Source organism: Arachis ipaensis, chromosome B10 (assembly GCF_059453495.1).
Source record: "Arachis ipaensis isolate K30076 ecotype BB chromosome B10, ASM5945349v1, whole genome shotgun sequence".
Taxonomy (NCBI): Eukaryota; Viridiplantae; Streptophyta; class Magnoliopsida; order Fabales; family Fabaceae; genus Arachis; species Arachis ipaensis.
In genome coordinates, this window is record NC_142435.1 from 13,667,578 (window position 1) to 13,739,666 (window position 72,089).

Here is a 72,089-nt window from a genome sequence, read left to right on the forward strand (position 1 = left end):
ATTTTACTATTATATTTATATGTTCATGATTTTAATTATATTTTTAGTATCTTAAATAGATTTATTTTATTATATTATATTTTACATATGAATGTGCTTCAATTAACGAAAATGAGATTTTTATATTTTAAAAAATTATACCATTATCCATCTCAAATAATAAATTATAAAATAACCTAATTATGGTTAAGATAATGACCAATTAAAATTTGGCACATCATGAAGGATAACTTACATATTATTTTAGAGGGGGTTGGGTAACATTCACCATTAATTAGAATTTTTTTATACATTTATTTAGTTAAACTTAAGATAATAACCTTATGTAATTATTTATTTATTTGGTTAAATTTAATTAGCATTTATTTATATATTTATTTAGTTAAAATTGAGATAATTACTTGATTAGGAATAAATATATGTATATATTTACATTAATTTAGTGAATATTTATTTTTGATGTGTATGAATTTAATATAAATTTATAATAATTTATTTATGATTTATAATTTATAGATAGATTTCATTTATTTAATATTTATTTATTAAATTTTTATCACATGGTGTTGTTGTAGCAGAACTTTTTGTTGTGGCAGAAGGTGAATCTGCCGTAAGAATGGAATTTAGTTCTAGAAAAGCTAACATTATGGCGATGAAAGATTATACCATTCACAAAAGTGTAGATTATCGGGTGTATGAGTCAGAACCATTGACATTTTATGTCAAGTGTACACAGTATGGATCAGGTTGTGATTAGCTGATAACGGTTAGCATGATCCGTAGAAAGCACTGTTGGGTTATAAGGAGGTATAATGGTAGTCACACTTGTACCATAGCTACCATTTCTTAGGACCATTCGAAGTTGGATTCCAATACAATTAGACCAACACCGTAAGCCTCCCACACAAAATGGATGTAAAACCCAGGTAATTAGTAAATAATTAACTAATAAATTAATTATTATTCAAAAGAATTAGAAAATTAATTTTGATAAGTTAGAAGAGTAAAAATAATTAAAATATAAATTCCGACACTAATTTTAAAGGTTTTGGCCTAAAATTGGGCCAACGGATCGAACCGGTTAGACCGGGCCCAAACCGGATCCAAGGCCCAACATATAAAACCAACAACTCAGCCTTCCCTCCCTCAAACATAAGGGGATCACGCTAAAACTTTGGGGAAAGGGAAAAAAACAAGAACCCTAACCCACTCTTGATTTCAATCTTTAATATCTTTCAATTCGGAGCTTCGATCGCTGCACCATTTGCACCACGAATCACTGCGTCGAGCTCTACAAAATCCACCAAACAAAGTGGTAAGTACCTTGCTATTTCTTACTCAGCCTTCCTACTTACGATTTTGAAACTTTGGATTTTGATTTTGAGAGACTATGTGATTTTGGTGTTTTAGGATTGTATTAGCTTTGGGAACTTGCTGGGTCTTGTCCCAAACGAACGTGGATAAGGTGGGGAACTACTAACTCTTGTGAGTCATTGATAATTTTGAATTCTATGTTGATTTTGACTGATATTGTTTGGTATTAGATTAAATTATATGTGTTGGGATCTAATTGATGGTATTGAAAGCTTGAGATTGAACATTGAGAGCTGAGTTAGTGATTGGTGAGAAATTAGAGCTTTGAAGCTTATGAAATGTAGGAATTTTTAGGTGACCGAGCATTAGGGAGGAATCGGCCAAGGTATGATTTTGTATTCTCGTAGATAATGTGTAATGTAATGTGAAAACTTAGGTTAGTTAACCATAGGATACGTTGAACTATGTGAACTTGTTAAGGCTAAATGATTTTGGGTGATGAGGTCGAGTTTATGATGAGAATATGTTGATTGTTGATGGTTGTGATGATTGGTGATGACAATAAATTGTATTGTGTTGATTATGGATTATTTGGAATGAAATTGATAAAATTGAGATTTGGTATGTTGTGGAAGGGATATGTAACTGTTTTGTACATAGTTAGTATTGTTTTGGGGGTGTGAAATATTGGTTTGAATTGAGGTTTCGGTAAGAATAGAAGTTTGGTGAGTTTAGTGAAAACTTGATTTTTGACCAACTTTGGCGGGTCATAACTTGGCTTCTGAACCCTCAAATTTTGTCAAACTTATTTCAAATAAAAATTGGATCCGTGAAGTTTATGCCGTTCGAAGAACAAATTAAAAATAATTTTTAACGAAAAAGTTATGCGCGTTAGAAATTTAGTGTGCAAAAGTGATTTCTGGAGACTTAGCAGCTTTTCGGGAAAATGCAGGCTTGTATACGCAAGAATTCTTTCTATTTCAACACATTCGCATACGCGAGTTTGGCAAATTTTCAAATCATGCATACGAATAATGCATGTGTACGCGAGAATGCCCAGTTTTCAACGCATGCGTACGCGACGATGTGAATGCATGCGCAAACCACCCCCTCCGTTTTGGACACCTGCGTATGCGGGAGGTGCTCACATACGCGAGTTTGGCAGAGTTACATCCATGCGTACGCATGGGATAGCATGTGTACGCATGACCACCCTATTTTGAAAAAGTTGTATTTTGTGATTTAAACATGTTTTCTAACTTCTAAACTTCTATAGTTACCTTCTAAAGTCCCAAATTTAGTTTCTAATCATAGGAAAAGGGGTAAACCTAAAGAGGGGAGTAACTTGGTAGTGAAGGAAGATGGTGAAGTGATTATTTGTGTTTGAGAAGTACAGAGATATTGAATGTGGTATGAGATTGAATCTGATTGAAAAAAAGACCTCGGGTAAAAGGCACTGGTGTTGCCCACTTGCTCCGGATAAGAGATGAGGATGATTATGATTGAAAAGTGTGACAAGTACTATATCCCTGATAGACAGTGATCGTGACTATGATGAGGTGGTTGAGGAATGATCATGTTAAGTTGTGATTCTGCTTGTGAGATTAGTTGTGTATAACTTGTTCCGCTATTGTTGCATCGTTTTCTCTGTGTTGTAAAGTGTGTCGGGCACTATATCCCAAGAATGTGTGAGCACTTTACCTTGGGAAGTGTGTCGGACACTATACCCCATGAGTGTGGCGGACGTTATATTCCAAGAGTGTAGCGGACGCTATATCCCAAGAGTGTGAGACCACTTTATCCCAGGAAATGCGGAAGACACTGTATCCCATGAGTGTGGCGGGCACTATATCCCAAGAGTGAGGATGTATGTCAAAGAGATGATATCCAAGTTAGGTACCGGGTGTGTTGGATTCTGGCAAAGTAACTGATACGTGAGCCCACGGCTAGTAGAATAGGCATACATCATGTGCATTTGTATGATTTGTTTGAGTGTGAATTATTTTGGTTTGACTAATTCCTTATCTGTGATTAATTGCTATCTGAGCTATTTACTGTAACTGCTATCTATACATGTGCTTTGCTTGTCTGTTTTTTGTTTGCAACTGAGATATCCCTCATGCTGGTGGAGGTGACGCTGAGGGTTGTTCCACCTGGTACTTCGGAGGTTAGGAGAGGAGACTAGAATTGAAGAGTTAGGATCCCTGAATAGATTACCGAAAACTTATGGTTGAGTATAATCTTTAAGTTTAATTTTTTGAGTGTCGGAGTTCTAGGAATGTCTCTGACTTTTCCTGGACCTTATATATTATTTATGTGGGCACCTCTACCATGTTGAGAATCCTCGGTTCTCATTCCATACATATATTGTTGTTTTTTAGATGCAGGTCGGGAAGCACCACACTGAGCATTTTGGAGACCTTCTAGAAGCAAAGAGCTATATTTTGGGTTTAGCACTAAGTTTTTGCTTGCATATATATGTACATAGTTGTTCTCCGCACTTTGTATTTTAAAGTTTGTCCTCTTAGAGGTCGAATTGGAGAAGTAGGTGTTCATTCTGTAGTTCGAGATGTATTTTGGGTTATATATATATATATATATATATACTATACTCCGGCCGGCCTTAGCTTCGCAGGCCAAGCCTAGAACTTGTTATTTGTATCTTTGGAACTCTGATCTTATATATATTATCCTCCCTTTCAATCTTTATATCCGTTTTAAACTTATCCAATCGAGAGTTATGCATTTCTGTTTTAGAGGTCGTAGCGCCTCACCACCTTTGATTTACATCCTAGGCGTAAACCTCTGTGTGGTAGATTATTACAGAACACATAAAAGAAACACATGATTACATACTAAATAATAGTTAGATCATACAAAACTCAGACACTTATATCATGAAAACATACTTGGCCTTTTTGCAATTTATCTAACGACCTCCTGAATTGAGCAACATAATGAAATCTATATGGTCGGTTTGCACGCTCCCAATTACACACTTAATATCATTTATTTTGTTAACAAATCCTAAACCAAAATATTAAGATACAATGATAACATATAGTTGAAGTTGTTACTAGATAATTTTACCTGTTTGCAAGCAAAAAAAGTTGGGAGTTGCCAAGAATCAGCAGAAGAAATGGTAGAGGGATCTAGGCTCAAGTTAGCAAAAGTGCCAGTGGACCATCGACCTCTTTGCAGTTGAAACGAGATGCCCTACAAAGAGATCTGTACAAGTACGCTAGGCATATCGATCCCCAACTAAATTCACTGATACTGGCAAAGTCGCACAGCAAAGGAAAAAATTTCCAGTACACCGTTGCTCCAGACTTGTCTCCAAACAGGATCGTCCCGAATAATAACATGATGTGGCACTTTACGTACCTCTGAATCCCAATTTCATCATTCAAGACTAAACGATCTTTCAGATTCCATAGCAACGTCAACTTTATGAAATTTTTTCTGCAATCGGCCTTCTTAGGTGCCACCCCAAACTGATCCAAGCATTCAGCCTCTAAGACATCGAAATTACTTACGGTCACTCCAGTCACTGGAAGACCATTAATCAGAAGACTAAGAATTATAGCTACATCTTCCAATGTGACAGCACACTCACTAACCAAAAGGTGAAATATATGCGTATCAGGGTGCTATCTTTCGATCAGTGCGTTAACCAATGCTCCCTGACATTAAATTACTCCAATCTAAAAAATGTGATAAAAACCAATCTCTCGTATATATCTCTCCACAATAAGATTGTACGGATCTAGAAGCATTAAGTGATTACATGTTAACATCCGTAAACTTTATAAAATGTAGCCAAATTTCACATCAAACAAAGATATCCATAAAAACTTAATTATAATAAATATATTAATTATATATATTATATCTCTAGCCATAATTAATTAAAATAAAATTTAAAAACTAACTAATTATATAACTAAAAATATTAAAAACTATTTTAACAACTCTATTATCACTATAATAAATTTGTTATTATCAATAAATAACTTATTAAAATAATTCCAAATTTAGTGTTAATAACTATTATTAACTATTAATAACTATTCTAAATTTAATTATTCCTTAACAGCAGGAGTACGTACATGGACCAATAACATATATTAAGGGATAAGTACTTTTTTCGTCCCCAAGGTCTGGGGTCAAAATCAAAATCGTCCCTGATCTTTTTTTCTTATTAAAATCATCCTCAACGTTACAAAACGTTATAAAATCGTCATTTTCTACTTCTATTTTTTTTACCAAATTACCCTTTATTATTAAAAAATTATAAAATAAAATAATTATAAAATCAATATAAAAAAAGAAGAAAAGGGGGTGGGGACTGAAGAGAGAAAGAAAGAGGGGGGGGGGGAGTCCGCGAGAAAAAGGGAAGGGGGAGGAAGGGGAGAGAAGAAAATCGGAGGGGAAGGGGCCGCGCTCCACGCCGTCCGGTCGCACCGCCGTCGCGCCGTGCTCAGCCTGATACGTGCCCCGCCGCGCCTCGCCTCACGCCGTCACCCATGGAGCCACGAGTTGCGCTGGTTGCCGTCGCTTCGCCGCCGCACCGCACTGCACCACCCTACCACCGCTTCTTCTTCTTCTTTTTCTTCTTCTTCTTCTGTGAACTGAATTTGTTGTGGAGTATTGTTGTAAAATTTGTTGTGCATGTTGTTTGAATTTTCTGAAATTTCTGTTGATGATGATGATGACCATGAAGAGAGGGGCATGAGGAAGTGGGGTGAGGGGGTGAGGGGCAGTGAGGGGTGGGGGGTTACGGTGAGGGGGTGAGGGGGAGGCAGTGAGGGGTGGGGGGTGAGGTGAGGGGGTGGGTGGGGGGTTACAGTGAGGGGGTGAGGGGGTGGGTGAGGGGGAGGCAGTGAGGGGTGGGGGGTTACGGTGAGGGGGTGGGTGAGGGGGAGCCAGTGAGGGGTGGGGGTTATGGTGAGGAGGTGAGGGAGTGGGTGAGGGGTGAGGGGTGAGGGGTGGGGGTGGGGGGCTACCGGAGTGGGGTGAGGGAGTGGTGTTTGTGTTTGTATTTGTGTTTGTGTCTATGGTGGTGGTGGTGGTGGTGGTAGTGGTGGTGGTGGTGGTGGTGGGGTGAGGAAGGTGAAGAGGAGAATGATGATGATGAGGGTATTTTGGTCAAAAAATTCGAGAAAGGATGATTTTAAAGCATTTTTGAACGTTGTGGATGATTTTAATAAGAAAAAAAGGTTGGGGACGATTTTGATTTCGACCCCAGACCTTGGGGACGAAAAAAGTACTTATTCCTATATTAATTACCTAACTACTATTATTATAATGATAACAATAATTATTATATCTAAAAATTTAAATACTTATTTACAATACAATAAATATATTAATTGAATATCTAACAACAATTAATTAATTAATAAAATCTAAAAATATTAAAAGTTATCTAAATAACTCTAACAGTTCTGTTACATATACAAGCATTTTTGATATACAAATTGATACAAGCCTCCTCCAATGTTTGTATCTCGCGTTCCTCCTCATCCTCCTCCTCTTCCTCCTTTTCCTTTTTCTTTGCGTTTCTTCTCTTTTTCTTCGCGTGTTTCATTCTCATCGTTATTCTTTTTACTATTATTGTTGCTGCTGCATTTTTTTCCTCCTTCTCTTTCTATTGATTTTGCAATATTATGTATTTTTTTCCTTCTTTGTTTGATTTTCCTTCCAAGAAGAATTATAAGAATATGAAATAAGAAGATGAAGATGAAGCAGCTGCAGAAAATGAGAAAGAAGAAAAGGAAGAGTTTTGAATTATGCAGAACTTATCAGTATAAAAACACCAAAAATTCTTAAACAATACACATAAATATCTTAGTTTTATACTGAAATTTGTTGCAAATACACAAAAATATTTTCTTTAATGCCACATTTTTTTCCCTTATATCTTTCTTTCTTTTAGTGAATGAATATAAGTTCATCATCTTCCAAGTAATTTTGCAGCATTATGTGTTTCTTCTTTTCTTTGTTTGATTTTTTTGTTTTTATTTTTGTTAAAAGAGTAAAACAAGAAGAAACTTGAGAAGGTAAAACAAGAAGAAAAAACTGAATAAGAAAAAGAAGAAGATGATGATGATGATACAAAAGAAGAAGAAGAAGCAGCAAACGATGAGGAAGAGGGAGAAGAAGAGTTTTGAATTATGAAAAAACTTATCAGTACACATACACCAAAAATTTTTAAACAATACACATAAATATCTTAGTTTTACACTAAAATTTGCTGTAAATATACAAAAATATTTTCTTTAATTCAGAACTCCTACATTACATTCAATTCAAACCATCAACGATGAACAGCAATTTTCACAAACAAAAACATTATTCACATACAGAATCATAAGCTACTAATGAAAACATTAACTAGAATCGAACCACACCTCAACCACTTAATTGGATTCAAAACAATAATCCACTTCGCTCTGATTCAATTGACAATCTGAACTTGAATCATTCATTATGTTTTTCTTCTTCTTTTTTTTTTCTTATTTCTTTCTTTCTTTTAGTTGAATGAATGTAGGTTCATCCTATTTCAAGTAATTTACAGCATTATGTGTTTTTTCTTTTTTTTTGTTTGATTTTTTTATTTTTATTCTTGTTAAGAGAGTAAGACAAGAAAAAAATGAATAAAAAAAAGATGAGATGATAATGAAAAAGAAGAAGAAGCAGCAGTAGAAAATGAGGAGTAAGAAGAGAAAGAGTTTTGAATTATGCAGAACTTATTAGAATAAAAATACACCGGAATATTTCCAAAATACACCGTAATATTTTCAAAATATACCACAAGTTTTCCAAAAAATATCGAAACGAGAATGGAACAGATTCATCACAATAAAAATTCAGATTCAAAATTCCTACATTGAAATTTTGCTACAAATGTTCAAAAATATTTTCTTTAATTTTGAATCAGGCAACGCTATTAATATGAAAAACATTCTACGATAATGATAACAACGATACGTATAAGAAAAAGAAGACGACGACGATGACGATAACGATGATGATCATGATGACGAAGATGATGGAGGAAAAAGAGAAAAAGAAAGGAGCAAAAGAAATTACAATGAAAAAAAAAAAGAGGAAGAGGAGGAAGAGGAGGACGTGGTGTTGGTGAAGACAATAACGAAAGAAGAAGAAGAAGAAGAAGAACGTGCAGCAACGACACGACGAAGAATGTGTGCACGTGAATATAAATGACTTGTATGGACTTGTATCGAAAAAAGACTTGTATGTAAAGAATGATTGTAACTCTAATATCACTATAATAATATTTAACACTAAATTTATTAATAATAATAAATAACTTATTAAAAATACCAAATTTAGTGTTAATAATTATTAATTAACTAAATATATTTATCAATTATGTCTTAACAACTTACGGCTACCAATATGCATATATATTAACTACTTAACTACTATTATAATAATAATAATATCCAAAAATTTAGAAACATAATTATAATTACAATACCATAAATATATTAATAAACTATTTAACAATAGTTTATTTCTTATTAATCAAATATCTAACCGCAGTTAACTAATTATTAAAACACCTAACTAATATCTATATTCATAATAACAATGGTGCAATGCACCAATAATAGTGCAATGCACCAATATCACTCCCATAAGTCCATAACTAATTATTTAACAGTTGTGTCAAACACCATGCTCTCCAATAATGGTGCAATGCACCAATATCACTCCCATTTTTAAATTAAAAATGGTCACATTAAATTTACGCAAAAAGAAAAAATTAATGCAAGAAAAAAGAATTTATGAAAAGTCTTACCATACAAAGTTTTGAAGTCAAATAAATTTTTGAGAAAAACCCAAATCAGCCCCTGACAATTACCTCGAAAGACAACGAGGCCCCTGACAAAAAAAACTCCAACCCAGTCCCTGACAAAAAAATAAAACCCAACTCGGCCCCTAACAATTACTTCGAAAGGACAACGAGGCCCCTGTGCCAAAAAAAAAATTAATGTTATTTTTTTTGACACAGGGGCTAATCAGTCCCAAAAAAAAATTATCAGGGACCGGATTGAGTGTTTTTTTTTCTTGGGGGCCTCGTTGTCCTTTCGAGATAATTGTCAGGGGTCGAATGAGGTATTCACTCTAAATTTTTTATCACACGGGATAAATCAAATTTATATTATTTTAAATTGATAAAAAAATTATCTTTAACAAATTAATCTAATTTTGTTTCAAAAAAACTCTCAAGTCAACAAAAAATTAGACAATATAGAAAGTTTGTCTTCAAGCCCAACCCAAGAAATTCAATAACATTGTCTAACCTAACACAAAAAAAAAGAAAGTTTATTAAATATTAGGATTTAGTGTTGTCCAATCCCATTTCTTCACTTCCGTTCAAATTTTGCCCATCTACATAGTGGCATTAGCCATTTAATAAATTCTGTGCTTTCTTCAACGCTAGGTTTTGGTCTTTCTTGCCTCATTATCCGCCATTGCAAGTCTGGGATTCTAGGTGGTGGACTGGTCACGCTCGTCGCCGGAGCTTGTCGCATTGGTGTTATGGCTGAGGGAGCGGTGCTCTCTCCTCTGCTCTGTTACATTCTAATTCTGCTGAATTATTATGTGTCATGAATTTTTATTTTTTTAATTGGAGAAGAAACCTGATTTCGATTTTTCATCAGAACATATTTTTAAATTGAACAACTTGAATAGTTACGGCCTTCTCGTTTTTCGTTTCTGTTTGTTGCTTCCAAAATTTCAAGCACATAGTTAGAACAATTCTTCATTTAGGTGGATTTAAAATTATTACTCTGCATTGTATCGCTCTATGTCTCCATAAAATGATAAAATGCAACATCAAAAATAAATTGCAGCAAAGATATAACACACAGCAAATTCCCTCTCCCTGACAACTATCAACTTATTTTAGTTAGTTAGATGAGTATTATGACAGTTTTTTAGTTTTCTGTTATAAACATGTGCAAACTTTCCATTTCAAAGCCATGATAAGAGTCGAGGGGACTTGTGATTTTCCAACATTTACAATGATATTCTACCCTACATTCCATTATAGGTGTGTTTGATTCAAGTATTATTTTGCTAGAAATATTTTATTCCCATGAAAATTAAAAATACCCAACGAGAAAGCAAAAATTAAAATGATGATATTTTGATTCCCATAAATCAAACTTGTTTAGAAAAAACTTTTTAAACTTTAAACCAAACATGAACATATGATATTCCTATCTTAAAATTCCTAAAAATTATTTATAATTCCTTCAACCACACACACCCTATAACTCTATCATCGTTTAGAAAAAAGGAAAAGAAGAAAAACGTTATTACAAAAGCAAAACGCACAAAAGAACAATTCACCAGCAATGTTATATGTCCAACAAAGAAGGGAGAAGAACAAACATTAGGACCATTAACTGCACCATTTACACAATCACTATTTTCTACATACTCAAAAGTAAGTAACTACAGTTACATGGTCTTCACTACCAACACCATCAAATAGTTGGAGCCACACAATCACACGTCCCAAATAGTGTTCAAGACTCAAAGCAAAGCTCAGTTGGAATCAGATTCCAACCCCGGTCTTTTTCTTCCTCTTTCCCCTCTCTTTTTGAAGGAAGCAACAGAACTCAAACTCAAAACCAAGAACTAGAGGATTATGATCTCTTCCCATTCTTACAGGCTTCTTCATCTCCTCCGTTCATGCTTGCCTCACCGCCCTGCCTGAACGCCTTGGCAATGTCATCGACGGGAATCAAAGGCAAATAACCAGAGAGAGGATACCCTTTACCACTCAAATGCTTAACTATGTGGTTATACTTATCCGAACAATGAGCAGCAGTGGGCACAGCCACATCTGCCAGTGCATGAAATGGTGGGAAGTGGTTTAGTCCTTTCCATAACTTCACTGAGTTAATTAGCACCAAATCCTTTGACTCTCTGGTTACATAATGTATAGCTGCTCTTGGCCCTCCACATTGAACCTCACTTGCAAATCGTCCGGCTTCATGTGCAAGACTCTGAATCAAACTCCTTGCTTTGGAAGCACCCTGCTTAGCAAAAGAAGGAGCATGCTCACCGAACTTGTGAGTAGCATCATCTACCTGGAACATGCTAATATTAGTTTCCATCCAAAGTAAATTGTAACATTTTTATGATAGAATTCTAAGCACAACGGGTACAAGAGAACATAGGAAAGCCTTCTTAAAAAGAAAATATATTGGGACTGAACCTAGCAGAAGAAGAAAGAGGCATCTGGAGTGTGCTTGGTTGGGACTCAACTGATGAAGCTCTATGGAGGAAAGTAATTAATAAATGAGGAAAGAGGAGTTAGAAGACCAACCGATTTTATGATTTGTAGCCATAATTTTAGTGGTAGGAGATTACATTTAATGGTGTGAGATTACTAATTTTTTTTGCTAGGTAAACACTGACCAAATTTTAATAAAAATACTGATCCCATGAACTTTCTCATGAGTAAATTATGCATCAAGGCCATTCAAGAAAATTCTGCCCCCATTTTTACCCCGCCAGTTAGACATGATATATGTATGATAGGACTCAATTTGTCGACCCTACCAAGTGGGTAAGGCTTTGTTGTTGTTGTTAGTTAAATTTTTTGAAGGTGAATCAAGGGAACCACTTTTAAAAATTTTAGCAGATCATCACCATCAAAACAATATAGATTTTGTTCTGCATATATATAGCCTAGAAATTTTACTTTGTAAAAACACACATAAAATTTAGCAGCACTGATCCCAAACCAGGTTTGAATAATTATTCTTTTGTCATGCCGGTCTGAATCAGATCGAATTTAATGAATACCTTGTTGTCAACAAAAACGAGGACATCATCTGGGACATCCTTGAGTTTGTTGTAGACAGGGCCCAGAACGGAAGTTACAGTGCCCTCAACCGTCCCAACGGCAGATCTCAAAGGGCCCGAGTTTTGCTTTGCGTATTCATACAGATTTGTGACAACCACAAAGGTTTGAATTGCAGCAACCCTCACAAACCCAAGATGCTTCAGCTCTTTGTTCTTGTTCTCAAATTTCACCTCTTTCTGCAGAGAAAAGCAATTCACCAATTATCCATGAAAAAGGAAAAATAATATCAGAGAAGGGAAGTGTTATATGCTAACCTCGGTGGTGGCCATTGGTTTTATACTTTTATACGTGTTTGGAGATGTTTCAGAGGAGAAAACAGTGGAGACTGAAGGGAGTTCAATTACGTTTTATAGGAAGAAGACGGAGTTAAAGACCCACAGAATGAACTGAAACCAGGGAACGAAATTGGAGATAACCTTCAAAGTTGTCTTGTTTGATGAGGATTAAGGTGTCACGATTCAACATAAAACAACGATTAATTAATAAATCTTAGATTAAAACACACGTATTTGTGTTCGTCTAGGCAGTGGTGGGGTCTACGCTCAGACCGACTCCTAGGGATCTTTCTAGGCCAAACTAGGGGTTTTGAGAAGACACGTGGCAACCTCTCACAGAAGAGTAGAAATTTGAGAATCTTCTTCGGAGTGGAGCGACTGGGACAGTATTCTTTTGTAAACTTAAAATTTTGAGAGCAAATATCACTTGTCATTTAAATTGATTTTCAAAAATTTTTTAATTAAATTTATTTTTTAAAAATTTTAAATTAGTTAAATTAAATTTTTAATCAATTTTTTTTATTTATGCTGTCAAAATTTATTTATATGAAATAAGATTAAATTAATTAAATTATATAAATTTATTATCTTAATAACTAATTATAATTATCAAGTATTATTATAGTTAGTGTTACATTATTTAACATACTATATTAATAAATTTTGAAAATAAAAATGATAAAAGAATTAATATAAATAATTTAAATTTTTCAAAAAATAAATTTAATTAAAAAAATATTTTTAAAATAATTTAAAAAATAAATACTCTCTCAAATAAATGTTCTAATTTTTTTATAATTAATAAATGCTCTAATTTATTCCCTCTGTCTCTCTGAATATGAATAATTGGATAAATAGTCCAATGCTTTCGTTTTTGTGGCCCAAAATATCCCAAGGACGCAGGCTATAAACGCATTCGAACATTGGTTTTATGTCAAAAAAATATTAGTTTAAACTCGAGACAAAAAAAAAAAAATATATTTGTTTAAATGGAGTGATAATGATTAGGATGTATTTAGAGAATTATTTTTAGTGTATTTTAAATATAAATGACTTTAAATATTGTTGATCAAAAAAATATTTCGATGAAGGTAAACGGTTTGAAGTGGTAAAGCGGTCGAAAACCTAAACAGTTTTCGAAAAGACACACGCAAGCATTAGATGGAGGTTCTCGACACGGATTCGATTTCAAGGCCTTTCGATAAATCGAACAAGTCAAATCGAACAAGGTACTCGAGTCAGGTAATCGAAATAAGTTATTCTAATAAGTGATTCGAGTAATTATGGTAGTGGATAAGTTAGAGGCTTCTATCACGCGGGAAATCATGAGAAACGTTTAGGCGGAACCGTTATCAAGGAGAACACATTTAAAGTTGTGATTTTGTAATTAATTGTAATTAATTGTCCGTTACCAAAAGTAGATTATAAATACCAGGAAGTCTTAGGGAATAAGGATTGGAACTTTAACTCAGAAAAACACTTAAACACACTCACATCCTAGGAAATTCCTGAGTCTGTGATCGAGTAACTTTTCTATAGGGTTCCTTCCATATTTTCATTCTTTCAATTTATCTTTCTGTAAACTTTATTTCTTCAAGTAAATTTATCTTGCAAGTATTCTTTATCTTCATTGTTCAATTTACATTCCTACATTTTAGATTTTCATGTCAAAGTTCTTTGATCTAATCGAAGGCATTTTACTGCTTTCTTTCAACTTCAACACAAACCTTTCCGTTTTCAACATATTTCCTTTTCAAAAACTTTACCTTTTTATTTCTTTCCTTGACTTATAAATTTTTAATTCATCTTTATTCCCAATGCCCATCTAATCGAAGACACTTTGATACACTTTTAGAAAACTGGTACCTACAAAGAGGAGTAGGTTTCGCTCCCAGACCATTAGAATCGAACCACCATCGATTTGCTAAAAATCGACAAAATAAATTGGCACACCCGATGGGACAGTTTTAAAATTTTGAAATGTGCCAAATAAGTATTTTGTGGTGTCATTCAGTGTATGCGATTACGAAGTGGAAAGATCATTCACATGGCTGATGAAATGTCAAATGTGAATGGTGGTTCATCCACCAATGATAGCATACCAGTGTCTGCGCAACAAGCGGACGTGACTTCACGTTCAGAAGGTGCAATCGGAATTGAAAGTATAGCAGTTAGGACTGTTCAGACTGAAAACATTGGACGTAATACTCGTCCACGTAGCACTTTACCACCATTCCAGCCTCCACTAACCGCTGGTTGGCCTCTATATGGTCTTCCCCCTGGTTATACCCCACTAGTGGGTGGTTTTGTTCCACCTATTCATTTTGGGAGTACAAGTAGAGTGAATAATATTCAAAATCCACAACAGTATTCCGAGTATTCTCGTGATTATAATGTGGGCTCTACTTCGAATGCTACTAATTCAATGGCAGTATATCGACAACAAGTAGAGGAAAGTCAACATGATTTAGTCAATTTATTGACTCAACAAATGACCACAATTCTCAATCCAATGATGGCTGATCACGAATTGAAATTCGAACGTCTTGCTAGGCAAGTCGAACGTATTGCTCGAATCAAAGATTATGAGGAAGAAGAAGGGCATAATCCCAGGGGAAATAATGAAAGGTTGGAAAATATATTTCAAAATGAAAATAATGCTTTTAATAGATAAAATCCTCATATAGTTCCCCATGGTCAAAATGCTGATGAATATCTGGCCAGATTACGTGCTAATCATGGCGGTGAACGTTATCAAGTCACCAGAATTATAGAAGATGTTCTGAATCGAGTTGGTCTGAATGTTGGTTTCATGAACCGACCACACTTTGTGTTGGCTTTTTCCCAAGTTGTTCAAATGGCAGAAGTGCCAAGAGGGGTGAAAAATTCAAAGATAGTCACAAAATTTGCTGGGAAAGTTGGATAATCAACCACTGAGCATGTTGCACGATATTTGGTTGAGATTGGGAATTTAGCTAATGATGAAAATTTGAAAATGAATTTTTTTCCTTCTTCGTTAATGAAGAATGCATTTACTTGGTTTTCAAATCTCAGACCAAATTCGATAACAACATGGAATCAGTTGGAAACTGCTTTTCACGCTCAGTTTTATCGAGGGGAAATGAATGTGGCAGTTACAGATGTAGTGGCTCTGAAACATGAAGATGGTGAAACCATTGATGATTATCTAATACGTTTCAAGAATGCTAGAAGTAGGTGCTATGTGTCATTACCCAAAAGTGAGATAGTGAAAATAGCAACTATGGGGTTACGGTTTTATATGCGCAGAAAGCTGCTCAATATGCATATCCCTGATTTAGCCCATTTGGCTGAAAAGGTTCGTCAAACTGAACTCATGAAAAATGAGAAAGAGAAATTTAGGAGTGAGCAAAGATCGAAGAGTAAACCCTTTACTCGAAAAGAGGAGGTTGCTTACGTGACTATGGAGTCCTCGGAGGAGGAATTCGATTTCGAAACAGAAGTCGATTTGACTGAACTTAAGAAAGGCCCTCCTTATGTTTGTTCTTTACTCAAAAATCTTCCTAGTAATGAAAAGTTGAATGATTCAAAACTAAAAAGTGGAAAGAAATATAGTTTTGATATCTCAAAATCTGATCAGATTTTTGATGTGTTACTTAAAGATAAACAGTTAATTCTGCCTGAGGGTAGATCTTTACTTTCGGTGAAAGATTTAAAAGGGAAACTTTATTGCAAGTTTCACCAAGCAACGAGCCATTCGACTAACAATTGTGTTCGTTTCAGGGACTTGATTCAGGAAGCAATAATGGAAGGATGGTTAAAATTCAATGATGGCAAGAAGGAGATGAAGGTTGATGTTGATCCCTTCGATGTTGATGCCAATTTTGTTGAGCCTTACTTGGGAGTGAATATGGTTGGCATGTCATATGACTTTGATGTGAATCTGGATGATTTTGAGTCACAAGTAAGATCTGTGTATCCCAGGGTAGGGGATGGTTTGTTGGACTTTCTGGTTCAACAAAAGATTAAAGACCGGGATGTATCCTTGTGTCTACGATGCAATGCTGTTTTTGATGCCGAAGCAGCGGCAATCTTCGAGAAGGAGAGAATGAAGAAAGAATTGGCTAATAGGGAAGAGCAGGCACGCCAGAGACAACCAATTCGGCATTTTGAGGGTCAAAGTTCTAAGACCCCTCAACAAAGTACTGCTGCACCTTTAAGCTGATCTCAGGCCATAGGTGTTCGGTGGATTCGAAACTGTCAGGAGTTTCAGAAAAGAGATCATCTGTATCGACGCAACTCACAATGGGGACATCGGGGTCCTCCTCGAAATCAGTACCCCTATTATCGTGGTCGGGCCAAAGGGTATCCGAGAGGCAGAGGAGGCAGGAGAAATTCCAATCAAAGTAAAAAGCCTCAGGTGGAAGTAAGCAAGGGGGCAACTCCCTCTGTACATTCTCGAATTGTCTTTCCTTCTGATGGAGAGACTTGTCCAAAAGGGATTCCGTCTCCTGCTAAAATGGAAAAAGGCAAGGCGATAGCCCAATCTTCAGGATTCGACAAAAAAAAAGAAGTCGATGTTGATGAATAATATTTTGATGAAGGATATGATGATATTATTGGAACGATTTCAATCATTCCAACGGAGTATCTGGGTGAGTATGAAGGTGATCCAGATAAAGATTATGACATGCAGGATGAGGAAGCTTTTTCCTTCATTCGAATTGAAGATGAGCCGGGATATTTCTCTCGGCCCACTGAAAAACAGATGTCTCATCTCCGCCCACTTCATATAACCACCACCTTGAGTGGGATCAAGGTAAACAAGGTTTTGATTGATGGTGGGGCGGCAATCAGCCTTTTGCCCGAGAGGATGCTAATAAAGGTGGAGAAGCATCCTGATGGTTTAGTCCCCACAAATATTGCTGTGACAGAATTTAGCAGGACTTCGACTCCCGCAAAAGGGTTGGTTACTCTGATTGTGAAGGTTGGTTCATCCGAACGAAACACTGTGTTCGTGGTGGTTCCATCAAAGGCAAGTTATAACGCTTTGTTGGGGCGAGACTGGATCTATGGTGTAGAGGCTGTACCTTCTACTGTGCATCAAAGCGTGCTTCTTTGGTCAAAGGATGGCAAACCTAAAGTCATCAAGGCAGATTCAAACCTTTATGTCGAACAACTGCACGTTGATTTCAGGATTTACAATCCTAAATTGAAACCTCTGAATGTCGACCGGACACAAAATTTTTATAATTGTGAAGGTTGCTACTTGTCTTCGAAAGACCTTTCAGTAAAGTTGCTTTACCCAGAGTTGGGGTTTGCTCCAACTGGTTGGGACTGTCTGTCTTGAAGATCTCTTGAAGGTTGACCTATGGACCAGGTTGAGGGAGTTTCCGATTACCTGGTAACTTTACGTAATTATTTAAGTAATTCTCATCTTGTAGAAAATAAAGATGGTTCTTCAGGTGAAGTTAAATCACATAGGGTTAGTAGTTTTTCTAATTATCATTGTATTAGCTCAATTTCTTTAATCGAGTCTTGTTCTGATTTAGATATTTCAACTATATGTAATAAAAGTAATGCTTCAAATCCAATGGCTGACTTGATAGCAGAAGTGCATTGTGTTGAGAATCGAAGTAATGTTAATGAAATAAATAATTCAGTACCTTCTATTTCTAATGATATTATTGATTTCACTTTTGATTGCATCTATGATCTAGAACCATTGGATTTTGAGAAATATTCGGTAAAGGATGATGATCATTATAAAAGGTTCGAATCTCAAGATCCTTTAGAGGAAGTAAATTTGGGAACTTTTGATGATGTTCGAATTACATATATATGTAAAGATCTTTTGATCCTTTTTGAACTGAACTCTTTAATCTTTTACATGAGTTTAAGGATTGTTTTGCTTGGGATTATCATGAGATGCCTGGTCTCGATCATTCACTTGTGGAACATCGATTAGCATTAAAACCGAATGCTAGACCTGTGAAGCAAACTCCAAGACATTTTGCTCCAGAAATCAATAAAAAAATTAAAGAAGAAATAGAACGCCTGATTAAGGCGAAGTTTATTCGAACTGCACGCTATATTGAGTGGGTTTCGAATATTGTCCCAGTGATGAAGAAAAACGGAAAGTTAAGAGTATGCATTGATTTTCGAGATTTGAATAATGCTACTCCAAAAGATGAATACTTTATGCCAATTGCAGATATGTTAATTGATTCTGCAGCAGGGAATGAAATACTTAGTTTTATAGACGGTTATTTAGGATATAACCAGATCTTCAATGCGGAAGATGACATGTCCAAAACTACTTTTCGTTGTCCTGGGGTGTTAGGCACTTATGAGTGGGTGTTATGCCTTTTGGTTTGAAAAATACTGGTGCAACATATCAGCGAACAATGAATGCTATTTTCCATGAGTTTATTGGAAAATTTATGGAAGTTTATATTGATGACGTCATGGTCAAATCGATTTCGGTGAGTCAACACATCGACCACTTGAGAAAGGCATTTGTTACCATGAGGAAGAAGGGATTAAAAATGAATCCTTTAAAATGTGCTTTTGGTGTATCGGCTGGAATTTTTTTAGGCTTCGTTGTTCATAAAAAAGGAATTGCAATTGATAAAAATAAAGCAGATGCAATATTGGCATTATCTGCACTCAAATCAAAAAAAGAAGTGCAGTCCTTTTTGGGCAAGGTGAATTATCTTCAAAGATCCATTTCGAATCTTTCTGATCGAACTCGGGTGTTTGCCCCTTTGGTAAAGTTAAAGAATGACTCACAGTTCGGATGGACAAATGAGCATCAATTAGCATTTGATTCGATTAAGGCTTATTTGTCTAAGGCTCTGATTATGGTGAATGTTAGCACAATTGGGTGTATGTTAGCCCAAGATGATGAAAACGGGCATGAACGGGCCGTCTATTACCTTAGTCGAGTTCTAACTGATATCGAAATAAGGTATTCCCCGATAGAAAAATTGTGTTTGTCTTTATATTATGCCTGTGTGAAGTTAAAGTGTTATAAGGTGGCTAAATCGGTAAAAGTTATAGCACAAACCGATCTTATTAAATATATGTTAGGTTTTTCAATGTTGCGGGGGCATTTAGGAAAATGGTTGCTGGCTTTGACAGAATTTGATTTACAATATGTACCAGCCAAGGCTGTAAAAGGTTAGGTCATTGCAGATTTTTTTGTAGATAATTCGAAGAATCTGAATGACCAGGGGGCAAATGTAATCGAAATTGAGGTCGATTATTGGAAGCTATATTTTGATGGATCCAAGCATAAAGATGGCGCAGAGGTTGGAATTTTTATTGTCTCGCTAGAGGAAATTCCATCAAAATTCTTTTTTGAACTAAAATATCCTTGTTTGAATAATATGGCGGAGTATGAAGCTTTAATTTTGGGTCTCGAAATACTAATCGGTAAAGGGGCTTTGGAAGTTCAAATATTTGGGGATTCTCAGTTAGTTTTAAAGCAGTTATCCAAAGAGTTTAAATGCAATAATGAGAAGTTACAGGCATATTTAACTACTGCTTGGGAATTATTAACTTCCTTTCAAAAAGTTTCTTTAGTTCACATCCCCAGGATCCATAATGAAATTGCTAATGAATTAGCTCAGATTGCTTCGAAATATAGAATCGGTCCAGAAATACTTCAAAAGTTGTCTTGTATCTGTCAAATATTAGTGCCTGCGAGTGAAAGAGAAATTTTGTGTATGGATGAATGGGAGGATTCTGACTGGAGAAAGCCTATTGCTCAGTATTTAAAGGATCCTAATACTCCAAACGATAGAAAGATAAAATTGCAAGCAATAAATTTTGTTTTAATGGCTGATGAATTGTATACGAAAGGGATCGATGGGAGTTTGTTGAGATGTTTAGGCCAAGATGATCAGAGCATTGCTTTGGGTGAGGTCCATAATGGGATATGTGGTGCCCATCAAGCTAGAAAGAACATGAAATGGGTGTTTGATGAGCGGATAATTTATACGCTTTTTGGCATTGTTTTTAAGTAGTTTTTAGTATGATTTAGTTAGTTTTTAGTATATTTTTATTAGTTTTTAAATAAAAATCACATTTCTGGACTTCACTATGAGTTTATGTATTTTTCTGTGATTTTAGGTAATTTCTGGCTGAAATTGAGGGACTTGAGCAAAAATCTGATTCAGAGGCTGAAGAAGGACTGCAGATGCTGTTGGATTATGACCTCCCTGTACTCGAAGTGGATTTTTTGAAGCTAAAGAAAACCAATTGGCACGCTCTCAATTGCGTTGGAAAGTGGACATCCAGGGCTTTCCAGCAATATATAATAGTCCATACTTTACTCGAGTTTTGACGACGCAAACTGGCGTTCAAACGCCAACTTCCTGTCCTATTCTGAAGTTAAACGCCAGAAACAGGCTACAACCTGGCGTTTAACTCCAAAAAGAGTCTCTACACATGAAAACTCAATGCTCAGCCCAAGCACACACCAAGTGGGCCCGGAAGTGGATTTCTGCATTAATTACCTATTTTCTGTAACCCTAGCTACTAGTTTAGTATAGAAACTACTTTTAGTGATTTATTTCACATCTTTTGATCATTTTGAGATTATCTTTGTATCACTTTTGATCATTGATCACGTTTAGGGGGGCTGGCCATTCAGCCATGCCTGGACCACTTTCACTTATGTAATTTTCAACGGTGGAGTTTCTACACCTCATAGATTAAGGTGTGGAGCTCTGCTGCTCCTCATGAATTAATGCAAAGTACTATTGTTTTTCTATTCAATTCAAGCTTATTCCTATTCTAAGATAGTCGCTTGCACTTTAACATGATGAATATGATGATCCGTGACACTCATCACTATTCTCAACCTATGAACGCGTGCCTGACAACCACTTCCGTTCTACCTTAGATCGAGCGTGTATCTCTTAGCCTCCATTCCGAAAGATCGGAGTCTTCGTGGTATAAGCTAGAATTATTGGCGGCCATTCCTGAGATCCGGATAGTCTAAACATTGTCTGTGGTATTCCGAGTAGGATCTGGGAAGGGATGATTGTGATGAGCTTCAAACTCGCGACTGTTGGGTGTAATGACAGACGCAAAAGGATCAATGGATCCTATTCCAACATGATCGAGAACCGACAGATGATTAGCCGTGCGGTGACAGTGCATTTGGACCATTTTCACTGAGAAGACGGGAAGTAGCCATTGACAACGGTCATGCCCAACATACAGCTTGCCATGGAAAGGAGTATGAATGATTGAATGAAGGCAGTAGGAAAGCAGAGATTCAGAAGGAGCAAAGCATCTCCACATGCTTATCTAAAATTCTCACCAATGAATTACATAAGTATCTCTATCTTATTTTATATTTTATTTATAGTTTAATTATCAAATCTCCATAACCATTTGAATCCGCCTGACTGAGATTTACAAGATGACCATAGCTTGCTTCAAGCCGACAATCTCCGTGGGATCGACCCTTACTCACGTAAGGTTTATTACTTGGACGACCCAATGCACTTTCTGGTTAGTTGTGTGGAGTTGTGACAAAGATCTGAGATTATGAACGTGCGTACCAAGTTTTTGGCGCCGTTGCTGGGGAATGAACAATCACGATTTCGTGCACCAAGTTTTTGGCGCCATTGCCGGGGATTGTTCGAGTTTGGACAACTGACGGTTCATCTTGTTGCTCAGATTAGGTAATTTTATTTTAATTTTAAGTTTTTGTTTTTATTATTTTTATTTTCAAAAAAATTAAATTATTCTATGTTCTTCAGAATTTTTAAGAAGGAATTCTAGAGTTTCATGAGATATATTGAATCCTGGCTGGCTGTTAAGCCATGTCTAATTTTTTGGACCGAGGTTTCAACTATCCTTAGAAGAGCTTCTTTGTCTTTCTTAGCAATTTAGCTGTTGTATGTAATGTTCTGCTGAAGCTTGGCTGGCCATTGGCCATGTCTAGTGTTTTGGACTGGAGCTTTCACTGAAAGCTTGGCTGGCTAGTAAGCCATGTCTAATTCCTGGACCAGAGTTTCAAGCTGACATTGCATGATTCCTGGAATTCTCATTAAAAATTTTGAAATCCTTAATAATTTTCGAAAAAATCCAAAACAAAAAAAAATTAATAAAATCATAAAACCAAAAAGAATTTTGTGTTTCATCTTTGAGTAGAGTGTCAAATTGTAAGTTTGGTGTCAATTGCATCTTTGTAACTTTTCTTTAAATTTTCGAAAACCCATGCATGATGTTCTTCATAACCTTCAAGTTGTTCTTGATGATTTTCTTTGTTTAATCTTTACATTTTCATGTTATGTCTTATCTTATTTTTCATATGCATTTTCAATTTGTTAGTGTCTAAACATTAAAAATTTCTAAGTTTGGTGTCTTGCATGTGTGTCTTTTCTTAAAAATTTTCAAAAATATGTTCTTGATGTTCATCATGATCTTCAAAGTGTTCTTGGTGTTCATCTTGACATTCAAAGTGTTCTTGCATATTTTTCTTGTTTTGATTCATAATTTTTATGTCTTGTGTCTTTTTTGTGTTTTTTTTTCTTTCTTCATTAAAATTCAAAAAAATCAAAAAAATATCTTTCCCTTATTCTTCTCATAAAATTCGAATATTTGAGTTGACTTTTTCAAAAATTTTTAAAATCTAGTTGTTTCTTATGAGTCAAATCAAATTTTCAATTTAAAAATTCTATCTTTTTCAAAAATCAAATCTTCTTCATTTTTTCTTTTATGATTTTCGAAAATTTTAAAAATGATTTTCAAAATCTTTTTCTTAATTTCATTTCATAATTTCAAAATCTTTACTAACAATTAATGTGATTGATTCAAAAAAATTTTAAAGTTTGTTACTTGTCCATTAAGAAAGGTTCAATCTTTAAATTTTAGAATCATATCTTTTAGTTTCTTGTTAGTCAAGTAATCAACTTTAATTTCAAAAATCAAAACTTTTTAAATTTCTTTTTCAAATCTTTTGCAAAATGATTTTCAATCATATCTTTTTCAAAAATCAATTTTCAAAATCTTTTCTAACTTCCTATCTTTTCAAATTTGATTTTCAAATCTTTTTCAATTAACCACTTAACTTTTTGTTTGATTTTTAAATTTCTTATCTTTTTCAAAACCATCTAACTACTTTTCTCTCTCCAATTTTCGAAAATCACTAACAATATTTTCAAAAATCTCTTTTTATTTAATTACTTCATTTAGTTTTCAAATTTTATTTTATCTCTTCTTTTAAATTTCGAATTGTAACTAATATTTAAAATAAAAACAAAAATATTTTTATTTTATTTTATTTAATTTTCGAATTCTTCCCCCTCTCATTTCTTTCTATTTATTTATTTATCTACTAACACTTCTCTTTTACTCATAATTCGAACCACCTCTTCTCCTCTGTGTTCGAGTTCCTCTTTTCTCCTTTTTCTATTCTTCTCTTCTTCTACTCACATAAAAGAATCTCTATACTGTGACATAGAGGATTCCTCTTCTTTTCTGTTCTCTTCTTTTTCATATGAGCAGGAACAAGGATAAGAACATTCTTGTTGAAGCTGACCCTGAACCAGAAAGGACTCTGAAGAGGAAGCTAAGGGAAGCTAAGGCACAACCCTCTGGAGAAGATCTGACAGAAATTTTCGAAAAAGAAGGAGACATGGCCGAACCTAATAACAATGGTGGAGATGCAAGGAAGATGCTTGGTGACTTTATTGCACCCTCTTCTAACTTCTATGGAAGAAGCATCTCAATTCCTACAATTGGAGCAAACAACTTTGAGCTTAAGCCTCAATTAGTTTCTCTAATGCAGCAGAATTGTAAGTTTCATGGACTTCCAATGAAAGATCCGCATCAGTTTTTAGCTGAATTCTTGCAAATCTGTGACACTATCAAGACCAATAGAGTTGATACCGAGGTCTATAGGCTTATGTTTTTCCCTTTTGCTGTAAAAGACAGAGCTAGAACATGGTTGGATTCACAACCTAAGGAAAGCCTGAACTCTTGGGATAAGCTGGTCAGTGCTTTCTTGGCCAAATTCTTTCCACCTCAAAAGATGAGCAAGGTTAGAGTGGAAATCCAAACCTTCAGACAGAAGGAAGGAGAGTCCCTCTATGAAGCTTGGGAAAGATATAAGCAACTGATCAAAAGGTGTCCTACTGACATGCTTCCATAATGGAGCATCATATGTATATTCTATGATGGTCTGTCTGAGTTGTCAAAAATGTCATTGGACCATTCTACAGGAGGATCTCTTCATCTGAAAACCCCTGCAGAAGCTCAGGAACTCATTGAAATGGTTGTAAATAACCAGTTTATGTACACCTCTGAAAGGAATCCTGTGAACAATGGGACGCCTCAGAAGAAGGGAGTTTTTGAAATTGATACTCTGAATGCCATATTGGCTCAGAACAAAATATTGACTCAGCAAGTCAATATGATTTCTCAGAGTCTGAATGGATTGCAAGCTGCATCCAACAGTACTAAAGAAGCATCTTCTGAAGAAGAAGCTTATGATCCTGAGAACCCTGCAATGGGAATTACATGGGAGAACCCTATGGAAACACCTATAATCCTTCATGGAGAAATCATCCAAATCTCTCTTGGAAGGATCAACAGAAGCCTCAACAAGGCTTCAATAATAATGGTGGAAGAAATAGATTTAGCAATAGCAAACCTTTTTCATCATCTTCTCAACAACAGACAGAGAATTCTGAACAGAGCCATTCTGGCCTGACAACCATGGTCTCTGATCTATCCAAGACCACACTAAGTTTCATGAATGAAACAATATCCTCCATTAGAAATTTAGAGGTACAGGTGGGTCAGCTGAGTAAGAAGATTACTGAAACTCCTCCCAGTACTCTCCCAAGCAATACAGAAGAAAATCCCAAAAGAGAGTGCAAGGCCATAACCATGACCAACATGGCTGAACCTGGAGAGAGTGAGGAGGACGTGAGTCCCAGTGAGAAAAGACTCATGGGACGTCCTCTGGACAGAAAGGAGTTTCCCTTTGAGGAACCAAAGGAATCTGAGGCTCATACAGAGACCATAGAGATCCCATTGAACTTCCTTCTACCATTCATGAGCTCTGATGACTATTCTTCCTCTGAAGAGGATGAAGACACTATTGAAGAGCAAGTTGCTAAGTATCTAGGAGCAATCATGAAGCTGAATGCTAAGTTATTTGGTACTAAGACTTGGGAGGATGAACCCGCCTTATTCACCAATGAAATGAGTGCATTAATGAGGTAGACATTACCTTAGAAGAAACCGGATCCCGGAAAATTCTTCATACCTTGTACCATAGGCACCATGACCTTTGAAAAAGCTCTGTGTGACCTGGGGTCAGGGATAAACCTCATGCTACTCTCTGTAATGGAGAAACTGGAAATCTTTGAGGTACAAGCTGCAAGAATCTCATTAGAGATGGCAGACAAATCCATGAAACAGGCTTATGGACTAGTAGAGGACGTGCTAGTGAAGGTTAAAAGTCTTTACATCCCTGCTGATTTCATAATCCTAGACACTGGGAAGGATGAGGATGAATCCATCATCCTTGGCAGACCCTTCCTAGCCACAGGAAAAGCTGTGATTGATGTTGACAGAGGAGAGTTGGTCCTTCAGTTGAATGAGGACTACCTTGTATTCAAGACTCAAAGTTCTTCTTCTGTAACCATGGAGAAGAAGCATGAAAAGCTTCTCTCAATACAGAGTCAAACAAAACCCCCAAATTCAAACTCTAAGTTTGGTGTTGGGAGGCCCCAACCAAGCTCTAAGTTTGGTGTTGAGAGGCCATAACACTGCTCTGATTATCTGTGAGGCTCCATGAGAGCTCACTATCAAGCTATTGACATTAAAGAAGTGCTTGTTGGGAGGCAACCCAATGTTACTTAATTATATCTATTTATTTTTTATTCCTATTTTATGTTTTCTTTAGGTTGATGATCATGTGAAGTCACAAAAACAACTGAAAAAAAAAAACAGAATGAAAAAAAGCATTAAAAATAGCTCACCCTGGAGGAAGAGCTTACTGGCATTTAAACGCCAGTAAGAAGCATTAGACTGGTATTTAACGCCAGAAAGAAGCACCAAGCTGGTGTTTAACGCCAGAAACAGGCACCAGACTGGCGTTTAACGCCAGAACAGAGCATATACTTGGCGTTTAATGCCAAGAATGGGAGAAAAGCTGGCGTTAAATGCCAGAAACAAGTAGCAACCTGGCGTTTAACGCCAGAAGTGCACTCTAGGGGCGTTTTGCACACCTAAATGGGGGCAGGGATGCTAAGTCCTTGGCCCCTCAGGAGCTGTGGACCCCACAGGATCCCCACCTATCCCACCTCTTCTTCTCTCCTCTTCACACTCTTTCATAACACTCTTCCCCAAATACCCTTTACCAATCACATCCATCCACTCTTCCCCAAAAACTCCACCTACCTCCAAATTCAAAATCCTTTCCCTCCCAAAACCCAACCCTAATACACAAAACCTAACCCTTCCCCCACCCCTATATAAACCCCTCAACACTACCTCATTTTCACACATCACAAACACTTCTTTCCCCCTTGGCCGAATACACACTTTCCATCCATCTCCTCCATTTTCTTCTTTTACTATTTTCCTTCTTCTTTTGCTCGAGGACGAGCAAACCTTTTAAGTTTGGTGTGGTAAAAGCATTGCTTTTTGTTTTTCCATAATCATTAATGGCACCTAAGGCCAGAGAAACCTCAAGAAAGAAGAAAGGAAAGGCAATTGCTTCCACCTCTGAGTCATGGGAGATGGAGAGATTCATCTCAAAGGTCCATCAAGACCACTTCTATGAAGTTGTGGCCAAGAAAAAGGTGATCCCTGAGGTCCCTTTTAAGCTCAAAAAGGGCGAATATCTGGAGATCCGACAAGAGATTAGAAGAAGAGGATGGGAAGTTCTCTCCAATCCTATTCAACAAGTCGGAATTTTAATGGTTCAAGAGTTCTATGCAAACGCATGGATCACTAGGAACCATGATCAAAGTATGAACCCAAACCCAAAGAATTGGCTTACAATGGTTCGGGGGAAATACTTAGATTTCAGTCCGGAAAATGTAAGGTTGGCGTTCAACTTGCCAATGATGCAAGAAAATGCACGCCCCTACACTAGAAGGGTCAACTTTGATCAAAGGTTGGACTAAGTCCTCATGGACATATGTGTGGAAGGAGCTCAATGGAAAATTGACTCAAGAGGCAAGCCAGTTCAATTGAGAAGGTATGACCTTAAGCCCGTGGCTAGAGGATGGTTGGAGTTCATCCAACGCTCTATCATTCCTACTAGCAACCGGTCTGAAGTTACTATAGATCGGGCCATCATGATCCATAGTATCATGATTAGGGAGGAAGTGGAAGTTCATGAGATTATACCTCAAGAACTCTACAAGGTGGCTAACAAGTCCTCCACTTTGGCAAGGTTAGCCTTTCCTCACCTCATTTGCCACCTCTGCAATTCAGCTGGAATTGACATAGAGGGAGACATCCTCATTGATGAGGACAAGCCCATCACTAAAAAAAGGATGGAGCAAACAAGAGAGCCCACTCATGGACCTCAGCAAGAGCATGAGGAAATTCCTCATCATGAAATTCCTGAGATGCCTCAAGGGATGCACCTTCCTCCACAAAACTATTGGGAGCAAATCAACACCTCCCTAGGAGAATTAAGTTCCAACATGGGACAACTAAGGGTGGAGCACCAAGAGCATTCCATCATTCTCCATGAGATTAGAGAAGATCAAAGAGCCATGAGAGAGGAGCAACAAAGGCAAGGAAGAGACATAGAGGAGCTCAAGAACACCATTGGTTCTTCAAGAGGAATAAGACGCCACCCTCACTAAGGTGGACCCGTTCCTTAATCTCCTTGTCTATTTAATTTTTGTGTTTTTTGATTTTTGAGCCTTATGTTTTGTTTATGTTTGTGTCTTTACTATATGATCATAAGTGTTTAAGTGTCTATGTCTTAAAGCTATGAATGTCCTATGAATCCATCACCTCTCTTAAAGGAAAAACGTTCTAAAAATAAAAGAACAAGTACATGATTTCGAATTCATCCTTAAAATTAGTTTAATTATTTTGATGTGGTGACAATACTTTTTGTTTTCTGAATGAATGCTTGAACAGTGCATATGTCTTTTGAATTTGCTATTTATGAATGTTAAAATTGTTGGCTCTTGAAAGAATGATGAAAAAGGAGAAATATTGTTGATGATCTGAAAAATCATAAAATTGATTCTTGAAGCAAGAAAAAGCAGTGAAGAACAAAGCTTGCGAAAAAAAATGGCGAAAATAAAAGAAAAAAGAGAAAAAGAAAAGCAAGCAGAAAAAGCCAATAGCTCTTTAAACCAAAAGGCAAGGGTAAAAAGGATCCAAGGCTTTGAGCATTAATGGATAGGAGGGCCTAAAGGAATAAAATTCTGGCCTAAGCGGCTAAACCAAGCTGTCCCTAACCATGTGCTTGTGGCGTGAAGTGTCAAGTGAAAAGCTTGAGACTGAGCGGTTAGAGTCGTGATCCAAAGCAAAAAGAGTGTGCTTAAGAACCCTGGACACCTCTAATTGGGGACTCTAGCAAAGCTGAGTCACAATCTGAAAAGGTTCACCTAGTTATGTGTCTGTGGCATTTATGTATTCGGTGGTAATATTGGAACACAAAGTGCTTAGGGCCACGGCCAAGACTCATAAAGTAGCTGTGTTCAAGAATCAACATACTGAACTAGGAGAATCAATAACACTATCTAAATGCTGAGTTCCTATAGATGCCAATCATTCTGAACTTCAAAGGATAAAGTGAGATGCCAAAACTGTTCAGAGGCAAAAAGCTACTAGTCCCACTCATCTAATTGGAGCTAAGTTTCATTGATAGTTTGGAATTTATATTATATTCTCTTCTTTTTATCCTATTTGATTTTCAGTTGCTTGGGGACAAGCAAAAATTTAAGTTTGGTGTTGTGATGAGCGGATAATTTATACGCTTTTTGGCATTGTTTTTAAGTAGTTTTTAGTATGATTTAGTTAGTTTTTAGTATATTTTTATTAGTTTTTAAATAAAAATCACATTTCTGGACTTCACTATGAGTTTGTGTGTTTTTCTGTGATTTCAGGTAATTTCTGGCTGAAATTGAGGGACTTGAGCAAAAATCTGATTCAGAGGCTGAAGAAGGACTGCAGATGCTGTTGGATTCTGACCTCCCTACACTCGAAGTGGATTTTCTGGAGCTACAGAAACCCAATTAGCGCGCTCTCAATTGAGTTGGAAAGTAGACATCCAGAACTTTCCAGAAATATATAATAGTCCATACTTTTCTCGAGTTTTGACGACGCAAACTGGCATTCAAACGCCAACTTCCTGTCCTATTCTGAAGTTAAACGCCAGAAACAGGCTACAACATGGCGTTTAACTCCAGAAAGAGTATTACACATGAAAGCTCAATGCTCAGCCCAAGCACACACCAAGTGGGCCCGGAAGTGGATTTCTGCATCAATTACTTATTTTCTGTAACCCTAGCTACTAGTTTAGTATAAAAATTACTTTTAGTGATTTATTTCACATCTTTTGATCATTTTTGAGATTATCTTTGTATCACTTTTGATCATTGATCACGTTTAGGGGGCTGGCCATTCGGCCATGCCTGGACCACTTTCACTTATGTAATTTTCAACGGTGGAGTTTCTACACCTCATAGATTAAGGTGTGGAGCTCTGCTGCTCCTTATGAATTAATGCAAAGTACTATTGTTTTTCTATTCAATTCAAGCTTATTCCTATTCTAAGATATCCGCTTGCACTTCAACATGATGAATATGATGATCCGTAACACTCATCACTATTCTCAACCTATGAACGCGTGCCTGGCAACCACTTCCGTTCTACCTTAGATCGAGCGTGTATCTCTTAGCCTCCATTCTAAAAGATCGGAGTCTTCGTGGTATAAGCTAGAAATATTGGCGGCCATTCCTGAGATCCGGAAAGTCTAAACCTTGTCTGTGGTATTCCGAGTAGGATCTGGGAAGGGATGACTGTGACGAGCTTCAAACTCGCGAGTGTTGGGCGTAGTGACAGACGCAAAAGGATCAATGGATCCTATTCCAACATGATCGAGAACCGACAGATGATTAGCCGTGCGGTGACAGCGCATTTGGACCATTTTCACTGAGAGGACGGGAAGCAGCCATTGACAACGGTGATGCCCAACATACAGCTTGCCATGGAAAGGAGTATGAATGATTGAATGAAGGCAGTAGGAAAGCAGAGATTCAGAAGGAGCAAAGCATCTCCACATGCTTATCTAAAATTCTCACCAATGAATTACATAAGTATCTCTATCTTATTTTATATTTTATTTATAGTTTAATTATCAAATCTCCATAACCGTTTGAATCTGCCTGACTGAGATTTACAAGATGACCATAGCTTGCTTCAAGCCGACAATCTCCGTGGGATCGACCCTTACTCACGTAAAGTTTATTACTTGGACGACCCAGTGCACTTGCTGGTTAGTTGTGCGGAGTTGTGACAAAGAGCTGAGATTATGAACGTGCATACCAAGTTTTTGGCGTCGTTGCTGGGGAATGAACAATCACAATTTCGTGCACCAGTGTTATATCGCAATCCTGTGTATTGGCCATCTATGATAAAAAAATGTATTGATTATGCAAAGGCATGTCAGGAATGTCAGAAACATGGTTTGATACAACATATCCCAGCGTCTGAGTTGCATTCGATAATAAAACCATGACCGTTTAGAGGTTGGACTTTAGATTTAATTGGGATAATTCACCCTCCTTCATCAAAACAACACAAGTTTATCTTGGTAGCAATTAATTATTTCACAAAATAGGTTGAAGCAGTTCCCCTAATAGAAATTGGTCAAGGTGAAATAATAGACTTTATTGAGGAACATATTATCCATCGATTTGGAATTCCTCAAACATTAAGTACTGATCAAAGAACGATGTTTACTGATCAGCGAATTAAAAATTTTGCAACTTTGAGGAGTATCAATATGGTTACTTCAACTCCTTATTATGCGCAGGCTAATGGGCAAGTAGAGGCAGCAAATAAGATCCTGATAAGTTTGATAAAAAAGCACATCGAAAATAAGCCTCGAACATGTCATGAAACTTTAAGCCAGGTATTATGGGCTTACCGGAATTCACCGAGAAGGTTAACGGGTACTTCACCCTATAAATTAGTTTATGGCCATGATGCGGTGTTGCCATTAGAAATTAATTTAAATACTTTGAGGGTGTTGATGAGCGGATAATTTATATGCTTTTTGACATTGTTTTTAGTATATTTTTAGTAGAATCTAGTTACTTTTAGGGATGTTTTCATTGGTTTTTATGCTAAATTCACATTTCTGGACTTTACTATGAGTTTGTGTGTTTTTCTGTGATTTCAGGTATTTTCTGGCTGAAATTGAGGGACTTGAGCAAAAATCAGATTCAGAGGTTGAAGAAGGACTGCTGATGCTGTTGGATTCTGACCTCCCTGCACTCAAAATGGATTTTCTGGAGCTACAGAACTCAAAATGGCACGCTTCCAATTGCGTTGGAAAGTAGACATCCAGGGCTTTCCAGCAATGTATAATAGTCCATACTTTGGCCAAGTTTAGATGATGCAAACTGGCGTTCAACGCCAGCTCTCTGCCCAAATCTGGCATCCAGCGCCAGAAAAGGAGCCAAAACCAGAGTTGAACGCCCAAACTGGCACAAAAGCTGGCGTTCAACTCCAAGAAGGACCTCTACAAGTGCAACACTCAAAGCTCAGCCCAAGCACACACCAAGTGGGCCCCAGAAGTGGATTTATGCATCAATTACTTACTTTTGTAAACCCTAGTAGCTAGTTTATTATAAATAGGACATTTCACTATTGTATTAGACATCCTGAGTTTTATCTTCGGATCATAGAGTATTGGTTACTCCGGTTCCCCTCTGGGGCCGAGACCAATGAACACCATTATCACTTATGTATTTCCAACGGTAGAGTTTCTACACTCCATAGATTAAGGTGTGGAGCTCTGCTGTTCCTCAAAGATTAATGCAAAGTACTACTATTTTCTATTCAATTCATCTTATTTCGCTTCTAAGATATTCATTCGCTCTTCAACCTGAATGTGATGAACGTGACAATCATCATCATTCCCTATGAACGCGTGCCTGACAACCACTTCCATTCTACCTTCGACTGAATGAGTATCTCTTAGATCTCTTAATCAGAATCTTCGTGGTGTAAGCTAGAATGATGGCGGCATTCAAGAGAATCCGGAAAGTCTAAACCTTGTCTGTGGTATTCCGAGTAGGATTCAATGATTGAATGACTGTGACGAGCTCCAAACTCGCGATTGCTGGGCGTAGTGACAGACGCAAAAGGATAGTAAATCCTATTCCAGCATGATCGAGAACCGACAGATGAATAGCCGTGCCGTGACAGGGTGCGTTGATCATTTTCACTGAGAGGATAAGATGAAACCATTGACAAGGGTGATGCCTCCAGACGATTAGCCGTGCCGTGACAGGGCATTTGGATCATTTTCCCGAGAGAAGACCGAAAGTAGCCATTGACAATGGTGATGTATCACATAAAGCCAGCCATGGAAAGGAGTAAGACTGATTGGATGAAGATAGCAGGAAAGCAGAGGTTCAGAGGAACGAAAGCATCTCTATTCGCTTATCTGAAATTCTCACCAATGATTTACATAAGTATTTCTATCCCTATTTTATTAATTATTATTCGAAAACACCATTATCAATTTATATCTGCCTGACTGAGATTTACAAGGTGACCATAGCTTGCTTCATACCAACAATCTCCGTGGGATTTGACCCTTACTCACGTAAGGTATTACTTGGACGACCCAGTGCACTTGCTGGTTAGTTGTGCGAAGTTGTGAACCATGGTATTGGCATCATATTTTTGGCGCCATTACCAGGGAAAGAAAGAGTGATGAATTTTACATAATTAAAGTGTAATCACAATTTCTGCGCACCAAGTTTTTGGCGCCGTTGCCGGGGATTGTTTGAGTTTTCGACAAGCTTTTGGTCCGGTAACATCAGTGCCAAGTTTGGATCCGGCAACAACACCAAGTTTTTGGCGCCGTTGCCGGGGATTGTTCGAGTATGGACAACTAACGGTTCATCCTGTTGCTCAGATTAGGTAATTTTCCTTTTGTTTTCTTTTCAAAAATTTTTCAAAAATATTTCAAAATTTCTCCTTTGTTTTTGAAAAAAATTTTAAAATAAAAATGTTTTCAAAATTTTTTTTTAATTTCAAAATTTTTAAGAATGAATTCTAGTGTTTCATGAAGCATGTGAAGCCTGGCTGGCTGCAAAGCCATGTCTAAATTATTTTGGACTGAAGCTTCCAAACCATTAGCATAGAGGCAAGTTACATATTTGATAAGTAATGAGCAGTATATTCTGATATCTTGCTAAAGCTTGGCTGGCTAGTGAGCCATGTCTAATTCCTGGACTGAAGCTTTAGACTAACATGGCAAGATTCCTGGAATTCATATTAAAAATTTTTGGAATCCTTATTTTTTCTTTTTCAAAATGATTTTCGAAAATTTCAAAATAAAAATACAAAAAAATCAGAAAATCATAAAAATCAAAAATATTTTTCTGTTTCTTGTTTGAGTCTTGAGTCATGTTATAAGTTTGGTGTCAATTGCATGTGCATCTTGTATTTTTCGAAAATTTTCATGCATTCATAGTGTTCTTCATGATCTTCAAGTTGTTCTTGGTAAGTCTTCTTGTTTGATCTTTGCATTTGCATGTTTTGTGTCTTTTCTTGTTTTTCATATGCATTCTTGAATTCTTAGTGTCTAAGCATTAAAGAATTCTAAGTTTGGTGTCTTGCATGTTTTTCTTGCATTAAAAATTTTTTCAAAAATGTGTTCTTGATGTTCATCATGATCTTCATAGTGTTCTTGGTGTTCATCTTGACATTCATAGCATTCTTGCATGCATTCATTGTTTTGATCTAAAAATTTCATGCATTGCATCATTTTACTTGTTTTTCTCTCTCATTATTAAAAAATTTAAAAATTAAAAAAAATATCTTTCCCTTTTTCTCTCTTAAAATTTCGAAAATTAGATTTGACTTTTTCAAAAATTTTTAAAAATCTAGTTGTTTTTATGAGTCAAATCAAATTTTCAATTTAAAAATCTCATCTTTTTCAAAATATTTTTCAAAAATCAAATCTTTTTCAAAGTTCTTAGTTATTTTTGAAAATTCCAAAAATATTTTTCAAAAATCTTTTTCTTAAATTTACATCAAAATTTTCGAAAATAACAATAACAATTAATGTTTTAATTCAAAATTTCAAGTTTGTTACTTGCTTATTAAGAAAGATTCAAACTTTAAGTTTTAGAATCATATCTTGTGATTTCTTGTGAATCAAGTCATTAATTGTGATCTTAAAAAATCAAATCTTTTTCAAAACTAATTTCAATCATATCTTTTCAAAAATATCTCCTTATCTTATCTTTTTTCAAAATATGATTTCAAAAATATCTTTTCTAACTTCCTATCTTCTTATCTTTTCAAAATTGATTTTTCAAAATTTGTTTCAACTAACTAACTAACTTTTTGTTTGTTTCTTATCTTTTTCAAAACTACCTAACTAACTCTCTCTCTAATTTTCGAAAATATCCTCCCCCTTTTTCAAAAATTTCTTTTTAATTAACTAATTATTTTTTTATTTGAATTTTCGAAAAACTACTAACCTTTTTCAAAACTATTTTTAAAAATCACTAACCATTTTTCAAAAATAATTTTCGAAAATTCCCTCTCTCTCTTTTCTTCTCCTTTTCTTCCACTCACCTAAAGGGAACCTCTATACTGTGGTAAAAAGGATCCCTATTATTATTATTTTTCTGTGCCCTCTTCTTTGTCATATGAGCAGGAGCAAGGACAAGAATATTCTTGTTGAGGCAGATCCAGAACCTGAAAGGACTCTGAAGAGAAAATTAAGAAAAGCTAAATTACAACTATCCAGCAAGCACCTGTCAGGAATTTTCGAACAAGAAGAGGAGATGGCAGCCGAAAATAATAATAATAATGCAAGGAGAATGCTTGGTGACTTTACTGCACCTAATTCCAATTTACATGGAAGAAGCATCTCCATTCCTGCCATTGAAGCAAACAACTTTGAGCTGAAACCTCAATTAGTTTCTCTGATGCAGCAGAACTGCAAGTTTCATGGACTTCCATCTGAAGATCCTTTTCAGTTCTTAACTGAATTCTTGCAGATATGTGATACTGTTAAGACTAATGGAGTAGATCCTGAAGTCTACAGGCTCATGCTTTTCCCTTTTGCTGTAAGAGACAGAGCTAGAATATGGTTGGATTCGCAACCTAGAGATAGCCTGAACTCTTGGGATAAGCTGGTCACGGCTTTCTTAGCCAAGTTCTTTCCTCCTCAAAAGCTGAGCAAGCTTAGAGTGGATGTTCAAACCTTCAAACAAAAAGATGGTGAATCCCTCTATGAAGCTTGGGAAAGATACAAACAGCTGACCAAAAAGTGTCCTTCTGACATGCTTTCAGAATGGACCATCCTGGATATATTCTATGATGGTTTATCTGAATTAGCTAAGATGTCATTGGATACTTCTGCAGGTGGATCCATTCACCTAAAGAAAACGCCTGCAGAAGCTCAAGAACTCATTGACATGGTTGCTAATAACCAGTTCATGTACACTTCTGAGAGGAATCCTGTGAGTAACGGGACGCCTATGAAGAAAGGAGTTCTTGAAGTTGATACTCTGAATGCCATATTGGCTCAGAATAAAATATTGACTCAGCAAGTCAATATGATTTCTCAGAGTCTGAATGGAGTGCAAGCTGCATCCAACAGTACTCAAGAGGCTTCTTATGAAGAAGAAGCTTATGATCCTGAGAACTCTGCAATAGCAGAGGTGAATTACTTAGGTGAACCTTATGGAAACACCTATAACTCATCATGGAGAAATCATCCAAATTTCTCATGGAAGGATCAAAAGCCTCAACAAGGCTTTAATAATGGTGGAAGAAACAGGTTTAACAATAATAAACCTTTTCCATCATCCACTCAGTAATAGACAGAGAACTCTGAACAAAATACTTCTAATTTAGAAAACTTAGTCTCTGATCTATCTAAGGCCACTGTAAATTTCATGAATGAAACAAGATCTTCCATTAGAAATCTGGAAGCACAAGTAGGCCAGCTGAGTAAAAGGATCACTGAAATCCCTCCTAGTACTCTCCCAAGCAATACAGAAGAGAATCTAAAAGGAGAGTGCAAGGCCATTGACATAAGCATCATGGCCGAACCTGTGAGGAGAGGAGAGGACGTGAATCCCAAGGAGGAAGACCTCCTGGGATGTCCAGTGATCAATAAGGAGCTTCCCTCTGAGGAACCAAAGGACTCTGAGGCTCATCTAGAGACCATAGAGATTCCATTAAACCTCCTTATGCCCTTCATGAGCTCTGATGAGTATTCCTCTTCTGAAGAGAATGAGGATGTTACTGAAGAGCAAACTGCCAAGTTTCTTGGTGCAATCATGAAGCTGAATGCCAAATTATTTGGTATTGAAACTTGGGAAGATGAACCTCCCTTGTTCATCAATGAACTAAGTGATCTGGATCAACTGACATTGCCTCAGAAGAGACAGGATCCTGGAAAGTTCATAATACCTTGTACCATAGGCACCATGATCTTTAAGGCTCTGTGTGACCTTGGTTCAGGAATAAACCTCATGCCCCTCTCTGTAATAGAGAAACTGGGAATCTATGGGGTGCAAGCTGCTAAAATCTCATTAGAGATGGCAGACAATTCAAGAAAATAGGCTTATGGACAAGTAGAGGACGTGTTAATAAAGGTTGAAGGCCTTTACATCCCTGCTGATTTCATAGTCCTGGATACTGGAAAGGAAGAGGATGAATCCATCATCCTAGGAAGACCTTTCCTAGCCACAGCAAGAGCTGTGATTGATGTTGACAGAGGTGAACTAGTCCTTTAATGTAATGAGGACTCCCTTGTGTTTAAAACTCAAGGATCTCCCTCTGCAACCATGGAGAAGAAACATGAAAAGCTTCTCTCAAAGCAGAGTCAACCCAAGCCCCCACAGTCAAACTCTAACTTTGGTGTTGGGAGGCCACAACCAAACTCTAAGTTTGGTGTTGGAGAGTCTCAACAATGCTCTGAACATCTGTGAGGCTCCATGAGAGCCCACTATCAAGCTATTGACATTAAAGAAGCGCTTGTTGGGAGGCAACCCAATGTTTATTTATCTAATTTTGTTTTTGTTTTTCATGTTTTATTAGGTTCATGATCATGTGGAGTCACAAAATAAATATAAAAATTGAAAACGGAATCAAAAATAGCAGAACAAGCATGGTTCTGGCGTTCAACGCCAGAAATGGCAACAAATGGGCGTTGAACGCCCAAAATGGGCACCAACCTGGCGTTGAACGCCCAGAGTTGTGCGCAAAGGCATTTTACATGCCTAATGGGTGCAGGGATGTAAATCCTTGACACCTCAGGATCTGTGGACCCCACAGGATCATCTCAGGATCTGTGGACCCCACAGGATCCCCACCTACCTCCACTCACTTCTTCCCTCACCACTCTCTTTCACACAATCCCATAAACACTCTTTCCCAAAAACCCTTCACCAATCACCTCAATCTCTCTTCCCCATCACCTCTTCACCACTCACATCCATCCACTCTTCCCCATAAACCTACCTCATAAACTCCACCTACCTTCAAAAATTCAAAACCAATTTCCCACCCAAACCCACCCATATGGCCGAAACACTTCCCACTCACCCTCTCCTCTATTTCTTCTTCTTCTTCATCTATTCTTTCTTTTATTGCTCGAGGGCGAGCAAAATTCTAAGTTTGGTGTGGTAAAAGCATAAGCTTTTTGTTTTTCCATTACCATTGATGGGACTTAAGACCGGAGAATCCTCTAGAAAGGGGAAAGGGAAGACAAAAGCTTCCACATCCGAGTCATGGGAGATGGAAAGGTTCATCTCCAAAGCCCATCAAGACCACTTCTATGGTGTTGTAGCCAAGAAGAAGGTGATCCCTGAGGTCCCTTTCAAACTCAAAAGAAATGAGTATCCGGAGATCCGACATGAAATTCAAAGAAGAGGTTGGGAAGTTCTAACAAATCCCATCCAACAAGTCGGCATCCTAATGGTTCAAGAGTTCTATGCCAATGCATGGATTACCAAGAACCATGATCAAAGTAAGAACCCGGATCCAAAGAACTATGTTACAATGGTTCGGGAGAAATACTTAGATTTTAGTCCGGAAAATGTGAGGTTGGCGTTCAACTTGCCAAACATGGAAGAGAACGCATGCCCCTACACAAGGAGAGTCAACTTTGATCAGAGGTTGGACCAAGTCCTCATGGACATATGTGTAGAAGGAGCTCAATGGAAGATTGACTCCAAAGGCAAGCCAGTTCAACTAAGAAGATTGGACCTCAAGCCTATAGCTAGAGGATGGTTGGAGTTCATTCAATGCTCAATCATTCCCACTAGCAACCGGTCTGAAGTTACTATAGACCGGGCCATCATGATCCATAGCATCATGATTGGAGAAGAGGTGGAAGTTCATGAGATTATACCTCAAGAACTCTACAAGGTGGCTGACAAGTCCTCCACTATGAAAAGGTTAGCCTTTCCTCACCTCATTTGCCACCTATGCAATTCAGCTGGGATTGACATAGAGGGAGATATCCTCATTAAAGAGGACAAGCCCATTACTAAGAAGAAGATGGAGCAAGCAAGAGAGCCCATTCATGGAGCTCAAGAGGCGCAAGAAGCTCATTACCATGAGATCCCGGAGATGCCTCAAATGCACTTTCCTCCACAAAATTATTGGGAGCAAATCAACACCTCCCTAGGAGAATTGAGTTCCAATATGGGACAACTAAGGGTGGAACATCAAGAGCACTCCATCATTCTCCATGAAATAAGAGAAGATCAAAAAGCAATGAGGGATGAGCAACAAAGACAAGGAAGAGACATAGAAGAGCTCAAGGACATCATTGGTTCCTAAAGAAGGAAACGCCACCATCACTAAGGTGGATTCATTCCTTGTTCTTGTTTCTTCTATTTTTCATTTTCTATGTTATGTGCTTATCTATATTTGTGTCTTCATTACATGATCATTAGTAGTTAGTAACTATGTCTTAAAGTTATGAATGTCCTATGAATCCATCACCTCTCTTAAATGAAAAATGTTTTAATTCAAAAGAACAAGAAGTACATGAGTTTCGAATTTATCCTTGAACTTAGTTTAATTATATTAATGTGGTGACAATGCTTCTTGTTTTCTGAATGTATGCTTGAACAGTGTGCATATGTCTTTTGAAGTTATTGTTCATGAATGTTAAATATGTTGGCTCTTGAAAGAATGATGACTAGGAGACATGTTATTTGATAATCTGAAAAATCATAAAAATTATTCTTGAAGCAAGAAAAAGCAGCAAAGAACAAAGCTTGCAGAAAAAAAAATAGCGAAAAAAAATAGAAAGAAAAAAAAAAGCAAGCAGAAAAAGCCAAAAGTTCTTAAAACCAAGAGGCAAGAGCAAAAAGCCAATAACCCTTAAAACCAAAAGGCAAGGGCAAATAAAAAGGATCCCAAGGCTTTGAGCATCAGTGGATAGGAGGGCCTAAAGGAATAAAATCCTGGTCTAAGCGGCTAAACCAAGCTGTCCCTAACCATGTGCTTGTGGCGTGTAGGTGTCAAGTGAAAACTTGAGACTGAGCGGTTAAAGTCAAGGTCCAAAGCAAAAAAAGAGTGTGCTTAAGAACCCTGGACACCTCTAATTTGGGACTTTAGCAAAGCTGAGTCACAATCTGAAAAGGTTCACCCAATTATGTGTCTGTGGCATTTATGTATCCGGTGGTAATACTGGAAAACAAAGTGCTTAGGGCCACGGCCAAGACTCATAAAGAAGCTGTGTTCAAGAATCATCATACTGAACTAGGAGAGTCAATAATACTATCTAAACTCTGAGTTCCTATAGATGCCAATCATTCTGAACATCCATGGATAAAGTGAGATGCCAAAACTATTCAAGAGGCAAAAAGCTATAAGTCCCGCTCATATGATTGAAGCTATGTTTCATTGATAGTTTGGAATTTATAGTATATTCTCTTCTTTTTATCCTATTTGATTTTCAGTTGCTTAGGGACAAGCAACAATTTAAGTTTGGTGTTGTGATGAGCGGATAATTTATACGCTTTTTGACATTATTTTTAGTATGTTTTTAGTAGAATCTAGTTACTTTTAGGGATGTTTTCATTGGTTTTTATGCTAAATTCACATTTTTGGACTTTACTATGAGTTTGTGTGTTTTTCTATGATTTCAGGTATTTTCTGGTTGAAATTGAGGGACTTGAGCAAAAATCAGATTCAGAGGTTGAAGAAGGACTGCTGATGCTGTTGGATTCTGACCTCCCTGCACTCAAAATGGATTTTCTGGAGCTACAGAACTCAAAATGGCGCGCTTCTAATTGCGTTGGAAAGTAGACATTCAGGGCTTTCCAGCAATGTATAATAGTCCATACTTTGGCCAAGTTTAGACGACGTAAACTGGCGTTCAACGCCAGCTCTCTGCCCAAATCTGGCGTCCAGCGCCAGAAAAGGAGCCAAAACCAGAGTTGAACGCCCAAACTGGCACAAAAGCTGGCGTTCAACTCCAAGAAAGACCTCTACACGTGCAACACTCAAAGCTCAGCCCAAGCACACACCAAGTGGGCCCCGGAAGTGGATTTATGCATCAATTACTTACTTTTGTAAACCCTAGTAGCTAGTTTATTATAAATAGGACATTTTACTATTGTATTAGACATCCTGAGTTTTATCTTCGGATCATAGAGTCTTGGTTACTCCGGTTCCCCTCTGGGGCCGAGACCAATGAACTCCATTATCACTTATGTATTTCCAACGGTAGAGTTTCTACACTCCATAGATTAAGGTGTGGAGCTCTGCTGTTCCTCAAAGATTAATGCAAAGTACTACTGTTTTCTATTCAATTCATCTTATTTCGCTTCTAAGATATTCATTCGCTCTTCAACCTGAATGTGATGAACGTGACAATCATCATCATTCCCTATGAACGCGTGCCTAACAACCACTTCCGTTCTACCTTCGACTGAATGAGTATCTCTTAGATCTCTTAATCAGAATCTTCGTGGTGTAAGCAAGAATGATGGCGGCATTCAAGAGAATCCAGAAAGTCTAAACCTTGTCTGTGGTATTTCGAGTAGGATTCAATGATTGAATGACTGTGACGAGCTCCAAACTCGCGATTGCTGGGCGTAGTGACAGACACAAAAGGATAGTAAATCCTATTCCAGCATGATCGAGAACCGACAGATGAATAGCTGTGCCGTGACAGGGTGCGTTGATCATTTTCACTGAGAGGATAAGATGAAACCATTGACAAGGGTGATGCCTCCAGACGATTAGCCGTGCCGTGACAGGGCATTTGGATCATTTTCCCGAGAGAAGACCGAAAGTAGCCATTGACAATGGTGATGTATCACATAAAGCCAGCCATGGAAAGGAGTAAGACTGATTGGATGAAGATAGCAGGAAAGCAGAGGTTCAGAGAAACGAAAGCATCTCTATTCGCTTATCTGAAATTCTCACCAATGATTTACATAAGTATTTCTATCCCTATTTTATTAATTATTATTCGAAAACACCATTATCAATTTATATATGCCTGACTGAGATTTACAAGGTGACCATAGCTTGCTTCATACCAATAATCTCCGTGGGATTCGATCCTTACTCACATAAGGTATTACTTGGACGACCCAGTGCACTTGCTGGTTAGTTGTGCGAAGTTGTGAACCATGGTATTGGCATCATGTTTTTGGCGCCATTACCAGGGAAAGAAAGAGCGATGAATTTTACATAATTAAAGTGTAATCACAATTTCTGCGCACCAGGTGTCAAAGCAAAGTAGTTTGCCAGTTGATGATTACTGGAATGCTATATTTGATGAATTGAATGAATTAGATTCAGAGCGAATATTGACACTTGAAAATATAGTTCGACAAAAAGTAAGTATTGCTCGAAGTTATAATCATCGAATCAAGGAAAAATCTTTTGATATAGGCGAGTTGGTTTTGAAAGTTATTTTGCCAATGGAAAAGAAATCAAAATTTCTTGGCAAATGGTCCCATGCTTGGGAAGGCCATTTTCAAGTGATAGGGACATATTCTGGAAATGCCTATTAGATTAAAGATATCGAGTCAGAAAAAGTAATTAACTCGATTAATGGAAAATACTTGAAGCGATACTATTTTTGGCAGAATTAGAGTTCAAAATGCACAAGTCCAGAAAAGATAAAAACTGTCACACAAAGAGAAACTTAAAATGAAAAGAAATTCAAGGTGCCAATAGTTTTATTAAAATCGGAGCGCAGCTTTGCCCTTCTGCTGTCCAGAGTTGAAAGTGCCTCAGCTTGTTTGAATTTGTCAAATTGGATTTTTTCGAGTTGTTTGTCATATTCTTCTCGTTTAGTCTCAATTGAAACAAGCTCCTGGATAAGGTGTTGTTGTTCTTGTTGGGCAGTGGCCAGAGGTTTGGCTATGGTAGCTCGTCTCTGACGTATTTTGGCAAGCTTTTCATTAATCTGAGCTAATTCTGCTTCATGTTTCGCTTCTTCTTTGTCATAAAAAGCTTGAATGGAAATAGCATTAAAAATTCTCAAATCTAATTCCTCACGGGAAACTTGGACTGGTCGAAGGGCTGCAATACAACCTTCTATATTAGATTTGATCTTAGCTTCCTCAGTCTCTGTTTCCTGGAATTGAAATTGAAAAGCTACGCTCTCGTTGAGAAGTTGCTTGAATTCTTGAATCGAGGCAGAATGTGGTATGTTAGCTGGGAGTTCAAAGGAGGAATTTAAAAGATCAGACAAGAGTTGGTTAAGAATTGTATCATTAACCCATGTGGCAAGTGGATGATCCAAGAGCTTTATGAGTGACCGAAGCTATTCTCGAGTGTCAACACTCAATTTGAATGAAGGTCTTGATGTAGCAGGTCTTGGGAGTGTTGGCACTGGTACAGATACTTCATCTTCTTAGATAACTTGGTCTAGAATGGAGATCAGGCTGGCCAATGTAGCACTTGTAGGAGTGGTGGATGCATCCAGTGTTTCAGATCCTTGTCCAGGGGGAGTTTGAAAGTCAGCCTGTTGAGGAGGACTAGACAGTTTTGGAGGAGTCTCTAAGACCCTAGATTGAGAAGAATCTGAATTGGTGGTGTCAACAACTCTAGAAACAAAGTCGGAGTCTGGAGCCACCTGGTTTTCTGCAGAGAGTGCAGCCCGATTGTTCGGTGAGTTTGACTCAAGTATTTGAGTATCTATTGAAGAATGATGTGAGGGATCTGTCGTCAGATCAACCACCTGTGTTACATGGGGAGGTGGAAAAATAGTCTGGAGTGGCTGAAAAGACCCTGTGACTTGAATTGAATCATGAGATGTGGAGTGCCCTGGATCATGACGCTGTTGCAGAATTGGTTGATCAAGTGCCACAGAAGATGTAATTGAATGAGTAGCAATGGCAGGCTGGTATGAAAGGTACACAGTTATAAGTTAAAATTTATTTCAACTTAAATAAAATACATATAGAGATTATTATGTTACTAGAATAAGTCTGGGTTTTCGAACTAGTTGGGAACCAGGATCTGAGTCAGTTGTATCCTCTGATTGGGGAGAAGCAGCAAGGATGTTCCGGATGTTTTGTTCATTCCCATCAAAACTCTCGCTTGATAGTTATAACCATAACTAATGAGGAAATTAAAATTGAAAGTTAATATATAGATATGATTTTCAAAATGTGTTACTTCGAAGTATATGATTATGTGTGAAATGGTAAATGGATAATGGTTACCTTTCTGGAAGTCTTGGTAGGAGTTCTTCGACTTTTGTGTTGTGGTTATCAAAAAGAGGCTGTGGTATCAGCTTTTTTTTTTGTGATTTTTTAGGAGAACCCTCAGCAACAGGGTCTGATCGAATGGCAGATTGCTAGATTGCCTCTAAAGTACGATTGTACCTAGAGTAATAGGCAGTCCACCATTCGAGACAAGACTTAGTGATATATGAGTTGCGGTCGTAAACAAGGAAATTAAAATGGTCCTTGTGTTGTTGATTTGTTGCGAGGAGGAAGTCAAGGTCATGTTGAGAAAGTAGAGTAACATTACAAAATGGCTTGTTGTTCCGAGGAAAAGGGATTGGGATGGCCTGTGAAAATCCCAGTTGTCTGGCTGTAAAGTGAGGGCATATAGGGTCACCTTGAGCTTTTCCTTTTTATGCTAGGTTAACCCTATAGGAATTACCTGAACAGCTAACAGATTTGCCCAGTTTTGATTAGCCAGTTCACTTTCCTCTGTGTCATGTGGGAAGAGTAAGCGATCGAGCCACGCAGGACCACGATTTCGACACAAAAAATGGGCGAAATCTAAATCCTCATTATTGAAATCTTTACAGGAATGGAAGAGAGAAAAAATAACCCAGAATCGGTCCTCATCCGTTTGTGTATTTGGGAAGTTGGGTTTATAATTAGCTAATCAAAAACCTTCAATGTGCTATTTATCAGTGCCACCACCTCCAGGTTTTGTCATAAATTTTTCGAAAATGGCATTGACCCATAGTTGAAGGAGCTAGAGAGGGCCACCTGTACTGATTATGCTATTGTCTCGGAGACAATGAACAAATTGACCAAGCTCTTTGAAAATGTGCCCTAAAAGAAGTTTGGCCAAATTAAGAACTTTCTCTTCATGAAGCAAAGCAGCCCAGGGAAGAAAGAGCTTTGACATCTGGATGCTTCAAAAACAGAAAAGGATTGCATTCAGTCAATAGAACAAGAAGGCTACATGTTCATCATCTGTAACATCAGTACCTTCTACACCCATGTCATTAGCAATGAAATCGCTGTAAGAATTGGTTAAGGCAACATTGTATTGGTGCTCAGACTACATGTTAGGAGTACAGTCTGGAGAATTTATTGGAAGCCCTGTGATAGCAGCTACATCCAAAAGGGACATTTCGATCATTCCACAAGGGAGGTGGAACCTGTTGGTTGTCCTTTTCTAAAAGCAAGTCATAGCCCCAATCATCCAAGGGAGCATTGAGAGTGAGAAATGGGAGAGCCTTAGTAGTTCTTGTATTCCTAAAGCCCCCCAGTCAGCACTTTTCGTGGGTTCAAGGTGTTGGTACCAGGCTGAGAAGTCGAATCCTTGAGGATTAATCTTTGGATTATTCCTGAAGGGTTTTTGATTAATGAAGTGGGAGATGTTAAAAGCTTGGTTAATCAATAGATCTTCCCCTTCGGCACTAGGGAAGAAAGAAAGTTTTTTGTTTGCCCTCTCTAGGGATTCAATCGGTCCGAGAAAACAATGGGTATCTGCGCCTACTGTGAAGGGGATTAAGACTCTAGTATCATTAGTTTACAGTTGAGGATCGTCAATGACTTCATCATTGACTTGGTTTAGTATACGAAGGGCTGGTGGAGCTGGCGGTGCTACTGCATGACCTTTACCTTTGTCTTGAGCAGTAGCATGAGAAGAGAAAGCGGCCATTGTAGAATGAAGGAAAAAGAAACGAAAGGTTAAAGATTCTGTAAGGATGTTTGATGTAAGAGGGATGCAAAGAACAATGAGTTCAGGAAAAATTTGAACAAGGGTGAGATTGGTGAATTTAAAGTATTACTGTAGCCGTTACTGTAGAAGAAATGCGAATAGAGGTAACTTCGCGAGGAAGATGAAGTGGAAGGAAGAGGAAGCGTGAGTCTCGGGAAACGTGTCGAGTGGGTGAGTATTAATGGAAAGTTAAATGATAGTTATTACTGATTTAAAAATTGAAGTTTGAATTTAGATTAAGTGTTTTATCTTCCAATAAAGTTATCGAAGGCAAGCACATTAATCCAAGGGGACAATTTGTTGATCGAAAAAATATTTTCGATGAAGGTAAACGGTTCGAAGTGGTAAAGCGGTCGAAGACATAAACAGTTTTCGGAAAGAGACACGCGCAAGCATTAGACGGAGGTTCTCGACACAGATTCGATTTCAAGGCCTTTCGATAAATCAAGCAAGTCAAATCGAACAAGGTACTCGAGTCAGGTAATTGAAATAAGTTATTCGAATAAGTGATTCGAGTAATTATGGTAATGAATAAGTTAGAGGCTTCTATCACGCGAGGAAATCATGGGAAACGTTTAGGTGGGAACGGTTACCAAGGAGAACACATTCAAAGTTGTGATTTTGTAATTAATTGTAATTAATTGTCAGTTACCAAAAGTAGATTATAAATACCAGGAAGTCTTAGGGAATAAGGGTTGAAACTTTAACTCAGAAAAACACTCAAGCACACTCACATCCCAGGAAATTTCTGAGTCTGCGATCGAGTAACTTTTCTGTAAGGTTCCTTCTATATTTTCATTCTTTCAATTTATCTTTCTGTAAACTTTATTTCTTCAAGTAAATTTATCTTGCAAGTATTCTTTATCTTCGTTGTTCAATTTACATTCTTGCATTTTAGATTTTCATGTCAAAGTCCTTTGATCTAATAGAAGGCATTTTACTGCTTTCTTTCAACTTCAACGCAAACCTTTCTGTTTTCAGCATATTTTCTTTTCGAAAACTTTACCTTTTATTTCTTTCCTTGACTTATAAATTTTTAATTCATCTTTATTCCCAATTTCCATCTAATCAAAGACACTTTGATGCACTTTTAGAAAACTGGTACCTACAAAGAGGAGTAGGTTTCGCTCCCAGACCATTAGAATCGAACCACCATCGATTTGCTAAAAATCGACAAAACAAATATTATAATTAATTTTTTAGTTTAAAATTTTTTATTTGATTGAGATAAATTATATTAGTTGTATTTTAAAAAGAGAAAAGTTCTGCAATCAAACAAAATATTTAATCAAGTCCAACTAAATTAATATACTTCTTATTAGTTACTTGCTTATACCACTGCTACTGCTCTTTTTTTCTCATCTTTCTCTTTCGTTATCATCGTCATCGTCACCACTACCACCTTATCCTCTTCTTTTTCCTTCTTTTTTCATTTAAATTTCTTTTTCTCCTTTCTTTTCCTCCTCATCATCTTCATTATCATCATTATCATTGTAATCGTTATCGTCGCCTTTTTCTTATACGTAAATAATATTGTTCATTCTTTTTTGAATTTTTGTACTTACTGCGTTATCTACAGATTTTTTTCATTTATTTTCTTTTCTATCAACATTGTAAATCCGCAACTCAAGTCTTCATGAAATAAATTCTTAATTCCATCACATCATTTAGTTGAAAAATTCGATAATAGAATGAATACATTTCGGTGTCATTTTTTAGAAATTTATGTGTTATTTTATATTCGATACATCGTCTTCTTATACGTAAATGCCATGATTCATTCTCTTTCGAATTTTTGCACTTGTTCTACTTAATTTTGCTAAGTTATCTACAAATTTTTTCTTTATACTCTTTTCTGTTAAAATTTGTGAATCTGCAACTCAAGTTTTCGTGAACTAAGTTCTTAGTTCTATCATATAATTTAGTTAGAAATTTCAATGATAGAGTGAAGATATTTCGATGTTATTTTTTAAAAATTTATGTGTTATTTTATATATGAGATAAGCATTCAATTCATTGAATGTGTAATTTTTTTATAATTATTTAATATTTTTTGTATCGTATTACTGAATTTCTGGTGTCAATTTTAAGTAATTTTAGTACTATCTTATTTCATATTATAGAGTCAATATGATCTTTTAGTATGGAATTTACTTTCCAAATTTTATAGTATTGCATTTAAATTTTGATGTCACTTTAAACAAATTTTGGTGTTATTTTTATTTTTGAAAAGAATTTAATCCAAGTGTTCATTCATTCAATTAAATAAGATGGCATTACAATACATACATGGTTATTCAAGTCTAATATGAAAAATAATGCTCCTAAAAGAAAAAGTAAGAACAACAGAAAAAAAAAAAAGAAAGAAAGAAAGAAAGAAAGAAAGAAAGAAGAATAAAAAGCAAAAAATGCATCATTCAAGTTTTCACGGATTGGTGGTTCTCTTCTTTACGACCACTATGGCTTTATCTCTAGAGAGGGATAGTGGAGGTGGAAGACTATTTCTACTAGAACCTCTAGAATATGAACGCCTTTTGTTTCTACCATAAGCAAAACACATTTTTAGAAGAAAAAATTCTTTAAATTTCTTTCCATTGTGCTTTATTGCCTCAATAATGTCAGATGTTCTCTTCAAGTGTTTAGAGAAGGTATTTATGTTGCTCATGAAAAGGTAAATTTGTGACCCTTATTCCACATTTCTAATACACCTATATACCGATTGTGGTTCTGTAATGATGTCCATGTAAAGTAAGACTAGATCTCTGTATCTTTTGATAAATGCCACCAATTATTTTTCGTGCTTCTATTTCACTCTTCTCAAGTTCATGATATGCATGGAGGGTTTCTCCTACAGAAACTACTTGTATAATTCTATCACCGACTCTGAGATTGTCTAAAAACGATAGGATATGTTCTTTGACATTTTCTGTACCATCAAACTTGCGAAAGATAGGCAATTAATACCCTAAAGGGTACGATTTTGTCAAAATATGATGTTCAAATAGTGAGCTGATCTCTCAAGTGGGTTTATTTGTCTTTCTTTTGTCTTTTAGAATCATGGTTCTAAAAATCGAATCGGACTGGTCGTTTCAACCGGATTAACCGGAAACCGGTCAGGCGGTCACCTAACCGGTCCGGATAAGCTCAGAAATTGCCTGACAAAAAGTCGGTGAAAAAACCGGTCGAACCGGTAGTTAACCGGTAAACCGGCAGAACCATCCGATTTTTTAGCGGATTTTTGATTTGAAAAAAAACTCTGAACGGCGTCGTTTTGTCCCTATAAGGAAAAAAAAAAAGGCTAAACGAACTAAGCTGAACCCTAATTCCTAAATCACCCATCGTACTCAGCAGCAACAATAACTCATCTCTGTTCTCTTCTGTGCCCAAATCCCTTCTCCCTTTCCCCTCACTCTCATCAGTCTCACTCACCAAAATGGCACAAAATCCCTAACCTACTACGGCGCTACTTCCCTCTCTCTCTCTCAGCCAACAGCAGTCACCGCCTCTACCGTCACCGAACTCTTCTCGTCAGCCAGAGGGTGCCTCGCCGCCGGCAGTGACAGATAGAGGGTGCTTCGAGCTCTTGGCCGTCCATCCTCGTCTCCTCCACATCGTCGTCTTTGGCCGTCCATCCTCGTCTTCTCTACATCATTTTCATCTTCGTCATGTGGACTTGCAGATCGAAGCGCGGTCGGCTGGATTCCTCCATTGTTGGTGAGTTTGCTCGATCCGGTCTGTCTCTCCGTTCCTCCCTTGCCGGTAGTCTTGCTGCCTGTTTCGTTCCTCCGTCTGTCAGTTTGGTTGCCTTTGCTCTGCTTTAGTTTTTCTCTTTTGTTAATTTCTATGATTTTGAGGTTCTATTTTTTAAAGATTCAACTCTGTTTGCTTCAATTTATGGTCGTGTATTTTGTTAATTTTACTGAGTTACTAAAATCTGAGATCTGATTCTTGAGTTGCTGTTTCTTTTTCTGTTTGTTGTGTCCTGAATCTGAATTGGGGTGAGTTGATATTTTTTTCTGTTTGTTGTGTTCTGAGTTCTAACTTCTGAATTAGAGTTGGTGGTGGTATGATTAATTTTGTCATGGTGTTTTACATTGATCTGCATATGATCTGCATATGGGGGCATACATGTGTTACAACTTCTTTATACAAATTTGTTAGACCCAGCATAAAGGTTGCAAAAGACATGCCCAGAAACAGAATAAAATCTTCACCCTCATGCCCTCATCTTTATTCCCTTCCATTTCAGCATTGTTAATTCTACAATAATTTCTTTCTTTAATTTCTCCTTTTACCCTAAATTTAGGAAATTAAACGTTGGTTTAGATTTTTCTTATTTTAATTTTGAAAAGAATAAGAAAAGATCAGATTTTAGTTTACTTACCAGATATTGTTATGGTAACAAAAAAGGTCATGCTATATGTTTCATTATATGTTTAATTTTTAATAATTTTATTTAATATTTAATTAAACCAGTTGAACTCTGGTTGAATTCCGATCGAATCTTTGAACCAGTAAATCAATCACTCTACCGGTTTATTGACCAGTCCGGTTCTCATAACCTTGTTTAGAATGTGTTGCAACTCCTTGCAAATGACAAGAGTGTTCTTGTCTTCCATCAGTATGTGTATGTGAAAATCTATTAAAATTAACAACTAATATAAAATATATATTAAAATATTAAATATAAAATCTAAATAAAAATAATATTTTATTTTATTCTCATTTAATTCTAAATAAAAAGTAATTATAATTTATTTAATTTAGTATTTATAACAATAAATGAAATTATTATTATATAAGTCATTTAATTTAAAATAACATAATTTATAATTATAATTAATATATATAGCCCACAAATAAATTAAATAATTATCTAGCGATAACTCCATTTCATGCATTATTTAATTGATGTAGGCACACTTGGCATCTCAAAGTCACCATAAGTTTGATTTTACGCAATACATTGAAAGAACTTTGGAAGAGGACTTCAAAGTTGTTGTAAAAATCAGGTTCATGTGATGGTTACTATAAGTATTTTAGCAATTAGCTACCAATACATTAATCAAGTGAATTTATAAGCAAGTGCTTTTGTTTTATTTCCAATTATTTGTTGGTTCAGTCTTCCAATCTGGTTCATCACAGTGTTTTGTTTCTCCTGTTTCACACGCATGGTAAGCCAATTCAATAATAATGCTACATCTATCTTATTATTATAACTAATCACAGCACACATATTATATGTAGCTCTACATTTATGCATGAATCTTATCACTGGGTCGTACTCTTATTTGTGGATGCCTTTTGTTCCTTTGATTGTAAGCACATATTTTGAAATTATTATTTATTTAAAACATACATGTACTAATGTGAGAGAGGAAATTAATGAAATGAAATGAAATAAAATACAGATAATTGTAGTAGTTGAAAGCGAGTCACAAGTGATAATAACAAAGACGGGTCTTAGAATTGAAGAAAGATGAGAGATAGTAAAAGACACACGGATGGTGCATCCCGGTGATGATGACCTCTTCTAGTTTAAGAAGCCTCAACTTGTGTTCTACCTCATCAATTTTGTATTCATTCAAGTACCTATATACATACATATTTATTATATGTCAATTATTTTCTGTAACCAATATTGTTTTTTTTTTATAATGTATTTTTTTGTCATTTAAATTTAACTGCAACTTGCATATGGTTGGATGAAATTTTATAAGATAAAGGCAATTCTTAGCATAACGGTAAAGCACAAAATTTTTGGTTTCAAATGAAAAAATATATATAGTTTCTTTTGTTTTTTAAGTTTATCATGAAAAAAATATGTATTTTATTTATTTATGTTTATTATTTATTTAATTTGATAATTTAGCGAGTACATTAATTGATACTTAAAACACTTTTCTATATACATGCAATATATATTATTAGTTTATTCTCCTTATATTGATTAAATTGAATTTAAATATTTAAATATTATTAATGTACGCTATATATCTTTCAAATGTCATATAAATATAAGAAATGTAAAAAAAAATATTTCTTTAGATATAAAAAAAGAGAACCTAAGAAAAACTCAATAAGGTGTTGCTTTAGGTATTAGAAAAAGACAACAACCGCAAATAAACTTAAACAAACATTGTTTTAGGTATATGAAAAAATAATTAGAAAAACTTATACAAGTATTGCTTTAAGTATATGAAAAGACAACTTAAAAAAAATCTAGACAAGTGTTACTTTATATATTAAAAAATATAACTCGTAAAAAGTATTTTCATAAAGTCTTTATTAAAACGTTGTGTTTAGGTTCTCTAAGACAACTCTTATAAGAAGTTACTTTTTTTAGTAAAAAATATTTTTTAAAGGTTGTAAAAAAATGGGTTTCCTTTGATACAAAAAAGTATTGCCTTAAACTAAAGGTAATGGCCGTATAGTTAATTCCCAAAAAGCGTTATGTTTTGTCGAAAAAATGTTGTCTTTGATTAAAAAATAACACTTTTTTTTTATTATAGGCAATATTTTTAAAATGTTGTCTCAACCCAAATTTATTGTAATTATATATTAAAAATAAATTAAATAATATATATTTGTGTAAAATATAGAAATACATAATTTGATGTATATATAATATTTTTGTAAAGACTAAACAATTCAATAGAAAGATATCATATGTCATTAACATAAAAAAAAGAGAAAAGAATTAAAATAGCCATAATCGAACAAATTACACTATACCAAACATGATTGTTGCAAAATTTCTAAGGTTAAGAAAAGATAGATTCAAGGAGTGATGTTACAACTTATGATGATGAATGTTTTTTTTTTTAAAACAGAGAAAGCTCAACACATTAAAGTGGAGCAAAACACATAAACATAAAACATAAAACATAAAACATAAAATATGAAACATGCAGACAGAGATCAATTTCCTGGCACCTCCGGCTATGCTACCAACCACCTAAAGAATCACCGCCAGTCCACTCTTTGTAGCTTAACACTATCCTTGTGTGAATAAAGTCAATACTTGCGCTGTTATTATTACGTTCTAACCAGATGTTCCAGATTACTGCAAAGAACGCCGTGATCCACAACTTCTGTCCTTGTCTTCTGTTGTGCATGCCAATCCAACTTCCAAACAGTTCTTTCATGGTCCCAGGAATAACCCATTCTCTACCAAAGAATCGCAACCAAGAGCACCACACTTGCCATGTTACCTCATACCTAATAAATAAATGCTCAACAGTTTTTATCCCTTTGTGGCACAGGATGCAGATATTATCACTATGAATATCAACTCCTAATCTAGTCAACCTCTCCTTGGTATTAATTCTACCAACTAGCACAAACCAACCAAAAAGCTCAATTCTTGGGGGTACCAGGCCTCTCTATAGTGCACTTATGAAGCTATAGCTCGTGATCTCATCCGACAACGTCTCCATTTGCATTACCTGCAGAAAGGATTTCATGGAAAAGACACCTGTATTATCAAATTTCCACACCACACTATCCTCGCTCTCAGATGATAGCTTTACTGGCCTTAGCCGCTCATGCAGTTGATGGACAAGTTCGAGCTCCCATTGGAATAACTCCCTCCTCCATTGAAAATTTCATATCCAATCTAACCCATCCCAAAACCCACATTCCCCAATTACAGATCCTTGTTGGCTTGAAATAGAGAAGAGTCGTGGAAAATTCACTTTCAGAGGACCACCCTGAACCCAATTATCTTTCCAAATTCGGGTTTTCCTACCATTACTGACTTCCATCGCCAGACCACTCACCAGTTTATCTCGCACCCTTTGCTCGTTGATATTGAGCTGTCATATGTCCTTCTAAGGCCCCTCTTTGACCAGTAGAGACTGAGTTGCTAGCATTACATTAGGGGACAACTTGTTGCAAGAACAGACAATCTTTTTTCACAGCGGACATTCTTCCTTTGAAAATCTCCACCACCACTTAAACAATAGTGCTGTGTTTCTAAGCACTGCATCTCCCACCCCAAGCCCCCAACCTTTTTCGGAGTCTGGACCAATTCCCACTTGACCAACGGTATGCCATAGGTTCCGTCCTCCTTGCACCACATAAAGTTCCTTTGTAAAGCAATCAGTTTATCCGCCACCGCCCGTGGCATCTTATACAAACTTAGGTAATAAATTGGCAAGCTATTCAGTACCGATTTGATGAGGACAAGCTTACCTGCTTTATTCAAAACCTTCGCTTTCCATAAACTGAGCTTCTGTTCCACCTTATCTATGATTGGTTTCCAAGTCTTTACCAACCGCGGATTAGCTCCTAAGGAAACCCCAAGGTATCGAACAGGCAACTCCTTCTTTTGGCACCCCAGTAGGCTACACGCATGATCAACCCAGCCTGCTCACAGTTCACCGGTATCAGATTCGACTTATCAAAATTAATGCTCAGCCCAGACATCAGCTCAAAACATCGCAACAACCTCTTATAGTTTACAATTGTTTCCGTCTCTGGCGGGCAGAATAAAATTGTGTCATCTGCGAATTGTAGGTGCGATAGTTCCACATGATCTCCCCCTACCATTAACGGCGCAATGCGCCTGTTCCTGACGGCTTCCCCCAGTATCCTATGCAAAACATCAACTTATGATGAATGTTTAAATTGTAATTTAATTTGGTGATTGTTACAGTGTCTAGAAAGATGGTACCTAATTTATTAAAAAAAAAATAAAAATTAATATTTAATTTAAAATGTGTAAAAATAAATAATTTTTTAAAATTTAAAATTTACTATAAAAAAAATAAATTAGAAAAAATTCATATACTAACTCATAAACACCATAGAGTTGGTTTTGTAATTGATTCGGGAATAATATTATGGAAATAGATTAAATGTAGGTAAATTTGTGAGAAAAATACTTTTATTAGTAACAAATAAACAACATAAGAATTAAATATGAGAAATAGTAATAGAGAACAAGTATTGAGGCTTTTACTATTGTCACAAATGATGAATGAGCTCTTTTAAAGTGGACAAGAATTAAGTAAAACTTGTTGTTGTGTGTTCTAGAAAAACACCTAAATGCTAATTGTATAAATCTTTGTTTGAAGTTGATTGATAAAATGAAGAACAATGAAAATAATTAGGAGAGAAAAAGAAAGAAATAATCTCCAAAATTTCAAAAATATCTCTCTTAAGAATAGTGAGTTGAAGTCCTTTTATGGTCTCAAACTATTTGAAGGAGCATATTGTCTAATGGTTACAATGCCGTAGCCCATCCTTTTTATTCCAAAGTTTGTCACTAAACGAGATAATTAACAAAAGGTATTTTTGATGTTCTCGTTATTTTAAGTTTTTTTTTTAAACTAAAAATGGGTATAAGAAAAAAGTTGATTTCCACAAATTAAGGTAGCTGACAGTGCTTTAGGTATTCGTGTCAAAGAGGTGTCTAAATAAAAGAGTATTCGTGATATGTGACATTTGTGAAGAGACATCTAGTTTAGTTCATTTCTAATAAGATGATGATAATTTCTACACTTTAAATCAACAAATTCAACTAATCTGCTTTCACCAATTTAATTCCCACTTAAAAGATAAATTCAACTCTTTAAAGTATTCTTTTTGAATTTTATTATTTTGGCCCAACACCTATAGAAGGAATTTTACTCTTTTTTTTTTAATCATATTTTAGACTATTTTAAAATTAGAATAAAATATATTTTTTGTCCTTGAAATTTGTAAATTTTTTTTAAAATATTATTAATTTTTATTTTATTTCAATTTTGTTCTAAAAATTTTTTATTTACGTAAAACACCGTGACACCTAAAATTTAGGACTAATTCAATAATAATGCATGAAAAATATCTCTAATTTGCTTATGTTGATAGTTGTTCTTGTAAAATTATTACTAAATTAATTCTACATTTTTTAAAAATTAACTGTCAAGAATATATTTGATGCAATCAAAAATTTTTAAAACAAAATAAAATTTAAAAATATTTTTAAAATTTTTAACAAATTTTGAGTGCCACAAATATACTATACCTTTAAAATTATTCATACACAAAATTACAATTTTGGTCTACAATCAGTAGTTTATAGTTTATAATATTTAACTTAGAGGTAGTCAATTCTATGCTATCCTTTCGTTGTTGTCGGATCTTCTATGCAATCATACCTTTCTAAGATTCCACCCAATCTAAATTTTTATTTAGTTATTTTCTGTTTTGTTCTACAATAAACAAGACACGATGATAGCATGTGCTAAAGTATGTTGCCTGTGGGGAAAGATGGCACCGCATAATGAAAAGTTATATGAACTCCACAGTCCACAAGGACTCGCTTAAGGCCCATGTATTGAACTTCATCAACTAAATGTAACGCATAAACTAGGAAATATAAACTTGACCAAATTAAAAGAAGTTGGCAAATGTAATACTTAGCCCAAATACAAATAACAGATTCTACCTAGTGCATCGTCTTAAGTGTCACTACTGCCTTTTGTCAAATGTTTACTTTGTATGCTATGTGTATATATCAGAATTTGACACACAGATCCCAAATTCAAAGGTTCAAATGGCCTGAGATCTAAGACGCTTCATGTTTTGATAGATAGGCTCCTTGACCTGCAAAGGATGTAAAAGAAGGAAAAGTGTCGAAAAGTAGCCTCAGACTCGGTACAAAAATGCTCCAAATCAAACAAAAATAGTGTAATGTAAGTAAAAAGGATAAGTCATAGACTCATAGTATACCGCGCTTGATTTCCTGGGTCGCTTTTCCTGGGAGGGCTTACTGCAGATATTTGTATCACCTTGGTCGTTTCCATTTGCTCTGCTGTTCTCTTTGCCTGCCGCAAAACTCTCTCTTGAAGCAACTGGCTGTAAAAATTACAGCATCAGTTATATTATGTGACAAGAAACAAAAATAGGGAACCAGTTCTATTGGATAATTTTAAAAAAGATATGAACATACCTCAACCCTGCTCGTGGGTGTGCTTCCAGGCTCTTTGGCCTTTAAGATATTGTGTCCACTCCTCACTGAGTCATTGCCATTTGTATCGGATGTCACTTTCATTCTTGTTAAATCTGATCCAATGGAGTGCAGAACACCACATGTAGACACATCGTAGTTGTTCCCTGATGATCACGGAGGTAACTTCTAATTATGAAAAGCAAAACATTAGATAGGATGAAAGAATGCTCGTAATGGACTTAATCTATTACCATTGGTTAGAATTCCAGCTGGTTTGAACTTGCTATTTGGTTCACCGTTATTAACATCCTGTTAAAGTTTAAAACGAGAAAATGATGAAAACACAATAACGGGTGATTATATATAAACATCGAATACTAGGCAGCCATTGTACCATAGGGTCGGTAGCACCTAGAACTTTCTGGACTTCAATGAACTTCCTCTCAGTCAACTCAGAATGTATCACACGTTTTCCTGATGCCGCATACACAAAAATGTAAGGAGGCAACAACAAAAGCAAAAGAGAAGGACTATGCTGTGATATTCAATTCGACACCTAATCTCTTGCTGCCTTTGGGTTCAAGAAAACCGTCCCGGGTCATTTTATCAATAATCTTCCGTGCTCCTGTCTGGTTTATTTCACCATTGAGAAATGTTTGAAGCTTTGGTGCTGACACGTATGTCATTGGAAGAGCATGATAGAGAGCCTGAAGACATTAATCATACCTAAGTTAATATATTGCGGCAGAAATTAGTCCCAAAGCAGATACAAAATAACTCCTAATCTCCTATGAAAAAGGTAGTCTAAGAGATCCGTGATAATATGAAAAATTCAAACACGGGAAAAAAAATAATAAGTGATAAATAACTTAATTTTAAAAAGTGTATGCAAATTTGATCATTAGATATTTTTTTTAAATAATGTTTTGTCATTTACAAAAAAATGATATAAAATCATCAAATTTTTAAATAAAAAGTCTCTTTTGATTAATTTTAGTTAAAAAAAAATCAAAATTTGATTTTAAAAATTAATTTTGAGAATAGATATCTATTTTTTTTAATTAATATTAACACGTCACAATATATTCACTGATTCCGTTGACACTTTTCGCCCTTGTTGAGATTAGTAGTAAGTGACTGATCTTTGGCCAAAGAAACATCATCATACATACCACATGGAAAGTAAGAATTAACACTCACTCTCATGTACATGTGATCTTCATCCTGCAAAGCTCTGTCACCCTGAGGAATCTGGCCATCAATTTCTTCTTTGACAATGAACTCATATTCTGATTTCTGACAATACAATTCCATCAGATTTAAAATTAAAAAAGAAAATGAGAAGGGAAAACAAAAAGATACTGACAAAAACAAATAAAGTAGCTAGATCAGTTAGGAGATAAATCAACCTTGTCTTTGTTAATGGCGTAGGTGTCATTTCCTGTTTTTGATAGCACCCCATTCTGAACAAGCTTATCCATGATCTCTAAAGAACATAAAATCAGACAAGAGCAACCGAGTGTTCTGTTTCTTTAACATATTGATGATATTTGCAGCAAGGATTGAACATAGTTAACCTTCATACCTTCAATTAGAACCTGCAGTGAAATAAAATATATAATTGAAATTCCATCTGAATCAGACATAACACAAGGAGGGAAAAAGAAACTAAAATTGCCGTTAAGCCATAATCTAAGAAAGGCTCAAGAAAAAGCATCATCTGGATAGCAATTAACAGAATAACTAAATATAAAAGATTAAGAAATAAGGTACCATTGAGATGTCTGGAAAATTTGATAAAACGTCATTAAGGTCAATAGTGCCAAGGTGCCAACAGTTGATCCACTCCTTGACCCGGGTCAGCTGTTGCTCATCTTCCATAGGATCTTGGGTATTGTCTGAATATAATATATATTCTTAGTTTAGTTCTGGTATTGGATTAACAAATATTTAAAGTCAAGCTCTAAAAGAATACTTAAGACATTTATCCTTTGAATTATTGTATGCATATATCCACGTACACACAGAGTTTTCTGCAAGAAAGCAGAAAGAGCTAGTTTACCTTCATCAACCATAGAATTATCTTCCTTTTCTTGCTGCTTCTCTGTCATTTTGTACTTATTAAAAGTTAACAGTGGATTAAAAAAAACATAAAAGAAGATGTAAATTTGCACAGCAATAAGAAAAATATTCCAAATTACCTATTGGAGCAACTACATATCGATCCCCTTCAGCGTAATCAACCTGGAAAGTTAAAACGCGAAATTTAAGAAACACAGTTCCGGTAATTGCTCAAGTTTCAGTTACAAAAGCAACATCCTCCATCACCTCACTGTCCGTATCATAATATTCATTATTTTGCTTCGAATCTTCACCAGTGGTCATATCATCTTGGATGCCCTCATTATCATCTTCACAAGGGTCGAGCACACTCCTCACCTTTACAATGAAGGAAGAATTTATTGGCAAAAACATCGGCAATAGACTTAAAAAGGTAAAATGGGAGTGTAATATCTTTCCTTTACCTTCAGAGCTAGTACAAAATGCTTGCTGTTTACATTACCAACTTCCATTTTCAGTGGGTTTTTCACCCAGGGATGGTAAGCTTCTACTTCTGAGCAGCCTCTGAAGAATGGAGGCTCATAATCAGCAGGCTGCAATAAAAAGAAAACTATACTATTAATCACTCTGTATATAATAAGTCAGCACTTTGTGATTAAACATCAACCTCTTCGAAAAATAAAGTTCGGGCAATGCAGGAATTCATAAAGCAAAAAAATTTCAACAATTTAAAAGGATCGAGATTTGTTATTGCATACTAAAGAACATACCGTCACATCATCATAATAGAGTAGCTTCATTAGAATGGTGCGCTGAGACAGGAGTAGAAGTTAGTTTTCGCAATGTAAGAATAATGAAGCATGTATAATGTCATTTTATAAAGCTTAGAACTTAAATTTATTACCTCATCTGGCATCTTCTCCAGAGTTCTCATCAACTGAACTAGCGTTCTAATCATTTTACATGCAGAACTCCTAATGATTACAATGCATATGAATAATATTAGTTTAGTTAGTGAGTCATCTTGATAATGACAACTATCTAAATCATATTTTCATTCCTGAATCCACCTCATCTGTTGGGGAGTTATCTCTGTCGTGGAGTTGCACTTGAAGGTCCCACCCTGCTTCTTGTTTCCAGTGCGGTTGATATTCATGGAAACCTCTTGCTTTTCCGAATCGGAATAGCTAAAGGAAACTACATCTCAAAGTTATAATGCCGTTGTTGATTTTTGCTTAAAAAGTTATAACGACTTTTTGCAAAGCTTGGTAAATACTTGATCAATTGCATTATTTTGTTAAAGAGGAATGCTATAACGCTATTAGAATTTATTATTTTTCATTATCCGTTAGTTATCAATGTTTAAAAATATAGGATAAAATATATTGTTTAATTATTAAACTAAAAAAATAAGACTAAAAAAATTAAGTTAATAATTAAATAATGACAAAAAATAATAAATTCTGATAGTCCTAACAGTTTTCTTTTGTTAAATTTGTACTTATAACTCACTTGAAAGGACAAACAAAACTATTAAACTATAGACATATATAAGTGAACGAAAATGTAGGGACTAATTTATTTATCTGACAATAATTAAATTTCGGTGAGACCCCACTTCCCGCTAGCATATAGCACATTTATCCAAATTCCATCTACCGAATTCTACTAATCAAAATTGAGATACGTTTCTCAAGGCCTTACATGCATATTCCTCAATCATCGGTCCATCTACTGCTTCACACACACAGAACAGAAGCGTCTTCAGGTATTTCTTCTGTAAGGCATCGTATACACCTGCAAAATGAATAGAACGAAACAAAAGTTAAAAATAAACAAATCACGCCTATAATCAATTTAAAATCGCATTCTAGAAGTTTAATTAGGTGATGTCGTAAACGTGCCTTTCTCCATCCAATCGATCAGTCTGCGAGACTCTGCATCCAGTGGCATAAGCTTCTTGATCTTCATCTCTGGAATTTCAAGCAATGTTCCAGATGAGATTCAACAACAAACATTGTAAGATTTGATATAAGAAAAATTAAAACAAAGTGAACACTCAAGACTAGAGAGGTTTTAACTACCTAAAGCTGGAACAGACTTATCATTGAAGTACTTCTCAGGAAACAGGCCTCTGATATAACTGATGTTAAATATCGCAATTCGGAGCAGGTTCCTCGTCTAGCATATGAAATTTCAAATTAGGTAACGAACAAGAAGATCTGATACAATGTATTCATAATACGTTGAGAGAGAGAGAGAGAGAGAGAGAGAGAGAGAGAGAGAGAGAGAGAGAGAGAGAGAGAGAGAGAGAGAGAGAGAGAGAGAGAATACATTTTATCAAACAGAATCAGAGCAACCAGATACTAAAATTAAAGACTGGAAGAAATGGCGTAAGCTAAACATAAATTTCTTACTGAAATGAACTACCGAATTTCTCCATGTAGAACTCAATACCAAAAGAAACAGCATAAACGTGATTTTGAAACTGAAGTTTAATATAGAGAAGAAACATCAAATTCATACAAAGCGAATAAAAGTTATCGAATGAAAATACAGCAGTGATTGAAATAGAGAAAACTCAGAAGTAAGCACAAGAGAATCTCAGATCCATACGTATTTTGCAGGAAAACCTAACAAAAATATAGAAAATATGAAACGTAAATGAAGCTAAATTGCAGCTAAGAACCAGAAGCAGCGAATCCTGCTCGGTGATTTCAGCTTCCTTCACTTTCTGTGCAACCACCTGAAGAAACGAAACTGAAAATCAGAGAGAGAGAGAGAGAGAGGAATACGAAGGAATGAAAGATGTATGCAAACAATTTCAGGTCTCACCATTGTTTCTGCAGTTAGTTGAAATTCGAGAGTAACAGCGAAGAAGAGAGATAAGATGTTTCTGTAGGATTATTATTTGAATGAGAGGAATGTAGCGGGAGTGAATGAAAGCAAAGGAGCATGGTGTTATTTATAGGCTGAATCAGATGCACTACCCAGTACCCAAGTTCGCACCACCGTAACCGTTTCTGTGTTGGAGGTTCAGTCGATGTTGCTAATTTGAAAGATGCTATTGAATTCGGCTGTGTCTCGTCACACGAGTTTAGTGAGTGAGTGAGTTGGCGCCAAAAGCCAGGTAGATAAATTTTGTTTGGGCTCGTATTTTTTTTGGGACTTGGGCTTATTTTTTGGTATAATAGAAATTCAAGCCAACATCGACCAATTGGATATTTAGATCCAAAATATGAACCGCACGGTGTGTTATAGCATCATCATCTTTGTTGGATTCAACTGAACCCTGAATCAGTTTGAGATGAACCTTCAAATTACCTGGTCGGGTGGGTCGGGGTTCGGGTATGGCTTTGGGTTTAGTCTAAGACAAAAAAAAAAAAAAAACACCTTCAAATTACCTCCACATTACACAGAGATGACTTTTCCACTGGATAAATTTGTCTTTAATATTTCCAAACAAAAGTAATACATAAATACACCACAAAAACTTAAACTAAAAGTCCAAAACCTAGAAAGTTCCAACAATTTATCATTACGACCAGAGACTATTAATTTATCAAGTCATTAACAAAATAAGTAGAAGCCAGTAAATATAATTAAATAATTTTAAATATGTAAAATAAGAGGTAAAATTAATAAAACTTTAAAATAGAAAAAACTATAGAAAAACAAGTATTTTTAGGAGAGAAAGTAAACCAACCTTATAAGTTGTGAATGAAGAGGAAAAATGAGGAGAACGAACCACAAGCATTGACCAGACGCGAACCCAAGTAAATGAAAGAGAGGCATTTCTCCTCACAAATTTTTTGACAAAAAAAAAAACTAATAATTATATATAAATATTAATATTTATCTTTTTGTTATATTATGTTTACTTCTAAAATAAATAAGTAAATCAACTAAAAAATAGTGATAATTAGTTTCATGATACTATCTAATTAGAAATTATTTAGAATATGTCTTAGAATATTAATCGTTCATTTAAGTAAGTGTTAAGAATTCAAATTCTGCTTACAATAATTTATTGGACAACGATAGACTCTTAAATAGAGCTCAGATCAACTACAGATTAATCTTTGATCTGTTATGTTAGCGTATACTGTAAAAATTAATATTATATATATTATCTTATATATTTTTGCTCTGGTTACTAAATTTTTCTGTATCTGTCACTGACAGTAGCTACAAACAAAAAGAGAGAGAAGGTGAAAGAAGAACATGTTTGTTCTTGTTCTCCCAAGTGATTCTTCTCACTTTATCACTTTTTAAATTTTTACATTTTCACTATTGAGTTGCAATGAGTAAACACGCACAATAGTCTACCAAATTCAAATCGCTACCTAATTTAATTCTTAATTTAACCCATTCACCTTTTGAGTGCATTCAGAATATGTAAATTTTTTGTTGTATCATATTCTGATTATTGAGTACTCAAAATATGTGTGTAATGTGAATAGAATCACAGTATCTAAAATATTAACATTACTAATATCAATAAATATTTTCTGCGTTACTAATTTCATTTCAAGGGTAAGACATAAATACACCACAAAAGTTTAAACCAAAAGTCTAAAAATAAAAGGGCCCAACAATCCGGGACTATTAATTCATTAAGGGCTCGTTTGAAAAGCTTCAAAAGTAACTTTTTTGAGTTTTTGACTTATGAAAAGTAGCAGTATTAATGTCTGGTGCAATTTTCAAAACTAAATTGCAGCTTTCTAAGAAGTTATTTAGAAACTTATAGAGAAGTTAAAAAAATGACTTCTTTCATAATATTTTCGCGGTGCGGTTTGGTTCGGTTTTTGATGGAAAAGTCATCCGATCTGATCGTCTAATTAAACTACGGTTCGGTTTGGTTCGGTCTTTTTACAATACCAACAATAAAGTAAACAATGCCAACAAAAATTAGTTAAATTACATACCTGACTGGGTGGTGGTCAGAAACGCTGCTGGCTGGTGGCGTCACTGGCGTGGTGCTGTGCTAGCCTGCTGGGTCAGTGGATGGTGGTGTCATGCTGTGCTACTGCTGCGTTGGTGGCCAGAAACGCTCCTCTGTCTGCTGGGTGCGAGCCTGTGACGGTGGTGCTGGCTGTGGCTGGGGCTTCGTGGACCGTGTTGCACTGGTGGGTGAAAAGGTCTTGGGAGTAGTGGGTGAAACGGCTTCGGCGTTGGGAGGAAGGCCTAAAGGTGGTGGGAGCCTGGGAGGAACGGTCTCTCGCCATCGACCTCGACACTCAAGAACGTGGGTGACTAAGTGCAGAGAGCGAGATTGTGGAAGAGATTCAAGAGAGCGCTAGGTTTCATTTGGGGAATTGGGGGTGGGGGTGGGGGTGGGGGTGGGTTGGTTTTTTTAGGGTTTTTACTTCTCCGGTTCGGTTCGGTTCGATTGGGGTTTTTATGGTTAGAACCGAAAACCGAATCGAACCGCAAAAAAACAGCAAAACACATTTTCTTCGGTTTTTTGGTTTTTGGTTTTGTTCGGTTTTCGATTTTTTCGGTTCGGTCCGTCGGTTTTGTTCGGTCCGGATCGGTTTTGAACACCCCTATTATTACTACTTTTTATCACATTTCTATAAAATAAGCATTTTTAAAACTAAAAATCCAAATAAAAAATAACTTATTTATAAACTACTTTTAATATAGTTATTTATTGTTTAACCTATTTTTTCAAATGGAGCTGAATTAAGTTGTTTATCCAAACTGAGGCTAAGTCATTAACGAATAAATAGAAGTCAGTAAATGTAATTAAATAATTTCGAATATGTAAAATGGGAGGCAAAATTTATAAAATCCTAAAATTGAAGAAACTATGAAAAACAAGTATTTTTAGAAGAGAAGGTAAACGAACCTTATGGGTTATGAACGAAGAGGTGAACTGAGGAGAACGAAGCACAAACAGCGTCCATACATGAACCCAGGTGAAAGAAAAAAGGGCATTTGGCTCCACAAATTTTTTGATAAAAAAACTAATAATTATATATAAAATATTAATATTTATCTTTTTGTTATATTATATTTATCTCTAAAATAAATAAATAAATACATTAACTAAAAAAAAGTAATAATTAGTTTCATGATACTAGCTAATTAGGAATTATTTGAAATGTCTTAAAATATTAGCGATTCGTTTAAATAAGTATTAAGAATTCGATCTACTATAGATTAATTTTTGATCTGTTATGTTAGTGTATACTGTAAAGAATAATATATATACATTGATTACTAATTTTTCTGCGCCTGGCCATGACTACAAATAAGAAGAAAGAGAGAGTAGGTGACAAAAGAATAACAGGTTTGTTCTTGTTCTTCCAAAACTATTCTTTCTATTTTGCCACTTTTAAGTTTTACTTTTCTATTATTGGATTGTAATGAGTAAACACATAATGGTCTACTAAATTTAAATTGCTATCTAATTTAATTGGTAATTTAACTCATTCACCTTTTGAGTGCATCCAAGATATGTAAAGTTTTTGTTGTATTATATCATGATGATTGGATACTCAGAATATATGTAATGTGAATAGGATTACAGTATCCAAAATATTAACATTACATATGTCAATAAATATTCTATGCGTTACGAATTTTATTTCAAGAGTAAGACATAAATATACCACAAAAATTTAAATCAAAATCCCAAAATATAAAACCCAACCATTTACAATTACAACCACAACCAGGGACTATTAATTCATCAAGTCATTAACGAATAAGTAGAAGTCAGTAAATATAATTAAATAATTTTGAACATGTAAAATGGGAGGCAAAACTGATAAAACTCTAAAATTGAAGAAACCGTAAAAAAAACTAGTATTTTTGAGAGAGAAGGTAAACGAACCTTATGAGTTGTGAATAAGAGGTAAAGTGAAGAGAACGAAACACAAGCAACTACCAGATATGAATCCAAGTGAAAGAAAGAGGGGCATTTGCCTCCACAAACTTTTTGATAAAAAAAACTAATAATTATATATAAATATTAATATTTATTTTTTTGTTATATTATGTTTATCTCTAAAACAAATAAATAAATCAACTAAAAAAATAGTGATAATTAGTTTCATGATACTAGCTAATTAGAAATTATTTGGAATATGTCTTAGAATATTAGTCGTTCGTTTAAGTAAGTGTTAATAATTTAAATTCTACTTACAATAATTTATTGGATAATGATAAACATTTAAATAAAGTTCAGATCTATTACAAATTAATCTTTGATCTGTTATGTTAGCATATCCTATAAAAAATAATTAATATATATATTTTTTACTTTATATATTTTTGTTCCGATTATTAAATTTTTTTGCGTATGTCAATGGAAATGGCTACAAACAAGGAGAGAGAGTAAGTGACAAAAGTATAACATGTTTGTTTTTGTTCTCCCAAAGTTATTCTTCTCATTTATCACTTTCAAATTTTACCTTTCCATTATTGGGTTGCAATGAGTAAATGCGCATAATGGTCTACCAAATTTAAATTTCTACTTAATTTAATTTCTAATTTAACTCATTCACCTTTTAAGTGCATCCGAGATACGTAAAGTTTTTGATGTATCATATATTGATGATTCAGAATATGTGTGTAATGTGGATAGCTTTCCAGTATCCAAAATATTAACATTACATATATTAATAAATATTTTATACATTACAAATTTTATTTCAAGAGTAAAACATAAATACACCACAAAAACTTAAACCAAAAACCCAAAACATAAAAAGCACCAACAATTTTCAATTACAACGAGGGACTATTAATTCATTAATTCATTAACGAATGAGTAAAAATTAGTAAATGTAATTAAATAATTTTGAATATATACAATTGAAGTCAAAATTGATAAAACTCTAAAATTGAAGAAACTATGGAAACAAGTATTTTTGGAAGAGAAAGTAAACCAACCTTATAGATTATGAATGAAGAGATTAAATGAGGAGAACGAAGTACAAGTAGTGATCAGATATGAACCCAGGTGAAAGAAGAAGGGCATTGCCCCACAAACTTTTTGATAAAAAAAATAAACTAATAATTATATATAAATATTAATATTTATTTTTTTGTTATATTATATTTATCTATAAAATAAATAAATAAATCAACTTAAAAAATAGTGATAGTTAGTTTCATGATACTAGCTAATTAGGAATTATTTGAAATATATCTTAGAATATTAGTTGTTCGATTAAGTAAGTGTTAAGAATTTGAATTTTACTTATAATAATTTATTGGACAATGATAGATCTTTAAATAGAATTCAGATCTATTACAGATTAATCTTTAATCTGTTATGTTAGTGTATACTATAAAAAATAATTAATATATATATATATATATTTTACTTTATATATTTTTACTCCAATTACTAAATATTTTAGCATCTATCACTGGCAGTGGCTACAAACAAGAAGAGAGAGAGAGTAGGTGAAAGAAGAATAACACATTTATTCTTGTTTTCCCAAACTATTCTTTCCAATTTGCCACTTCTAAGTTTTACCTTTTCACTATTGGGTTGCAATGAGTAAATGTGAAGAATGATCTACTAAATTAAGATGGCTATCTAATTTAATTCTTAATTTAACTTATTCACTTTTTTAGTGCATCCAGGATACATAAAATTTTTGTTGTATCATATCCTGATGATTGAGTATTAAGAATATGTGTAATATGAATAAGATCATAGTATCCAAAATATTAACATTACGTATATCAAGAGTAAGATACAAATATAACAAAAGCTTAAACCAAAAGCTTAAAACATAAAATGTCCCAACAATTTACAATTATAACATGACATAAATACACCACAAAAGCTTAAACTAAAACCCCAAAACATAAAAGGCTCCAATAATTTACAATTACAATCAGGGACTATTAATACATTAAGTCATTAACAAATAAGTAGAAGTCAGTAAATATAATTAAATAATTTTAAATATATGAAATAGGAGGCAAAATTGATAAAATTCTAAAATTGAAAAAACTATTAAAAAAATAAGTATTTTTGGGAAAGAAGGTAAACGAATCTTATGGGTTGTGAATGAAGAGGTAAAGTGAGGACAACCAAGCATAAGCAGCAACCAAACATGAACCCATGTCAAAGAAAGAGGTGCATTTACCCCCCCCCCACACACAAATTTTTTGATAAAAAAACTAATAATTATATATAAATATTAATATTTATCTTTTTGTTATATTATATTTATCTCTAAAATAATAAATAAATCAATTAACTAAAAAAACAGTGATAATTAATTTCATGATACTAGCTAATTAGGCATTATTTGAAATATGTATTAGAATATTAGTCGTTCGTTTAAGTAATGGTTAAGAATTCGAATTCTGCTTACAATAATTTATTAGACAATAATAGACCTTTAAATAGAATTCAGATCTACTATAGATTAATTTATGATATGTTATGTTAGCGCGTGTGTGTGTGTATATATATATATATATATTGCTCGGTTACTAAATTTTTCTGTATCTGTCACTGGGAGTGGCTACAAACAAGAATAGAGAAAGAGTAGGTGACAGAAGAATAACATGTTTGTTCTTGTTTTCCTGAGCTATTCTTCTCACTTTGTCACTTTCAAGTTTTACCTTTTTAATATTGGGTTGCAATGAGTAAAAGTGCAGAATGGTCTACCAAATTCAAATCGCTACCTAATTTAATTCTTAATTTAACTCATTCACCTTTTGTGTATATTCGGGATACGTGCAGTTTTTATTATATCATATCCTGATGATTTAGTACTTAGAATATGTGTGTAATGTGAATAGGATTACAGTGTCCAAAGTATTAACATTAAGACATTACGTATATCAATAAATATTCTTTGCACTACGAATTTGATTTCAAGAATAAGACATAAATATACCACAAAAGTTTAAACCAAAAGCCCAAAACATAAAAGGCCCTAACAATTTACCATTACAATCAGAGATTATTAATTCATTAAGTCATTAACGAATAAGTAGAAGTCAGTAAATGTAATTAAATAATTTTAAATATATAAATGAGAGGCAAAAAGGATAAAATTCTAAAATTGAAGAAACTATAAAAAACAAGTATTTTTGGGAGAAAAAGTAAACCAACCTTATAGATTGTGAATAAAGAAGATGAACCCAGGTGAAAGAAAAAGGGGCATTTGACCCCACAAACTTTTTGATAAAAAAAATTAATAATTATATATAAATATTAATATTTATCTGTTTGTTATATTATGTTTATCTTTAGGGATGCAAATCCACCGAGACAAAAGGGATAAAAAGATTTGGCTATCGTAAAAGAATTATTTGAAGAAGATCTTGCAACACTTTAATATGTAAAAATGTAAGCCAATTTCAACCCCACTTCCTACGAATTTCAAATTATCCTCAAGTATGTGGCCTAGTAGTGAAGCAGAGAGGATGAAAATGTCTCGAGTACCGTATGCATTAGCGGTGGAAAACCTTATGTACGCCATGATCTGTACAAGGCCAGATATTGCTCAAGCAATTATGGTGGTAAGTCAATTTATGGAAGATCCGGGTAAAGAGCATTAGAATGCTGTTAAGAGGATCTTGAGATACATCAAAGGGACCTCGAATGTTGCATTATATTTTGGAGAATCAGAATTCATTGTCAATGGATATGTCGATTCAAACTTTACCGGTGATCTTGATAAATAAAAATCTACTACAGGATATGTGTTCATGCTTGCAGGAAGAGCTGTGAGCTGGCTATCTAAATTACAGACTATTGTAGCTTTATCTACTACAGAAGCTTAATATATGGCAGCTACACAAGCATGCAAGGAAGCTATTTGGATCCAAAAGTTGATGGAGAAACTCGGGCACAAACAACAAAGATTCTTGTGTATTGTGACAGTTAGAGTGCCTTGCACATTGCAAGAAATCTTGCCTTTAATTCAAGAACAAAACACATTGGAGTACAATATCACTTTGTCCGGGAAGTAGTAGAGGAAGGAAGTGTTGATATGCAGAAGATTCACACTAATGATAACCTAGCAGATGCCATGACAAAACCAATCAACACTAAAAAATTTGAATGGTGTAGATCTTCATATGGCCTATCGAATATATGAGTAACATGAATTTTGAAAATTCACCAAAATTAGCTTTAAATGGGAGATTGTAAGTTTAGTAAATTTAATTATAGAAAAGAAAAAAAGAAAAACTAAATAATGAAAGGAGAAAAATACTCCTAGATAATAGTGATAAACCACTATTTTATGATTTATCTTGTGCTCAATTGAGTGTTTTTATCAATTCTTCACCCACTTATTCATAAGATTTGCATGGTTTTATAATTCCTTCCTTATTCTATGATATATGTGAAAACGTGTTTCCTATGCCTTAAAAAAATTTATTTTAATTATCCTCTATTACCATTCGATGCTGTGATCTGTGTGTTAAGTAATTTCAGGCTTCATAGCGCAGGAATGGCTTAGAGGACAGAAAGGAAACACGCAAAAATAGAAGGAACGCGGCCGACTTTGTCATGTCGGGCCCTTCTAAGTTATTTTTGTAATCCTCTTTCTTGGACCTTGTTCAGGTCTCTTTCACGGATTACTTCTATAACTTTATGTTTTGGGCCGACTTTGTCATGTCGGGCCCTTCTAAGTTATTTTTGTAATCCTCTTTCTTGGACCTTGTTCAGGTCTCTTTCAGGGATTATTTCTATAACTTTATGTTTTGGGCTGACTTTGTCATGTCGGGCCCTTCTAAGTTATTTTTGTAATCCTCTTTCTTGGACCTTGTTCAGGTCTCTTTCAGGGATTACTTCTATAACTTTATGTTTTGGGCCGACTTTGTCATGTCGGGCCCTTCTAAGTTAAAGTAATCCTCTTTTATAGGGTTGGCCAGACCTCTTTCTAGGGTTTACTTATAACTTGGTTTGACTTGGTCCGACTTCTTAACGTCGGCCAGTCATTTAAGTTATTATTTAGCAATCCATCAGGACCTCGTCGGGTCCTTTCTCTGGATTACTTTCGATAACTTATTGCATTATTTTGTTTTCATCTTGCCGATTTGTAGAAGGTGGGTTAAATCCTCGTTTAGTCAATCTTTAGATGAATCCGGTTTTCATCTCTGTTGGTCCTTATCGTGATTGTGCAGTGAAGTTATTTTTCACTTTTTGCCAATCTGTCGCTTTATAATCGGACGATGAATGTTTTAGATTAATGCGTCTTGAAAACTTTGTAGAACGTCTAATATATTTTATTTAAAAGAAAATGAAAATATGTACATATAGAGTTTTTATCCTTTTGAGTCGGAGAATTTCTGGATCTCAACTTGGTGCCTCATTAAAAAACCTTTTCAGGAAAAAGAGTGCATCCTATGATGAGATCTTTTACCTTCTCTAGCTATAGTACCTTCTTAGGTTGCAGGCGTGCCATGATCTGGGAAGCTCTCGTCCGTCGAGTTCGGATAGTCTGTAGTAGCCCTTCCCAAGTACTTCTATGACTCGGTAGGGTCCTTTCCAGTTTGCTGCTATCTTTCCTTCTCCGGGTCGAGTTGTTCCAATATTATTTCGGATCAGGATGAGATCATTCTCAGCGAAACCTCTTGGCACTACCTTTTGATTATATCTGGAAGCCATTCGACGTTTTAGTGCTTCTTCCCTGATCCGAGCTCTTTCTTGGATTTCAGGAAGTAGGTCGAGCTCTTCCCTTTGAAGTTGGGAGTTGGCTTCTTCATTGTAATGAACCACTCTAGGCGACCCTTCCTCGATCTCTACTGGGATCATTGCTTCCGTTCCGTATGCTAATCGGAAGGGTGATTCCTTTGTGGTGGAATGTGGCGTCGTTCGATATGCCCATAGGACTTGTGGAAGCTCTTCAACCCAAGCTCCCTTTGCGTCTTGTAATCTCCGTTTTAACCCAGCCAATATGACTTTGTTGGCAGCTTCGGC

General features: G+C 35.4%; 2 protein-coding genes and 1 non-coding gene across 3 annotated transcripts; all 3 read right to left on the bottom strand.

Moving 5' to 3' along the window:
• Nucleotides 1–10,653: 10,653 nt before the first annotated feature.
• On the bottom strand, nucleotides 10,654–12,763 carry LOC107623275 (REF/SRPP-like protein At1g67360). Its single transcript, XM_016325472.3, has 3 exons — nucleotides 12,487–12,763; nucleotides 12,172–12,408; nucleotides 10,654–11,450 (listed from the first exon to the last, which is right to left on the bottom strand). The coding sequence occupies exons 1-3, from the start codon at nucleotides 12,499–12,501 to the stop codon at nucleotides 11,004–11,006; spliced, it is 699 nt and encodes a 232-aa protein (XP_016180958.1). The 5' UTR covers nucleotides 12,502–12,763; the 3' UTR covers nucleotides 10,654–11,003.
• Nucleotides 12,764–35,939: 23,176 nt separating this feature from the next.
• Nucleotides 35,940–36,047, bottom strand: LOC148579200 (small nucleolar RNA R71). The gene has a single exon (XR_015896773.1). It is a non-coding gene; the product is annotated as a small nucleolar RNA R71 (small nucleolar RNA).
• A 20,362-nt stretch (nucleotides 36,048–56,409) lies between these two features.
• Nucleotides 56,410–60,963, bottom strand: ASY1 (DNA-binding HORMA family protein). The gene is made up of 18 exons (XM_021113087.2): nucleotides 60,875–60,963; nucleotides 60,241–60,367; nucleotides 60,075–60,144; nucleotides 59,941–59,982; nucleotides 59,635–59,763; nucleotides 59,438–59,548; nucleotides 59,311–59,353; nucleotides 59,172–59,213; nucleotides 58,883–59,007; nucleotides 58,695–58,707; nucleotides 58,519–58,595; nucleotides 58,310–58,405; nucleotides 57,666–57,816; nucleotides 57,504–57,583; nucleotides 57,361–57,418; nucleotides 57,110–57,273; nucleotides 56,890–57,015; nucleotides 56,410–56,763 (listed from the first exon to the last, which is right to left on the bottom strand). Exons 1-18 carry the CDS (start codon nucleotides 60,891–60,893, stop codon nucleotides 56,710–56,712), a joined length of 1,527 nt encoding a protein of 508 aa, XP_020968746.2. The 5' UTR covers nucleotides 60,894–60,963; the 3' UTR covers nucleotides 56,410–56,709.
• Between the last annotated feature and the right edge of the window lie 11,126 nt (nucleotides 60,964–72,089).

Excerpts from the sequence above, each read along its gene's own strand:
- LOC107623275 (XM_016325472.3), bottom strand. Across the intron at positions 11,451-12,171 it reads TCGTTTTTGTTGACAACAAG|GTAGATGATGCTACTCACAA; the intron begins GTATTCATTAAA and ends AGCATGTTCCAG.
- ASY1 (XM_021113087.2), bottom strand. Across the intron at positions 60,145-60,240 it reads ATAACTCCCCAACAGATGAG|GAGTTCTGCATGTAAAATGA; the intron begins GTGGATTCAGGA and ends TGTAATCATTAG. Across the intron at positions 57,419-57,503 it reads TAGGTGCTACCGACCCTATG|GATGTTAATAACGGTGAACC; the intron begins GTACAATGGCTG and ends AAACTTTAACAG.